This window comes from Camellia sinensis, chromosome 2 (genome assembly GCF_055761805.1).
Source record: "Camellia sinensis isolate YWXY chromosome 2, ASM5576180v1, whole genome shotgun sequence".
Classification (NCBI taxonomy): Eukaryota; Viridiplantae; Streptophyta; class Magnoliopsida; order Ericales; family Theaceae; genus Camellia; species Camellia sinensis.
The window spans coordinates 93508206-93580294 of NC_138962.1; the positions used below are offsets into that span (position 1 = coordinate 93508206).

Sequence of the window (72089 nt, forward strand, 5' to 3'; positions counted from 1 at the left end):
AATGGGCCTCACCAGAGCACAAAAGCTTTCACTATTCTGCCGGACCCTGTTGGGTGTGGCCGCTATCTGGTATGCGAAGTTAGAGGATGATGTCAAGCGGAGTTGGGATGAAATGGCCGAGGCCTTTGTCGCGTAATACTCTTACAATACCCAAATCGAGATTACAACTCGAGATCTCGAAACAACAAGGTAGGAGCCTAAGGAGAGCTTCTCGGATTTCGTAACTCGGTGGAGGGCGAAGGCTTCAATGATGACCCTGAGGCCTACCGACAAAGATCAAATCAGGATGATTGTGCGCAATCTCTAGCCAAAACTGATGCAAAAAATGATTGTGCTCCCCTTCCTCACTTTTTCAGATCTACATGAAATGGGGGTACAAATCGAAGATGCAATGAAACAGGGTCTGATTGACCAAGATAGAGAGCAGCCCAGAAGAACCTTTAACCGCAACAACAATGCAGGCCCAAGTGGCGCTGCAACTGCAAGAGCTTCGGAGGTGAGCATGGTCACCACCATTCCCCCTTCCCTTCCAAGACCCATGGAAGCCACACCTTTCTCCGGTGCATCCGGAAGCAATACACAGACCACCAAATACCAACCCAGAGGCCAAAGAACCTTCACCCCATTGTATATGCCCCTGTCCAAGGCTCTAGGGGTATTAATCAGGAAAGGGCATCTAAAACCCCTGGAGCCGAGGCCATTACCAAACCCACTCCCCCCTTCTCACAACCCAGCCAAATACTGCGCATATCACCAACAACATGGTCATGACACTGACCAATGTTTCCGACTGCGTCATGAGATTCAAGATCTCATTGACAAATAGGTGATCCTGCCTCCAAAAAAACCCAACGTCACAACTAACCCGCTCCCTACACACAACCAAGCTCCATCTCCCAAAAGAGTCAACTTTATCCAAACTGGGGTCGTGCTTTACGATCCTAGCATCTATATCACTCCTTCTCACCTACCTAAGCCGGAGGTGCTCCTTCCTGACTGCACTGACTCTTTGTGCATGTTGGACATCTCCAGAACCCAACCCGAGCCAATGGTGGTGACTGGAAAAGACAGAACAGAGGAGATTTCAGAGGATGATGGAATTGTTCAATCAGGGTTTGAGCAGTCTAGGAGTGTCGCTGGGGAAGCCTACGATCCGAGTGATTACATTTTGCCAACAGGCCAGTTTGAGCCTAATATTGAATTGCTAGAGAAGGCAGAGCTGTGTGTGATCCGAGGGGATGGATTTGAGCAAGGGACAGATGGTTTGACGGCTGTGGAAGAGGACTTGACCAACCTCCAGTTTTTCAACGACCAAGATCCAAGAGACGCAGCAGTCAACTGGTTTGATTATGAGGAATCGGCAGAGGCTACTGGGTGGCTTGATGACCTACCAGACGTCGTCGAAGAATCTTAGTTGGAACAGGGCCCGGCAGGGGCGAGAATATCAATTATGGCCGGAAGGGCCGGAAATCAGAATGTATTGCCGAAGAGCGCCGGTACTAAAAATTTCGCTCAAGATTTAGGCATTGTGAATGCAGGGAAAGCTGAACAACAAACTGCACCGACACAGGTGGAACAAGAAAGGTTTTGGGATTCTGAGAGAATCAAGAAAGCTAAAGCCCATGAGGGGACCGAAAGTGTTGTAGGCACAAGGACAGAAGATGCTGCGAGCATGTGGGCTAAAGGTACTGCGAGTACAATCATACCGGAGCCGGACAGGTGTCTGTCGGCTGCCGACAGAATGTGGTAGGAGGACGATGATTTATGTCTTGCCCACACGGATGAGGATTGGGGGAGCAATCAGCTAGATGATACCTGGTATATCGGTGAGGTCGATCATATGACGAGAAGCGGGTGGTATTTCAAGCCCCCGTACCTAGACCAGCCAGAGGCATCTGGAAAGGATAAGGAAGCTGAGAGACAGAAAGAGAAGAAAATCGAAGAAGAAGTTGCACTGAAGCAGTTAAAAAAGATACAAGCAGACATCTCCATCTGGGGACTGCTTATGGCATCACGAGTACACAGACAGGCTGTCTTATCGTCCATGGACAAGGCCAAGCTCTCTATAGACACCACGCCCGAACAGTTGGTGGGCTTAGTTTTTCCGGGAGGAGCTACCCCGATGTTGACTTTCTCTGACAAAGAGCTACCACCTGAGGGTGCGAACCATAACAGGCCACTCTACATCTCCGTGGAATGTAGAAACAAATGAATACCCGTGGTACTTGTAGACACAGGGTTTGCCATTAACGTCTGCCCGGCAAGGACAGCGTATGCCATCGGTTTAAAGAACGCGGACTTTGTGCCGACAGCCCAGGTAATTCGGGTGTATGACAACACAAGCCGAGAAGTCATAGGGACAGTAAAAATTCAGACCAAGGTTGGGCCAGGACAACATGAGATAGACTTCCACGTCTTAGAAGTCCCAGCAACTTTCAATATGCTCTTGGGGCGGCCGTGGCTGCACCAGGTGAAAGCAGTGTCGTCCACTGTGCATCAGATGGTGAAATACCCCCATGGGAAGGGAGTAGCCATCATTTTTGGGAATTCATCGATCCATCCACCGCCGGAGGTGTCTACGCCAGTCCTGGAAATTGAGCACGGCATGGAGGATGTGTTTATGTCGGGTTTTACCTTAGCTGAGGCTCGGGTTGTGCAGAACATCATGGCTGTTAATGAGGGAATGTACGTCAGTGCTCAATCTGTATACCTCATGAACAAGCTTCAACACATCCCCGGGATGGGATTGGGAAAGAGCGGCCGGTAGGGCGTCGTAGCATTGGCCGAAGTGCCACACAACCCCCATACCTTTGGCTTGGGTTATCTGCCCACTAAAGAGGATTGGACAAGGAAGGGAAAGGAAATAGCTGGGAGAGCCAGAGCGAAGCAGGCTGGGAAGCCTTTTGAGCTGATGCATAGGCCCATTCAGGGTATCCTAAACGGACGTTTCGTCCAGGAGGGGGAGGACTTTCCATTTTGTGGCTTCCCAGAGCCATGGCTGAACGCGGAGAGGAAGCGTGTGCCTGGTTTCGAGATCTTCTTTGATCTGCAGTTATCCGAGGATGACGTTGCCAAAGAGCAGACGAACCCATTGGCTGAGGCTGAGCAGAGTAAGAAAGTGCAGTCTAAGGACGCTAAAAATGAAATGGGGGTAGCGCTGGCGTGTCTACTTTCAGATCCTCCGATCGAACAGAAGTGCTTGGGGGATAACTTCTCGGTATGCATGATCGGGAATAGAACGGTTGCGGGCCTACCAACAACTATTTTGGATGCATCTATCGCACCCTCTCTCATTTAGCAATATGAAGAGGGATTTTTGTCCAGCAGCATCGGGTCAGGTAGTGAGCCGGAATCTGATTCCACCGAATCTTGTGAGTCGGAATCAGGTTCCAGCTCGACTGAGTCTGAGTCTGGTAATCCTGGGGATGATAACCCGGATGCCACAGTCTTGTCCAGGTCGACTTTTTCTTTCTCTTTTGAGTCTGTTGTAACCGAAGAATCGAACGATTTGGATGTGCTTAATGAGAATCAAGTAGCTGTGGTTTCTGAGTACTTTTCTGTGCCCTTGATTTATTGCATTAATTCAGACTTTCAAAATTTTGATGAAAACGACGAGAAAGAAATTCCTCCGATTTTGCAACGCTTAATTGAACAAGAGTAGGAAAGATTTGTTAAACCTTTAGTTGACGAAATCACTACTGTGAATATTGGTACTGAGGAGGACCCGCGGCTGGTCCAGATCAGGTCCACGTTGTCTTCGGAGGAACACGAGCGCTTAGTCGCTTTATTAAAAGATTTCAAAGATGTTTTCGCGTGGTCCTACGAAGACATGCCTGGAATCGATCCTGAGATTGTACAGCACCGGATCCCTCTTGACCCCGAGGCCCGACCCGTTAAACAGAAACTCAGGAGGATTCGCCCGGACTAGGCTCTCAAGATTAAAGAAGAGGTCACCAAGTAAATTGACGCAGGGTTCCTGCTGGTATCCGAATACCCGACTTGGTTGGCCAACATAGTTCCGGTACCGAAGAAGGACGACAGGATCAGGGTGTGCGTGGATTTCAGGGATTTGAACAGAGCTAGTCCGAAGGATGACTTTCCCTTGCCGCATATCAATGAGTTAGTGGACTTCACAGCGGGGCATGCTTTGCTTTCGTTTATGGATGGCTTCTCAGGCTACAATCAGATAGTAATGGCACCAGAAGACCGGGAAAAGACTGCCTTCACCACCTCGTGGGGGACATACTGCTACAGAGTGATGCCGTTTGGGTTGAAGAATGCTGGAGCTACATATCAACGGGCCGCGACCACAATATTGCATGACATGATCCACAAAGAGGTTGAGGTGTACGTGGACGACATGATTGTCAAGTCCAAAGAAAGAGAGGGCCACTACACCGCCTTGCAAAAGTTTTTTCAAAGGATCAAAGAATTTCGGTTACGGCTGAATCCTCAGAAGTGTACGTTTGGTGTTACAGTGGGAAAAATGCTGGGGTTTCTGATTACACAAAGAGGTATCGAAATCGACCCTTCCAAAATCAAGGCCATCTTAGAAATGCCACCACCAAAGACTGAAAAGGAGGTGCGAGGCTTTCTGGGTAAAGTGCAATTCATAAGACGGTTTATCTCAAAATTAATCTTGACTTGTGAACCACTTTTTGGTCTCCTGAAGAAAGGCAAGAAATTCCAATGGGACGGCCGATGCCAAGCTGCTTTTGAACAGATCAAGGAATACTTACAGAACCCGCCCGTGTTGTCACCACCAGAGCCGGGGAAACCGTTGATATTGTACCTTTCAGTGACTGAGACCCACAATGGGTTGTATGCTCGCGCAAGAATCAGAGGACAAAGTGGAGAGAGCCATCTACTATCTGAGCAAGAAGATGCTAGAGTATGAGACTCGTTACACACCGTTAAAAAAGGCTTGCTTAGCTTTGGTATGGGCTACCAGGAAGCTGCGGCACTACCTGTTAGCTCACTCCGTAATGTTGGTTTCACGACTCCATCCCATCAAATATCTTTTCGAGAAACCAGCACTTACGGGTAGGCTAGCTCGTTGGTTGCTGTTGCTTTCTGAATTCGATCTGAAATATGTAACACGCAAGTTAGTCAAGAGAAGAGCAGTAGCGGAATTCTTAGCCGATCATCCAGTAGAAGGGGGTGAAGCAGTTGAGTACTTATTCCCAGATGAAGCCATTTTGCACATCGAAGATGAAACTTGGACGATGTACTTTGACGAAGCGTCAAATCAGTACGGGTATGGGATAGGGGTGTTACTAATAGCACCCGACAATTCCCGTATCCCTCTAGCCTTCAAACTTCGATTCAAAGTCTCGAACAACGAAGCAGAATATGAGGCATGCATTGCCGGTCTAGAAGCAGCCCTGGAACTAGGGGCAAGACGGTTAGACGTCTTCGGGGACTCGAACCTTGTTGTGTGTCAAGCAAAATGAGACTGGAAAGTCAAAGAAGAAAAGATGATGATGCATCACCAGACCTTGGACTTGTTGATTCCTCGGTTTGAGAAGCTGAACTTTGCTCATCTACTAAGAGAAAACAACAGGTTCACAGATTCTTTAGCAACTCTATCTTCCATGATAGACATCCCGTTCGGAGTCCTGATGCGTCCAGTCATTATTGACTAGAAATTTGCGCCAGCCTACGAGTCGATTGCTGCTATAGATAAGGTTCAGGACGAAATCCCTGGTATTACGATATTTGGAATTTCTTGGAAAATGAAGCATATCCGCCAGGGGTAAATGCCAAGGATAAAAGGGCAATCAAAAGAATGGTCGTTCAGTTCATCATCTGCGGAGGTAAATTGTATAAGAGAGGTCATCTGGGAATGCACAAGCTGTGCGTTGAAGCCGAAGAATTGAAGCGCCTGATGGAGGCCATCCATGGAGGGGAATGCGGTTCGCATATGAACGGAGTAATGCTAGCGCGAAAGATCCTCAGACAGGGTTACTACTGGTCCACCATGGAGGAGGATTGTATCAGCTTTGTTCGGCGATGCCACAAGTGTCAAATTCATGCAAATCGCATGAACATCCCGCCGTCGAAGCTGTACAATATGACTTCGCCATGGCCATTTTCAGTTTGGGAAATCGACGTGATCGGGGCTGTTACTCCAAAAGGGTCGAATGGGCATGAGTTCATCCTGATCGCGATAGATTATTTCACGAAGTGGGTTGAGGCCCAGTCTTATGCGATGTTGAAGGCGTCGCACGTTGCAAAGTTCATCAGAAACAACATCATCTGCCGCTACGGGGTCCCGAATGAGGTCATTTCAGATAATGGTTCCCACTTCAAGAAAGAAGTGATTGACTTGTTAGAAAAATACAACGTGGCTTTTCGTAAGTCATCCACATACCGGCCGCAAACCAATGAAGCGGTTGAGGCCTCCAACAAGAATATCAAACACATACTGTAGAAAATGGTGGAAACCTACCGGGAATGGCCAGATAAGTTGCCGTTTGCTTTGTGGGGCTACCGAACTTCAATTAGAACTTCTACTGGGGCGACTCTGTATTCGTTGGTTTATGGGATGGAGGCCGTTCTACCTATCGAGATTGAGGTTCCGTCATTGCGAGTATTGGCTGAGTGTCAAATAGCCGAAGCAGATTGGCAGCAGAGCAGGTTTGAGGAACTCATGCTCTTTGATGAGAGAAAACTAAAAGCACTCTACCATGTTCAAGGTTATCAGCACAGAATTGCCAGGGCTTTCAACAAGAAAGTTAAGTCCAGGAATCTAAAGGAAGGAGATTTGGTGCTCAAAGACAACCGAGCTCCCATCCACAACCCTAGGGGCAAGTTCAGACCCAATTGGACTGGCCCCTACATCATCAAAGCTATCTGGTCAGGTGGAGCTGTGGTTCTAATGGATCTAGATGGCCTAGAGTTCTCCCAACCGATCAACATGGACAAGTTGAAGAAATATTACCCTTGAGAGGCTCGCTAGGCCGAAAACCCGAAAGGGCGACCTAGGCAAAAGTTAGAGCATTGAAAAATTGGAAAATATAAAAACTGAGCTCGCAAGGTTGAAAACCCGCAAAGGGCGGCCTTGGCAAAAGTTAGAGCATTAAAGGAGAGTGAAAATACTCGAGTGAACCTAGGTCTGAACTACGTAAGGCTTGATTCCCATCTTTGGGATACGTAGGCAACTTCATCCTGAAGTTCAGCCATAAACTTTTCCCCGATCAACTTTGTCCATTTGATCATCTAGGTCATCTCTGTCTATTCAGCATTCAAGAGCTTCAATCATAATCTCTAGTGCAGTGCTATTCAGACTAGGGGCAACTTTCCGTTGCTGTGCAGTGCCGCGGTACTCTTCAGACTATGGGCAACTTTCCAGTTGCAGGGATCCGGGGTTGTGCATCTCAGTGACAGATCTCAGGCATGTCCAGTTCTGATCCATATCAAAAACGGTTTTGAAAAGTTTTAATAAAAGTTGACTTTGTTCAAATTAATCTTTTTACAACTTAGACCATTTTTGGACCAAAGCGGAAAATTTTAAGTACCCACAACCTTCAATTTCATTGATTTCAATATAGAGTTCTCCTGCTCTTGCATACAAATTGAAGTTGCTTTTTATTACATTCATAAAGAAAACTTGAAAGTACTAATAAAGCAATAAATCCGGGACATAGTCAAGTCAGGTGTTCCTGCGCCTTCTCCGAGAGCTGATCAAAGCCGTCGATGCCAAGCTGGGCCCAATCTGTGCCTCTTCATTGAGCCAATCCAAGCACTCATCAAACAAAGTGCAACTGAAAGTGGGAGCGGGGGCCAGGAGTTCTCTAGTCCTCTATGCTGTGGCATACCGGGCAAGCTATGCGCCTCAAACCGGGAATACGGCAGGATACTCTATCCCCTCTGGTGAGCAAGTCTGATCATGACCGAACTGGCACTGGAACCGGAACGGAAAGTAGAACACACAGTGAGTCAGACCAATCAACTGGATCCTGGTCTGCCGGGACATGCTATAGCTCATTGCCGGGAGATTGAGCCAAGGACAACGCCAAGCAATACGATCCGCAGACAAATTGCACATCCAGTCGAACCACCATCCCTTATCAAGGGCATCGACTAGTCATTGTCGGAAGAAGTAGCTGCGAGCTGAGTAGGCTGGGCAAGAGTCCATAACCTGCAATTTATCCATCAATCATACCTGGGGAGGAATGAAAAATGAGAGAATAAAGAATAGAGAGATGTACGATGAGAGAAAAGTGAGAAAAGGGTTTTGTGAGAAAAACCGAGTCTGAGGGCCGAGTGATGTGAGCAATATATATGTGAGAAATGGTGGAAAACATTACCTGTAGCAGTAGTGGACTCCCCGCGAATCTGGTCGTCTCTCGGCGATAGAAAGCATCCAAGCCCATCAGCATCTCGGCCAATGTCATAACAATGCAGCTCTTTCCTTTCTTCAAGCCTTGAGCAACTTCAATCAGACGAATGCTAGATCTGCTAAAGCCCGGGGCAAGCAAAAAGTGAGATAGCATGCACAAGCAAAGGGCGTGTGTAGACGTCCCCGAACGCCCCGGGAGGGATGAGTCCCATTCTGTTCATTTGGGGTTCACTACAGTTCGGACTCTCAAATTGTCACGGTTCTAAATCTGAACCAAAGAGTCCAAATCCGGCAAATCGTTTTGAGAAAACAGATTTTGAAAGAAGTGCCAAACATGGACTGCTTTGCCAGATACAGAGTCGCCACCTAAATGTTTTATTTTGGAAAAATTTAGGAAACCCTGACTCGTTTGCCTAAGGCCACGTGTCCGTCATCACCAAAGTTGCCTCGGCTCGGGAACTTGGGTACGATTGGGGAAGGTCACTTCGTGAGCACCTCCGCTCGCCCGATCAAAGATCGGCCTCTACTAACCATGATATCTATTTTTGAAAACATTATGCGTTCTTATTCCGGTTATTAGCCTAGATTTACTATGTGATGCGCACAGCATACAAGTATAGACTGGATCGTCTGAATTGGAACAAAACATTTCATGTTTATTTTTTAAAGTGGTTTGATGGTGCTACCCGCAAGTAGGCTAAGACGTGGATTTGCCACCCTCGGGTGGGCTTAGAAAAACATGATTTTGCCACTATCTAGTAGGCATAAAACACACATTTGATAAATTGTTCCAATTCGAATAACCCAACCTTCACCCACAGGCATTCAAGCAGTTATATCACATAAGCATATAGCCTCATGGTAAGCATGCTATTCATGGCAGTCACTCACACGTATGCAAGGATGCTAAAGCATAAAACTTACCGAGTACTCCAAGCCAAAACAGAAGCTAATTAGAAATCCATGCATAATCCTAATTATACGGAAATGCCTAATGCAACACATGCAAAAATGCAACTATAGCAGGCTCGGCTATTCTAAACATGGCATATGAAATGCTACAGCTAACATGTATTTAACTTGGAATTAAAAATACAATGCAGTTAGTATGATGCGCCGAGCCCGGTGCATGCAAAACAGATGAATGAATGCAAACATGCTATCATATTGTATGCTAATTGAAACATGCCCTAATCTAACCATCATAAGCGGGTAAATAAAAGGGAGAAAGATGTGGGGTTGGAAGACATACATCACACACACGCACACTTATTACAACATTGCCCTCGCGCAGAGGGTCTGAATAAATAATATACAATCCCAAATAATTACAGTCCAAATAATTACAAAATCCTAATTAATTAACAAATTAAACTAGGTAAGCTGTAAACTAGCATGCAAGCTAGGGACTGCCTCGATGCTGCTTCGGATGATGAATGATGCATGCCCAGGTTGCCTTGTGCGGAGAATCCCTTGCGATGCCCCGGTTTGCCTCTGTTTGCAATTGTTCTTGGGATGCGTGTCAAACTCCGAAAGGTTGCTGACTCTTGATTTGCTATAACAGAGAGCAAGAAAGGGGCATGGCAAAGTATTTTCACATATGTATGCATGACTACCCTTCAGGGAGTGTAGTCCTCGATCCTCGCGCCACCAATCACGCATATCGATGCATGATGGCCGAAGAGTCGAATTGCACGACTCAATATGAAATGAATGCACATATAAACATAACAAAACCTAAACTCCATCATGGATAATCCGGAGTGTCGGTGACTGGGAATTGAGACACGTTCCGTCACTCAAAGTACGAAACGCCCCTCGTTTCCCGTGCTCAGGCTACCTCCTATCCTTAACACGATGCAATATGCATGACATGCATGAAATGCAACTAAGATACGACCTATCATGCACAATGCTAGGAAACGACATACACGATGCGCGAGATAACATGGCATACACAATGCGCTAACATACGGCCTAGCATACACAATGCTATGAAATGAAATGGCATACACAATGCAACATGGGCTTACACCAACATGAGTGGACCTCAGCCACACTCATATTAGTAGCCATGAGATGAAAAATGAGGCACTCGAAATGCGTGCACACATGCACGCAAACCGAGGATCGATCCTAAGGCACAAATGCCACTCTAACAAGGCATGGCAAGGCACGAAATATGGCATACAAACATGCAAGTTTCAGCACTGAAATGTGATGCAAAATGATCCCAAAACACGGAAACATGGCACCCGATACACGGAATGAGACCCGAAACATGAAATTAGGTACATGGAATGACCTATAGCTATACAAAGCATGCATTATTTGAATATGAAGCATGAAGACAGAATCAAGGCAGTCCAAAAACATGCATATTTCCAGTTTTAAGCAAGGCCAAAAAGTGAACACAAATAGGGCTAAGTTAACATGCAAAAATGACCCCAAAAGAGAGATAAAGAAGCAAGTAGTAGCTTCTGGCCCTAAATGGCCAAGAGCCCTTCAACAAAGTTGAAGAGGGGCTCAAAATGAAGCACTTTACAGTTTACAACAAGCCACGGATCTAAACACAAACAGGCCTAAAACATTGTGCAAGAAATGAGCCAAAAGGGAGACAAAGAGGCAAGTGACAAAAGGAAGCCTCAAACAGTGAAGATCCCTTCAACAATGTTTAATAAGGGCTCAAAATAAGCCACTTTACAGTTTATAACTAAGCTCAAAACAGTTTACAAATGAGCCTAAAATGCTATGCAAGAAAGAGGCATACAAGAGAGGTAAAGAAGCAAGTGTAAAAATGAAGCCTCAAACAGGGAGAGGCCCTTAAACAAACATGAAAAAGAGCTCAAAATAATGCTATTTTCAGTTAGGGTCGGAGCCCAAATATGCAAGAAAGTATGACTAATATATTGAGCAAAATAAGGCAAGAAAGAGGGAGGAGAAGACTTACCCTTGAAGACCAAACCTTTGACAACTTTTGGACCAAGTTTGGTGGCTCCTTAGCTCTAGAAAACAGCTCCAAGTGGCTGGAATGGATGGTGGTGGTGTGGTGCTAGGTGGTGGTGTAGAAATGGTGTAGGGTTTGAGAGGTTTTGAGCTTAGAATAAAGAGAGAGAGAGAGAGATATAATGCAAGAGTCTTAAAGCCAAACTTCTCACCCCTGAAGCTGCTGGAATGGCCTGGATATATAGGCAAAAGTGTGGAAAAAAATGGGGGGAAAAAAGGGGGGGAAATGGAATTCAAATTTCCCCCCAAAAGTTGGCCCTTCGGATACACAATCTGGGAGGAAACAAAATACATATTTGTAATGTACCAGAGGAGGGGAGCAAGGCCGGCCTGTTATTGGAGTTGCAGGTGGCCGGTCGGCCAAGGGTCAAAAGGGTCAAGAAGTATTAGTGGCCGGCCACCCCAGATTGGTGGCCTCCCATGTGTGCACAACACAACCATGTGGTCAAAAACTGGAGAAAGTAAACCAGGAGAGAGAAAAGCCCACTTTTTGGAGGGGTTCAAAAGAGTCAAATACAATTATTGGCCGGCCATGTGATATTGGTGGCCTCCCAGGTGTGTACAATACAAATATGTGGTTTAGGGCTGGAAAAAGTGGCCTTAGGGTGGTCAACATTGGCTTTCAAGTGGGAAAAAACGGGCGACGGAGGGCGATGGAGGTATAAAACATGGTCGTCAGAACAATTGCTGGCCTCCCACTCTTTTACGACCTTCCTAACAATGAAACAGAGGTCCCTGCCAAAAATGAACACAAGCCGATACAAAATGGAGGTTCGGGGGCCGAAACGCGCAGCCCGAGGCCCCGAAAACTGATTGTTAGGCACCAGAAGTGGTGTTCGACCACGAAGTTGGTTTTTCAAGCCACAGTGTCCCTCAAAAGGGAGCAAATAAGATGCATGCCAAAAATCGGAGCAAACGGAGGTGGTTAAGCGGTCCCGAACCGAGGCACACGGCCAACGGCTCCGAAAAACCGAAAACCGGACTCCAAACGGGCAAAATGGCCTACGACCACGAAACGTAGCCTACGGCCACTGAGTGATGATCTACGAGACCTCTCCCTCTCTTCGGGAAGAGAAAACAGAGCCTGGTTTGCAAACCGAGGCAAAGCATGAAAGAGTCCGGAAGTCCGGAGGCAAAGCTCGCAGCCGAGACTCTGAAACCTCTGAACGAGCACGATATGCAACATCACCAAGCGCTCAATCGGTGACGTCTGAGTCTTAAGGTCGGTCAAAAATGGGGTGTCTATAGTGTGTTGCCGAAAACCTTGCCAATGATGGTCGCCGCTGTTACCGGCATCAGAAAAGCGATGAATCAAGCCAAGGATATCCAGTTTCCTGTTGCAGATCAGAGACCGAGCATCATGCATGGTGAGCCCACAAATCTGTCCTAAAGCTTGGGCGTGACTGAAGCGAAACTGGGACAAAATCTCTTCATGGCGTTCAGATTCCATCAAAACTTGAAAATCTTCGAAGGTCGGATACATCTTTTGCCCACCGAAGCTAAAAACATGTGTTACCGGGTTCCAAAACCTCGCCGCAGTATGGAGGAAAGGAAGGTGCAGCGAAGTACGGCTCAGCGTGAATAGTGCATTCAAGCCGAAGCTCCGGAAGTTTAACTTTTTCGAGCCATCTAAAGTAGCAATCCAAGCTGCGAGATTTTTGATGAGAAACGCCTCCATTTTGGTGCAAAACTGAGGTGAAATGAATGAGCCACGGAGCTAGGGCTTTTAAAGAGGATAAGGCACTGTTCGGGGGACACGTGTCGAAAAACTGATGGTTGTTGAGCTAGGTGGTCGGCCGACCACCTTTTCTGGTAGGCCGACCACCCCCTTGGTCTCCAAATGAAAAAGGTGGTCGGCCAGCTCCCAAAGGTGGTCGGCCATGGAGGAAAACACCCCTTTGGTCTTTTCCTAGCTTCTAGAAGTGAGTTCCTAGCATTTCCATGCATCGAGAATGTTAAAGGTGCGAGTTTCCCTCTGTTTCGGATGCGTTCCGTCACCTAGATCGTCTGAAATGCATTTTGTTTTATCAAAGTTATTATTAAGTTTTGCTTATCGAGTTGTTGTTTTGCTTATCGAGTTGTTGTTTCGTTTGTCAAGTTGTCAAGTTTATCGAGTTGTTAAGTTTTGTCGAGCTGTCGAGTTTTGTATATTGAGTTGTTACTCTCTGTTTAATCAACGTTGTTGTGTCTTGTTTATTGAGTTGTAAACTTGCTAAGGTTTTGTTGTTTCTTAATAAGTTAAGTTGTTTAGTTTGTTGCGTCGGTTCACTACTTGACTTGGCAATTTTCAAATGCACAATTCCATTCAATCTCATTTTGTGCAAAATGATGCGATGCGATGCAAAAACATAAAATGCAACACTTTTTGAACAAAAACTGTTTCATTCCAACATGCTTCCTTTGTTACAACATTTTACAACAAGGGTACAAGTTTTACAGAAAATAAAACTGCCTAATAATATGCAATGTGCTATAACTACTAGTAAAAAAGGCAAATAAAGCAGGAACATCTGTGCTCTCAAGCGCGAGAAAAAGAGGCCCTCTTTGTCCTCTTCTGCGGAACCGCCCCTACGTCATCCCCATCAGCACCACTATCTGAATCGGAGCGGCTGTCCTCGGAACCCTCCTCGGCATCACCTCCGCCCTCGGAACCGGACTTAGAGTCATCCTCTCTGCCGGCGGATGTCTCTAATTGAGGATGCGCGGACTCCTCCTCCTCGCTGGACCCTTCCTCAATGATATGTGCTCTGCGCCCACCTCGTCTGCGAGACGACTCCCCTCTCCTAGCTCCTCGAGAAGGCCTAGATGGCCCAGCTCCTCGGGAAGGCCCAGATGGCCCGGCCTGTGGCTCAGTATATAGCGGAGGCATTTGAAAAGAAAGAGTGCAATTCGAACGCATCAGCCAAAATATGTATATCAGATGCACAGATAAAAATGCTACATGGAGTGGATGTATACAAATATAGTACATGAATGTGGTGTGTGTCAGATATGCTCTACATATACAGTCATTCAATGCAGTGAAATGATCAAGTTCAGTATGTCATCAGAAGTATGATAAAATACAAGAAAACTAAAGAGTACCGAGACACCCATGATGGACAGCTGCGCCTCTCTCCGCAAGACCATACCCTCGAGTGAGGCCACCAATCCGAGCATCCCCTCCATGTACTCTCTGGGTGGCTGCAGATACAAGCTCAAATCATCAATGAATAAATGAGTGTCTAAGTATCTGAGTGATAAATGAAAAGCAGTGGAGCATACGAGTGGTGAGTCAGGATCACTAACATATCGATGATCAGGCATAGGAGGCTCTATCAGAATCGGGTAGGAAGTCCCGTATCGCCAACCCGTCAACTCAGTCGGAATGTCTGGCCATCCGGCATGATGATAAGTTGGGGGAATCGGGGGGACCAATCTAGCCCCACCCTTAGATGTACCAGCCCTACTGGTCGAAGGAATGTCTCTAGCTCGGGTGCGACTCGAGGATGGCATGCCAATAGACCTCCTTGTGGGAGTACGGACAACTGCCAATGGAGGCATCAAATATGTATGACGGTAGGTCGTGTACTCTCCGCCCTCCAAGTGTAGCAATACATCGGTGCCCAACCTGGCGCCAGTGACACCTTGGGGAGTGAGCCTATCAGCGGACCGCATGTCGATCGGAGGTACTGCAGGGACACTCTGCTCGGAGTAGCCCATAGTCTGGCGAAGGAAGCGTTCCCCCAGGAACCAGACCCTACCAACCGGCCCCTCAACAGGATCCTGTACCGAGAGGTGGCCCATTCTCCGGCAAGCTGAAATCGGAGGTCCCCACCCATAGGCACCCAGGGCTGCCAGGTGATCTGCAGATAACCAATGCATAAGCCGATCAAAAATCGTAAAATAAATCAAAGATGAAAACATGGAGGACGGAGAGTTCTGAATTACCTCTGTCGGTCGTACTGTGTCGAAGAACTGCCGTAGGTAGGGGAGAGTCTCCCGGGCCCGCGGCCGGTACTGGCCCTCGAAAACGAGCGAGTAGGGGGTCATGAAGGGCGCCTCCATCTTGAGCTCTGGAGCTAGCGTCGGGAAGTACGCAAAAACCCATAACTGTGGAAAACAGGGCAAAAGCCATCAGAATACAGAATGCTGAGTGCAGAATCTGAATACAGAATGCTGAGTGCAGAATCTGAATACAGAATGCTGAGTGTAGAATCCGAATACAGAATGCTGAATGTAGAATGTGAGTACAGAATGTAAAGTGTGCCGTGCGTGCAATGTACAGATAAGGAAAAGTAGAAATATAAATCAAGAGGGCAGAAGGTACCTTCTAGGCTCTCTAGTAGTTGCCGACTATGTTCCCCCGTTCGCGGGAGGTCGCGCTCATGTAGCAATAGAAGGTAGCTAAGCTGTCGCCACCTCAGTCATACTGACCAACCTGCGAGAGGTCTACCAGGGCACTCAGCAGATATAGCCCAACGGTGTTCCCTCTATCGGCGAACAGAGTGGTCCCGAAGAGGAATATCAAAAATCCACGAGTGTACTGTGCTACCTCCACGGGAGTCTCGGGCACCCTTCCCCTGAACTATGTGGAAAACCAGGTATACCGGACTCGGCCTGAGGATCTGTCGACCGGCGGGTGAGCTCCTAATAAATAAATCCAGGCGGCCTCCCACTCACCCATATCCTCATCATACGGGATCGGCTAGCCTCCCATGTCGAGGCCCATCAGAATCGCAAAATCAAACGGGGTCATAGTCATGTCCCCGGTAGCAGAGAAATGGAAGGAGTTGGTGGTGTCCCACCATCTCTCTACAAGCGCACCCATCAACGTCCTACTGGCAAGATAGCGGGATATCCCTGTATAGAAAGGTCCAAACCCCGCCTGGTCAACCCACTCGCGGATAGCCTTCGGGAGCTCTGTGTACCACTCCCTCGCGACGATGGAGCCATACCCTCGTGTGATACGAGAAGACACCTACATTCATAATGAACACATGTATTCAGTTTCAGAATGAAATGTATAAGCTGCGTGCAAATGACATGTATAAGCTGTGTGCAAACCAAATCAGATACAATGCTGTGAGCTGCGTACAATTGAAGTATACGAGCTGTGTGTTTAGAATAGAAATATTTGGGCTGTGTGTTCAGATTTCAAAATCAGTGGGCTGTGTGTTCACCTCAAAGTTTGAGCCGAGTGTTCAACATCAAGTATTTGGGCTGTGTGTTCAGATTTCAAAATCAATAGGCCGTGTGTTCATCTCAAAATTCGAGCTATGTGTTCAGAATAGAAGTGTTTGAGCTGTGTGTTCAAATTTCAAGATCAATGGGCTGTGTGTTCACCTCAAAGTTTGAGCCGTGTGTTCAACATCAAGTATTTGGGCTGCGTGTTCAGATTTCAAAATCAGTGGGCTGTGTGTTCACCTCAAAGTTTGAGCCGTGTGTTCAACATCAAGTATTTGGGCTGTGTGTTCAGATTTCAAAATCAGTGGGCCGTATGTTCATCTCAAAGTTCGAGCTGTGTGTTCAGAATAGAAGTGTTTGAGCTATGTGTTCAGATTTCAAGATCAGTGGGCTGTGTGTTCACCTCAAAGTTTGAGCCGTGTGTTCAACATCAAGTACTTGGGCTGTGTGTCCAGATTTCAACAGCATTGGGCTGCGTGTTCTACTCTCAACAAATGTGTACTGCATGTTCACCTTCAATTTGGGCTGAGTGTTCGGAAATTCAGAGTTTAGGCTGCGTGTTCTACTCTCAACAAGTGTGTGCTGTGCGTTCACAATCAATTTATGGGCTGCGTGTTCAGAAATTCAAGTGATTAAGCTGTGTGTTCAAAATGCAAACAGAATGCTGTGTCATAGGCTAAAGTATTCAGAACAAGCTATGTGCTAGAATGAGCAGATAAGCATGGCAAAAGCGTGGAATGCACGAAAAATGCAGACTACATTACACATGGCAGAAAGTGTAAAAGTGAAGTACATACCTCCTGTGCCTGATGGGAGAGGTGGGACTCCAGCTCCCGCAATAAAAGATCCACCGGTGCTCGATCATCGAAATCAGTAAAATGATAAAAAAAACTGCCTGAGGGAGGACATGTGTCGGAGGGTCGTACCTCTCAGGAATAAATGGTCGAACCCTCGGAGGTAGAGCCATAATATCCGGATCATCTCCGACGCCTGGAGGACCTCCACCCTGAGGAAAGTGACCGGCCATTTCGAAAAATCTGCAAAAAGAAGCAAAAATGAGCAAAACGAGCCAACATTGGAAAAAGTCAACAAAAGTCAACTCTCGAGAAATGAAAAAGTCAACTCTCGAGAAAATCTTCCAAATATTGAGACAAACTCACCTCAAGCGGCGAAAATGAAGAAAGAAGCACCGAAATCAAAATCTAATCGGTTCAAAGTGAAGAAAATCGAAAGATTTCGCAAAACAACTTTGCGTGGAGCGTTGAAGAACGCGTATGGAGCGCAAATCTGAGAGGGAAAATGCTCTAGGAAGGTAGAGGGACTGATTTCGGAGTTAGAGTTGTGAGGAAAAGATGTTTGGCCGAGTAGATTTAAAGAAATGAGAGCAAAAAGACCAAACTGTCCCGGATTTGGGCTAGGTGGTCGGCCGACCACCTTTTCTGGTAGGCCGACCACCTCTCTCCCTCAAACCTGGTCGGTGGCCTCTCCTTGGGACCAAACCTGGTCGGTGGTGTTCCCAAGGTGGTCTCCAAGGTCTCTGAGAATTTTGGTGATGATTGGAGTCCCCGAGACCCGAGAAAGTACAAGGAAAGTGCACTTTTCGTCGCGAAATCCCTCCGTGGGAACTTCAACTCCAACTTTCGATGCGTGTCTCATCGTTACTTGTCAAAAAGCGAGGTGTATCCATTTTTGAATATGTTGCGACCCCTCCGGGAGGCAAACCGGAGGTCGCGATTGAGTCGCCCTCATCAAGAACTGGCATTTCTTTGCTCATTGTTTTGTGACAAACATGCATTCGGGTCTGCACTTATCCTGCATTATTATGCACGTCACTTGCATTCTCATGCACACCACTCGCACTGTTGTGCACGTTTCACGGGTATTGTCATACCCTCATGCTTGACTTGCATTGTCACGCGCGTTCCTTCTCGCATGGCAATGCACTCACCCATCGGCACCACGTTTGTCTGCATTCGATATAGCGTTGAACATATGTTGCTAACTATGTTGTGCTTGTTAAGTTTCCCTCTCTTACAGGCACGATATTGTATGTACGGTTCATTTGAGGCTGGTGTGACCAGACGAGCCGCACAGGTATTGTATCTTCTCCGTGCGAGACGTGACGAGAATTGAATAATTCTCCGTATTCTTAACTGCATGAAATGTAGTTGTTGCTTTGCATTCTTTCTTAAAACTGTTGCATCTATTGTGAATATGTGCTTCGTTACAGCTCGCTGCATTTGCGTGATCATGAGGTACCTTCGGCTTCTTGCTTTGTCAATTGCATTTTGCCCCCTGCCTGCGGGCACGTCTCTGTTTATCTCGCCCGTTGTCTAAGTCTTCGGTCTTGTCAAAAATGGGTCGTCTCTGGGCTTTGACACTCACTCCCGTCACTTCTTGACTTTTGAGTTCTGTCAAAGAGGGGCAACTGTAGACACCCCATTTTTGACCGATCTTAAGACTCAGACGTCACCGATTGAGCGCTCGGTGATATTGCATATTGTGCTCGCTCTGAGCTTTCAGAGTCTCGACTACGAGCCTTGCCTCCGGACTTTCAGACTCTTTTATACTTTGCCTTGGTTTGCGAACCAGGTCCCGTTTCATCCATTTTCTTTTCCCGAAGGGAGGGAGAGGTCTCGTAGACCATCTCTCAGTGGCCATAGGCTACGTTTCGTGGTCATAGGCCATTTTTTCCATTTAGAGCCCGGTTTCCGGTTTTTCGGAGCCGTCGGCCGTGTGCCTCGGTTTGGGACCGCTTAACCACCTCCGTTTGCTCTGGTTTTTGGCACACACCTTGTTTCCTCCATTTTGAGGGACACTGTGGCCTGAGAGACCAACTTCGTGGTCGAACGCCACCTCCGGTGCCTAATAGTCAGTTTTCGGGGCCCGGGCCACGCGTTTTGGCCCCCGAACCTCCATTTTGCATCCGTCTTGGCCCATTTTTGGCAAGGGCCATATTTTCATGGTTAAGAAGGTGGTGGTATGGTGGGAGGCCACCATTTTCCCTGAAAAACCAGCTTCCTCCTTTTTCTCTCTTCTCCAGCCGGTTTTTCTTGCAGAAAGCTGGTTTTTCTTACTTTTGAGCCACAATTTCTGGTTTTTCACACCACCATTGTGTTGTGCTCATCTGGGAGGCCACCAATATGGGTAGGTCGACCAGTAATTCCTCTTGACCCTTTTGAACCCCTCTAAAAAGCTGGTTTTTCTCTCTCCTGGGTCACATTTTCTGATTTTTCACCACAGGGCTGTGTTCTACTCATCTGGGAGGCCACCTTTCTGGGTAGGCCGACCAGCAATTTTGCTTGAACCTTTTGACCCCTGGTCGGCCGACCAGGGGAGGTGGTCGGCCAACCACCCTGACCCTTTTGAACTGGTCGGCCAGTTTTGTCTCTCTGAGTGTGTTCCAGCTGTGCCAGCTGTTTTATACTTGACCCACTGTCCGAGGGTTTTGTCCTTGTTTTGGCCCCTTTTAAGTTGGTTTTCACCCCTTTGCTTGGCTTCAAGAAGCTTGACCCCTTTGGTCAAGCTTACTTTAGAAGCTTTGAGCCTCTCTCTTGGCTTCTCCAAGAAGCCATGGCCTCCTCCCTCTATATAATCAACCCTTCACCTCCATTTTCAAGGGTTAGAAGCTTTTGGCTGGAAATATACATACAACCCTCTATCTCTATACTTCAAGCCTCAAAACACTCATATTCTTGGCCATTTTACCCTACACCTCTTAGCCTACCACCTCCCTCATTCATTCCAGCACCTTAGAGGTCATTTACAGAGGTTGAAAGCTCACCAACTTGGTCCAGAAGTTGCTGGAGGTCGGCTCTACAAGGGTAAGTCTTCATTTCCCCTTTTCTAGCCTTATTTTGCTTCATTACTTAGCCCTATTTGCAAGCATTTTTGAGCCTCGACCTAAACTGTAAAGTGTCTTATTTTGAGCTCCTCTTCAACTTTGTTAAAGGGCACTTTGCTGTTTGAGGTCATCTACTTCCCCTTACCCTCTATCTCTCTTTTAGGGCTTTTTTTGCATCATATTTTAGCCTTACTTGTGAACATTTTCAAGATTTTTCATAAACTGAAAAAGATCTTGTTTTAATCTCGTCTTTAAGTTTGGTTAAGGTCTCTTTTCTGTTTGGGGTCATCTTCTCCCTTTGCATGCTTCATCTCTTCATGATTAGGGCTATGCATTAGAGCACTTGCATTGGCCATGGTTTGGCCTCTTAGCCACTGAAATCCAGTGGATTTTCAGTGGCTTAGATGCATTTTTGAGAGCCAAAATCAGAGGGGAGTGACCCCATCTCTCCTTGTCTTGTTTGGTGGTCTTGTTGGCCTTCCAAAGGGACCCCTTTTTGCATGCTTTGAAGTCATGTTCCAGGCCTCATTATGAGGGTTTTGAGGTCAACCTTAGCTCTGTCCAAGGCCCTTTTGGCCATATTTTTTGTCCCTCATGCATGTGTGGAACAACCCTTCTCAAGGCCTTTCAAGAGGACCTTTCATTGTATGCTTTATTGAACAATTTTAGGGCCTTTTTGGTGAGTTTTAGGGCTGTCATATTTGATTTCTAGAGTTGGTTTTGCTATGCTAAGTGTCCATCATATATGTGTTGAGTAACCCCTTGCATGCCCTTTCAAAGGAGCTCATCATTTTCGCATATGTTGGCTGCATTTCAATGGTTATTTGGGCATATTTTGTCATGTTTTATTCACTGTTTTTCGCTGATTTGATGAGTTCTCATACGCTTCATATACATGCCATGTAAACTATGCTTACTAGCCAAATTTGCATGCTATTTTAGTCCATCATGTTAGCACTTTTTGGCCATACTTTAAACTAGAAATGTGCATGTTTTGTGACTGCCTTGGCTCTGTCTTTGTACTTCATGGCCAAATAATGCTTGCTTTGCATAGTTATAATTCAATACATGTACCTAGCTTCGAGTTTCGGGGCTTATTTCATGCATCGGGTGCCATATTTCCATGTTTCGGGACCATTTAGCATCATGTTTCAATGCTGGAAATTACATGTTTGTATGCCATCTTTCATCCCTTGCCATGCTTTGGTAGAGTGGCATTTTATGCCTTAGGTTCGGTTCTTGGTATGCATGCACGTGTGCACGTATTTCGGTTGTCTCTTTTCCATCTCATGGTCACTAATGTGAGTGTGGCTGAGATCCATTCATGTTGGTGTAAGTCCATCGTGCATTGTGTATGTCATTTCGGTCCATAACATTGCGTATGCTAGATTGCATGTTAGAGCATCGTGCATGCCATGTCACATCAAGCATTGTGTATGTCATTTAATAGCATTGCGTATGCTAGGTTGTATGTTAATCGCATTGTGTATGCCATCTCATTTGCATCGTGTTTGGGATAGGAGTTTGCCCAAGCACGGGAAACGAGGTACGTTTCGTACTCCGAGTGACGGAACGTGTCTCAATTCCCTGTCGCCGACACTCCGGATTACCCATGATGGGGTTTAGGTCTTGTTGTGTTTTCATGTGCATTCATTTCATATTGAGTCGTGCAATTCGACTCCTCGGCCATCATGCATCGATATGTGTGATTGGTGGCACGAGAATCGAGGACTACACTCCCTGAAGAGTAGTCATGCATACATATGTGAAAATACTTTGACATGCCCCTTTGTTGCTCTCTGTTGCAGTAAATCAGAAAATACTTTGCCATGCCCCTTCTGGAGCGTTGCGCAATATTCCAAGAACAATTGTAAACAGAGGCAAACTGGGGCATCGTAATGGATTTCTGCGCAAGGCAACTCAAGCATGCATCATTCATCATTTGGAACAGAGCTGAGGCGGTCCATGGATTTGCGTGCTAATTTACTTGCTTTCCTAGATTAATTTGTTAATTAATTAGGATTTTGTATTTATTCGGACTGTACTATTTATTCGGACTGTATATTATTTATTCGGACCCTCCGAGCGAGGGCACAACTATAATAAATGTGCGTGCGTGTGATGTATGTCTTCCAACTCCACGTCTTTCTCCCTTTTATCTACCAGCTTATGATGGTTAGATTAGGGCATGTTTCAATTAACATACAACATGATAGCATGTTTTCATTCATTCATCTGTTTTGCATGCACCAGGCTCGGCGCATCATACTAACTGCATTTGTATTTCAATTCTGAGTTGAATACTTGTTAGTTATAGCATTTCACATGCCATCTTTAGAATAGCCGAGCCTATCTTAGTTGCATTTTGCATGTGTTGCATTAGGCATTTCTGTATAGTTAGGACCATGCATGGATTTCTAATTAGCTTCTGTTTTGGCTTGGAGTACTCAGTAAGTGGTTATGCTTTAGCATTCTTACACGCGTGTGAGTGACTGCTATGATAGCATACTTTACCATGAGGCTACTTGCTTATATGATATAACTGTCCGAATGCCTGTGGGTGAAGGTTGGGTTATTTGAATTGGAATAATGCATTGACTGTGAGTTTTAAGCCCACTAGATAGTGGCAAAACCATCTTTTCTAAGCCCACCCGAGGGTGGCAAAATCTACGTTTCAAGCCTACTTGCGAGTAGCAAACTGCTTTCAAAAACCAAAATGAAATGTTTTGTTCCAGTTTAGGCGATCCAGTCTATACTTGTATGCTGTGCGCATCACATAGTAAATCTAGGCTAATAACCGGAATAAGAATGCATAATGTTTTCAAAACTAGATATCATGGTTAGTAGAGGCCGATCTTTGATCGGGCGAGCGGGGATGCTCACGAAGTGACCTTTCCCAATCGTACCCAAGTTCCCAAGCCAAGGCAATTTTGGTGATGACGGACACGTGGCCTTAGGCAACGAGTCAGGGTTTCCTAAATTTCCCCAAAATAAATATTTAGGTGGCGACTCTGTATCTGGCAAAGCAGTCCATGCTTGGCACTTTTTTCTAAAAAATCTGTTTTCCAAAACGATTTGCCGGATTTGGACTCTTTGATGAGTCATCGGTCTTGCATTGCACTCTGCGAGATTAGATACAGGACCGTGACACAAATTGAGTCCGAACTGTAGTGAGGCCCGAGGGCGCGTCTACAGGTGTGTGTCTTGAGGCCATTCTTTTCTTCTTCTTTTTTAATTTTTAATTTTTAATTTCTTGTTTTTATTTTTGTCCATCATCGATCACTTTTAAATTATATTTTAAAAAACAAAATAATCAGGTAAATTAAGCAAATATTTAATTTATATTTTTTCATATTTTTTTTTACTTTTATATTTTTAAAATTATAAGCGGTGATCATTGATTCGATGGTAAAATCTTAGTCTAATAATCTTTGAGATTATGAGTTTAAGTCTCGGGACAATCACTTTGTGCACTATGTCAAAGGTTAGGTGTGTATCTAATCTTTTTTCTCTGAGTAATGTTAGGGACCCCAAATATTTTACTAAATGTTTCACATGAGTGTGAAACCCACATGGTGCGGGTCTTACACCCATGTAAGACATTTGATAGAACATTTGGTAAAATATTTGGAGTCTAGCATTTTTTTTTTCCTCTTTCCTCTCCCAAACACACATTAATGTTAGGTGTGTACCTAATCTTTTCTCTCTTTTTTCTATGTTTACACATTAATATGTACTATTAAATTATGTGTGTATTTAATTTTTTTCTCTTCTAAATACATATTAAGATGTACTATTTAAACATTGTTTTTCTTTTTATTTAAATTCATAATATAACACATTATGTGAGTACCAACTGGTACTGTTTGGCTACTCATAAAGTTGTTGAGAGAATTTCTTCATTTTGGGTTTTGGAATTTTTCAATAAGGGGATTGCATTTAGGTAGAAAAAAGAGGGGGAAAAAATTATTAACACATGGTGGATATAAATATGTTTATGGTGGGTTGTAAATGAAAAATTGTAGAGATATAAGTATTATTTATATCCCTCCATGTGTTGATTGTTTTTTCTCTAACTCTTACTTGTATATAATTCTCCTGTTCAATAATAGTGTGACAGTGTCAGAACTGCGTCATTCATCATTATACTTTTACTTTCATTTATTTGCAAGACGTATGGTCACACATCTAATTTAGACAACAAAAATGACTGAGAGCTTTAATTTTAAAGCTTTAGGAGGAGCTTTAATGATGGGACGGACCATGTGATATGATGTTTATGCTTGCTTATTTGTGGTTTTCTTTTTATTTTTTTTTATGCCACATCATTAGAGCTTAAATTAGAATTCTAGTTTTAGAGCTTTTAATCACTACTATTTAGACAATTCATGCTGTTTATTTTTAAAAAAATTTATGTAAATATTAAATTGATCTGATAATCATATATATAATTTTATCATTTTTTAAAAAATAATGGATGAGAAACATAATTTTAAAATTAGATAATTTATTTTTAAATATTAAAATAATAAAATTTGGTAGCTAAGATTGTTTATCAATATGATATTTTATATGAATAATTTATATATAAAGATCTAAAAGATGACTAAGTGAATTATAGAATGTGGATTGAAGAGAGAAATCAATCAAAAAAAATAATAATAATAAATATTTTTTTACTAATTTCAGATGCTGGACAAATAAATATTTCTTTAAAAACGTAGTAACAAATCATGTTTTCTATTAAAAGCAAATATTTCTTTAAAAGTGTGATTACAAATCACGCTTTCTTTTAAAAGTGTATTTTCAAATCGGTCTGAAAACGTTAATAACAACAGCGGTTTCTTAATTAAAGTCATGTTTTCTAACTACGCTTTTATAATTTTATTTATTTTGTCCGCTTGGACCAGAAACATGCTGAAAGTGTATTTTGTAAACACATTTTAACTTAATTTGAGAATTCGACCAAATTAAACTTAATTTAAGATATAAATTAGTACCTAGACCTAATTTGAGAAAAACCTCCAATTTAAAACTCTACACGCGTAGTGATCTCTATCACAGCCCAAACTAAAAATGCATACCGTTGTAGGTGATCGTTGCACACATTGACTGCCACAAAAGAATATATATGGGGCACTTTGGAAAAATAGGTAAAAATTTAATTTTTTAATTTTTTTAATCAAAAAAATCAATTTTTTTATCCTTCCAAAACACCACATAGTCGTTTTTGACAAATATGTTTTGTACTTCACAAGAAATGTTTTTTCATTTTTTTCCCATTCTTGTTACCTTTTTTTTCCCTTCATTCATGCATTCTCTCTCTCTCTCTCTCTCTCTCTCACACACACACACACACACCCACATTTTGGCAGTGCCGATCAAGGTAAATCGATAATAGATGATTTCAAATCGTTGACGTAGTGATTGGATTGTAACGAATGAGAAAATCGTTGTTTGAAATCGGTCCAAATCAAGGGCTTTCTCAGATCTTTTTCGTTTCGGTTGTGATGATCTTGTTCCAACGATTCAGGTAAATCATTTTTTTTAATTTTTCATTTCAGAATCATCATTGAATCTACATTTTCATGGATCTTTTTGTGTATGGTCCAACTAGGAGATGATGGGTGGTCCAACCCAGGTTAATAACGAAAGAATTTAGAGGTATCCTTCAATTGAAATGTACCATTCAAAGTCTGCCTAAATAAACTCTAAAGTCTGAATATCTTTAAGTTTGATAATATCTTTAAGTTTGATGTTTGGCAATTTTTGAATTTTCATTTGCAACTTTCTTTTTTCGAAATTTCTTGACTTTTTATGGAGATTAGTCTAGAATTTGTTGATTTGTGAATTTATTTTTGAAAATTTTTCAACTGTCTTGAATTTGTTGACGTGTGAATAAATCTGAACAATGTTGTTGTGCTGACAAGTTTAGTTATAACTAGATAGATAGATATTGTATCAAATTTGACCCAAGGCATAACATTGGTACCCGGTGTATTTCTTCTACTTTTTTTGGAAACTACATAGTTTAGGGCATACCCAATGCACGAAACTCCCACTCAAGCGGGGTCTGGGGAAAGTACATAGTTTCTTCTCCAAAATATAGAAACTCCTTTGGCTAATCATAGGAGAACAGAAAGTTGTTGTTCATGCTACATAATAACAATAGCAACCCTTTTTTTATCTGTGTTTACTAGAGAAGCTCCTAGTTGTAGAAGAAAATATGGTCAAGTGTTGGTTTGCTCACTCATCTACCTGATAGGTACGGACGAGAGACCACAACCTTAATTGACTTGTGTGTGCCACCATCCTTTTTGTTTGTGATTGGAGACCATGTATTGATTTGGGCATAGAGTGTGATAACACAGTTCCGTGTTATGCTAATTAGCCTTAACTATGAATGCAATTATATGCTTGGTATGATTTTGAGTGTTGTTTACACGAATATATGTGATTTTGAATTTCTATCTGTTCACCGTAGGAAAATCTATTTGATTTTCTGCTTTAGAATTTAAATTGAGGGCCTTATCAGTTACAGAAACCGAAATTGATTACGTCATTGTGATTAGCGTAAATTTTTGAGCCTACGGTGAAATTTAATTAAAAATTGATTCAGATTAATTAGATTAAATTAATGAAATGGTGTTCAATTAATTAGTACTAATGAAATGTGATTAAGGGAGCTTATATAAAGGGGGCATTATACACTCACATTCATTTGTTTGAGCTCAAAATCAGATTTTACACTTTAGAGAGAGAGAGGGTCGGCTAGAGAGAGAGAGGGTGAAGGCAATTGAAGATTTGAGCAAGAAACTTGAATAATTTGAAAACCAACTCAAGAATTAACCATAATTTGAAGGAATTGAAGCTCTTAGGTCAGTAACCAACCCTTAATTCATGGGTTTGAGTTTGTAACCATATGATTTCAAAAAGAATAGCCGACCAAGAACAAGAATTGTGTTATAATTGATGAATTTGAAATTAATATGCACATGTATGTATAGAATTACTATGATTTTGCATGATCAAGCATGTATCAAGTTGAATATGGGAATATGAGTATTAAAACATACATGCAAGCATAGTTTTGTTGATTTTCATGGTTATGAGCATCATTGGTGCTATTTGAAATGGAATTGGGGTTAAAGACTAACATGCATGTTGAATTGGTAGAGATATGAATTTTGGATGAAGCTTGAATGCATGGGTTTGATCATACAAAAGAAATGAGGATTTATTTGAAATTAGATTGTGATTTTGAACAATTCGGTCCCATACACTTATATTCTCATGTGGTATAATGTATTTGCATGTTTTGAACCAAAATCATGAGTTTTGGACCTTTGGAGGTCGAGTTTGAGCATCAAGAATAGTTCTAGAATTTCCAGAATCCGGTATGTCCGCTCGAGCGGGGTAATGGTCGCTCGAGTGTGAAATGCGAGCTCCTAGAATTTTTTTGCAGACATTGATGTCCGCTCGAGCAGAGAGCTATGTAGAGTGACTTTCAGCTCGAGCGTCCGAATTCACGCTCGAGCGTAAAAATGAGGCAACTAGTACTTTTGCAAACCTAATGGGTCCGCTCGAGCGGCCAAATCCACGCTCGAGCGGGAAGCCCTGTTTCTGAAATTTTGAAAAGATGTTATGTGATTATTTTTCCGTTCTCTTCCATTTTTAAGCACTCTTAGGCATACATTAAGTATTGTAAATGAGTTAAAAGGGTAAGAAAGAAGCCTAAGAGGATTGTATGAATTAAGAAAGGATTGAATCGTTTGTGACCCATATGTGTTATGTAATGTGTAGGGTCGAGCTCAAGGGTGAATCCACCGGCAGAACACTGTGAGTAATAGCTTAGGGTGTGTTTGGTAACGTTTACGTTTTCAGTTTATATTTACAAAAAATTTATAAACTGGTTTTTGTTTATTTTTAGAAAAACATAAACTACAAACGCGTTTGGTAATTGACAAAATGTTTAAAAAAAATTTAAAATATAAAAAAGAGTGAGAAATGGCGAGTGGTGGCAAGTGGCGGCGAAAGACGGTGGTGGTGGGTGGGTGGGTGGTGGTGGTGGTGGTGGTGGTGGTGGTGGCGGCGGGTGGTGGGTGGTGGTGGCGGGTAGGTGACGGGTGGTGGTGGTGAGTGGATGGGTGACGGTGGCGGGTGGTAGCAAGTGGGTGGTGGTGGCAGGTGGGTGGCGGATGACAGGTGGCTGTAGGTGGTGGCGGGTGGTGATGGTGGGTGGTGATGGTGGGTGACGGCGACGGGTGGTGGGTGGTAACGAGTGGGTGGTGGTGGTGGTGGCAGGTAGGTGGCGGATGACGGGTGGTGGCGGGTGGTGATGGTGGGTGGGTGGGTGACGGTGGCGGGTGGTGGTGGTAGTGGCGGCGGCAGCGGGTGGTGGTGGCAGGTGGGTGGCGGTTGCAGGTGGGTAGGTGGCAGGTGGGTGGCAGGTGGTGGCGGGTAGGTGGCAGGTGGGTGGCGGGTGGTGGCGGATAGGTGGCAGATGGTGGTAGTGGTGGGTGGGTGGATGGGTGACAGTGGCGGGTGATAGGTGGTAACGAGTGGGTGGTGGTGGCGGGTGGCGAGTGGTGGTGGCAAGTGGGTGGCAGGTGGGTGGTGGGTGGTGGTGGTGGTGGTGGTGGTTGGTGGTGGCGGGTGGCTGGTGGTGGCAGGTGGTGGATAGTGGTGGTGGCAGGTGGGCGGTGAGTGGTGGTGGCAAGTAGGTGGTGGTGGCGGGCGGTGGATGGTAGTAGTGAGTGGTGGGTGGTGGCAGTTGGATGGCAAGTTAGTGGTGGGTAGTGGTGGTGGTGGTGGTGGTGGGGGTGGGTGGGTGGGTGGTGGCGGCGGAGGCGGAAGACGGTGGTGGAAAATGGTGGCGGGTGGTGGCTAGTGTTGGGTGGTAAAAAAAAAAAAAAACTGAAAACTCAAAATGGAAACACATTTTTTATGTTTTCATTTTTTGGCCAAATTTATAAACTGAGACCGCTGATTTATAAATCAAAAATTTTACCAAACAAGTTTTTATTTGAGTTTTTAAAATTTTTGTAAATATAAACAGAAAACGTAAGTGTTACCAAACGGCACCTTAGTAAAGATATTTTGAAGTATGTTACTTGTCCAATTGCTTATTTTCCTATAAGTCTTATACATTTGTTAATTTGAATTATGGACAAATGTTTGCTATGCCATATGGTTGGGCCAAAGGCCGTTAGATACAATTGATTGGGCCGTAGGCCGTTTGACATACGTAAATGAATAGGCCAAAGGTCATTTGACACGAATGAATGGGCCGAAGGCCGTTTGACACGAATGAATGGGCCGAAGGCCGTTTGACATGAATGAATGGGCCGAAGGTCATTTGACATGAACGAATGAATGTATGGGCCAAAAGTCGTCTGACATGAAGGAAAGAATGAATGGGGCCAAAAGCCGTTTGACATGAATGAATGAATGAATGGGCCGAAGGCCATATGACATGAACGAATGATTGGACCCAAGGCCGTTTGACAGGAACGAAGTGGGCCAGAGGCCATTTGATATGTTCGGGCTTGAATCGCTTAATATACTAAAATATTGTACTAAATAGGATCCTAAATGGGCCCAAGGCCGTTTGATATATGTGAATCTCATTTATGCACCTTTATTCGATATTATTCACTGGGTTTTAGCTCACACTCATTCGTGTGTATGTAGGTGAGCAAAGAGATGTCCAAACCCAGCCCCGGTGAAGTCTGTGTGGAAGGTCAAGTTTTGGAGAGTCAGCCCAAACGTCTCACGCACGAGACTTACTTTTGCCCCTTTCGTTCTTTTGTTACAATCTCGTTATGTTGGCGAAATTGTTGGATTACCTCTGTATATAAGTTTTGGCCAGGCTGGCTAATACTGGAATGATCCTGTGTGTGTATAACACTTTAAGTTGATTTCTTTTTTGGTGTGAGTTATTAATGAATACATATATGTGTTATTTGATGTGCCATGTAACCACGGCTCTACGGACAATTTGTAAGTTTGCTTCCGTTTGGCCCCTTAACTCTGATGGAACATCTTTTGTTTGGTTTGAGGCCGCAGGTAATCCTTTGATTACTGGCCGGTTATGACCTTAATTCATAGGGGCAGGTTTGGGTCATGACATAGAGCTTCCTTTTTTGTTGTAATTGTGTAAATCTTGGTCTGTGATATTTATATATTAGACTGCATTTAATTTTGGCATTTCATTTCCATGTATATGGGATGTTGGATGTCAAGGTGAGAGTATGCCAAACCATGTGTGAACTAGTTTGAATAAATAATTAAATGGGTGTTTATGGCTTCAATTAGCACTTTCATGGAAAATAAAATAAAAAGGAATAATTTTGTGAAACAATCGAACTTCCATAAAAACAGTGGAGTTAACCTAGTTTCTCAATATATAAACTATCCCAGTCGTGGAGACCTTTTATACACACGCACACCAAAAAAAAAAAAAAAAAGAAGAAGAAAAAAGAAGCATCTTTGATAAACGGACACTTGAATTGTATCATTAATGACTTTGGATTCGATTTTCAGAAAACTAAGTGCATGGATGGTAGTAAAAACATTTTTTGAGGCAAACGGTATTATTTTGAAGTTTATGGAAACAAAGAGGAAATGGTTTCAGAATTGAAATAACATAATTAGGGAGATTAAAAATGAGGATTTTTATTGAATAATCGTACTTAGGTTAATTAGTTTTCACCTAATTAATCTGTTAAAAACTAGTGCATGACAATTGCTCAGCTTGTTCCCAGATAGATGTAAGTTGATAAGGAGAGCACTTTCTCAGGTTATCACTTAGCTCAAAGGATGAGAAGTAATGGCAAGGCAGATGAGGGGGAACATCATTGATCTCGAACAGTTCTTTATTGTTGGGCAACCACAGTCTAAGAAGACAATTGTTAAAGCATCCACCTCCTCAGCAACATTTAGCTGAGTAGGATAGGAGGACTCCTTCCTCTCCTATAAATATCTCGAAATAAAAGGTTGGTGAGAAATATTGGAATTTTTCTGCCTATGTGATAAAACAATAAATAATTATTTAATAATTTATTTTTTATTCTGGGGAGCTGTACAAATTTTATTAGTTGTCTACATTTGTGGATAGAAAATATGAAGGCAATGAGGTGTTTTATATTTTCTGTATTTGATTGCCGGCATTAGAAGCCTAAAAGGTATATTGAGTTTTGTAGAATGGTTGCTATAGCTGCCAGAAAACATGTATATCCAACTTGGGAAGATTAAGACAATGTTTGGATTATGGATTTAGGAAGACATTTTGAAAAGAAAAGGAAAAATGTGTATGAAATGTAACTACATTTCATCCACTTTTTTCTTTTCCCTTTCCAAACTCTAATTCATTCCAAAAAAAAAAAACTCTTCCTAAAACATCTACAAGGTTTCTTATTTTTGGAGAGTAGTTGTGAGCTTTGGAGCATCTGCTAGGGTTTTCCTTTTTCAAGAGCAATATGCTTTTCCACTTAGTAGAGTAAGGGTGAGGATGCCCAAGCCCAAGCTGGTGCTTTTGCTTAGGACTCTACCGTGGGACTTTGCTCTACTTGGTAGAGCCAAGCTCGATAAGATGAGCAATGAAGACTTCACAACAAAAAGTATCTCTGGAGAAACTTCAACTTTATTGTCTTAAGTGGACAGAGCTTCGGCATATCAAACTGCTAATATGGTGGCTGAGGAGGGACTGACAACAGCAGGTAGTGTGGATCATGTTTGGCACCCACCAAATTGGGGTTGGGTTAAGGTTAATTTTGATGGTAATGGTGGGGCACATAGGCTATCTAAATTTGCTGGTGAAAGGTTTTGGTGTTATACTTGGGATGCAATGCCACCTGTGTGGCTGGTGGACATGATGGGGTCTGCCTGTTTAACTCTTTGGTTTTTTGGCTTCTATAAATTAATGGAAATCATGAAGTTCTGGGGAAAAAAAGAAAAAAGGAAAAAAAGGGGGTATTCAAATCAAGGATATAGTTGAAGTGCCAAACATGTTTTAAAAAAATAAAAATAAAAGCAAAAAATATATTTGGTACTTGCGCATGTCTTAAAATTTTATTTTGAAAATAGGTAAAAAGAGGGCGATTGCAAGTGTTGCTAAAAAGAAAAGGTAGTTGAAGACAGTTGCCACCATCAAGAAATGATTTCTCATGTGAAATGGTGACTAGAGATGGCCCCATTGGGAGGCGGCAGTCGAAGATGATTTCTAGATGTGATTATCTATAGCTAGAGGTGGTGGTTTGTCGGTGCCAAAGGTGGTTCCTAGCCACAAGAAATGGTGAACAAAAGTGATGTGCAACAATAATGGTCAAAGAGTGTCGCTGGCGATCGTGGCTAAAGGTGGGGTAGCCCAAGGTGGTTGACGGTTGTGGTGATGACCGGTGGATGATTTGCTGAAAAAGGTGAGAGAGAGAAAGGGAAAAGATTGAAAACTCACTAACATATAAGACCAACCTTCTCTTTTTTTGGTTAAAAATTTTATTAAATATTATAAACGTTTCACATTTTTTTAAAATTGAAAATAGATATCAAACAATTTTTATTTTTTGTTTTTTATTTTTTGTAGACATTAAACAAAGAACTATAAAGATAAACGTTACAGTCCTAAGATTTTAATTCCTCCAAATTAGAGCTTTGTTCACCACTCAACCCTAACACGCCATATAAAAACAGAAAAAGAAAAAGAAAAGATGACGACGGTCATTATGCTTTGTACGGTTTGTTAGAATCAACTGGAATGAAATCGTCATTTCATCATAATGTTATTCTCATATTTGGTTCAATAAAAATTATAAAATATATTTGCAAATAGAAGCAGTATTTATCATTATAAATGAATACTTATTGTTAAGGAATGACCATTTCAAAAGGACAAGACCAATTCTTGGCCAACATGAATATATGATATCCAATATACGGACCATTTTTAAAACCCCAACCTTGAGAACCTTAACAATACACAAAACAATATGAAAACACTAAAATGAATATAAACCACCATTTGCCTATCTTATTTCTTATACCACATGCTTAAAAGAATTCAAAACACTGCTTGCTAAACCAAAAGAGTATTTTGCCCTTACCAAACATGTACAATTTTTTCTCTATTCTATTATATTTATATACCATATATTCATAAGCATGAAGAGAAAAAAGAGATATTTACTCCACTTCTTCAAAGTTCTTTTTAGAGCTCTAGACAGGATGATCTTGAAAAGGAGCTTGGGGGAGATTAACAGTGTGCGGTTTGATGTCTCTACACCGCATGTAAGTCAAGAACTGACCAGGTAGCTCTTCCAATAGACTCTGAACAATTGATATCTGTCCACCTGCAGAAACACAAAACAAAATTTACAAGATAAAGTGATAATAGAAGCGCAACTGGCAAAAGACCAGAAAAGAAATTACTGGTGCATAGCGAAAACCTCCAAAATGAGAGAGAGAAGATGAAACAGGTTATATTAGATGTTGGTATGGAAACCTAGCACCTTGTGAATTGCACTAAGGTCCCTTTTAGGAACAGAAATGAAGCTGACTTCGTCATCATCTGAGTTTCAAAACCCAGTTCAGGTTGTGACAGCATGGGAGCCATCAATAAAAACCTATCTATTCCTTGTTCTCCTCCTTTTTACTATGTATCTCTCATGTTTTTTTACAAATAATTTACAAAATTACCTTACATTTTAGTTTTTTGAAAAAATAGGCGCAATACAGTATTTCTATATCTTAAATTACATTTATGGCCCAAAGTACCAACAAAAAAACCATACACCCAAAGTATTTTGCCCACCGGATATGTATTTTGCATATCCAGTCTGCATCTAGCCGTACTGGTACGCTTACCCATACCAGGTAAGTACCTTGAACTTGTACGACAATATTTTAGAAGCACTTCATAAACAAAAATCTTGAGAGGGAATGAGAATCTCATTAATAGTAATATGATTGCTACTAATAAAAATCTTGTGTCATTGCATCAATGCTATTCAAGTATTTGGTTTCATTAGGAATCCTCAATGAGAATAATAAAATTTTAAATATTGTGAGGCCAATTATTATTTTGTACTCTTAAATGGTCAACATTCCTCTAGGAATGTGAGATTTCCCATAGGAAAGTGGGGGAATCAGATTCCTATTAAATTGGGGAGTGTGATACTTGTTGAAATTGATAATTAATAATCATTTTCCCATTTTGATGTGTTCCAAACACTAGAATCATGGGAATCTGGAATAATATTCCCATTCCCCCTCTCAAACTTTGTCATCCAAACCTATCCTAGAGGTGTTCTGAGCTTAACAAAAGAAAATAAATACCAGAAATACTAAACTCTCATGAGCACTAAAAAGCCAATTGTGCTAGATTCCAGTATGTGTCCTGCCCAAATGTGGCCAAAACTCTAAACCAAAATATTCTACAGACTTTGAAATAGTAAATCAAATTAAGCAAGAACTCACCATGTACATCACGCATTGGAACAAACTGTACAATGTCTCGTGTAGCTATCCTCCCTGTAGAACTCTCCAATCGATGTCCATTGTCAGCATCAAGGATCTGTCAAATAATGAGAAATTATACCACACCAAACATTGGAGAGAATTTCTGAGGAACAACATTTCACACTTTCAAGAAACAAGTACGGTACTGTAATTACTAATAGAAAAGAGTCCAGGAGTATGTAATGCAAATAATTTGTTACAGAAAACAAGAATATACCTCCATTTGTTTGAAATCTGCACCACCCACTCCAACAATAAGAATGGATAGGGGTAGATCAGATGCCATTACCAAAGCATCTTTAGTTTCTTGGAGGTCAGTAAGGACTCCATCCTGTAGAATTGTTTCAAAATTATTTTATTGCAAAAATAAAGAATAAGAAAAAAGGAAAAAACAGAATGAAAATTTATCATTCACCGTTATAATAAGCAAGACAAAATACTTGCTGCTGTCCTGGGAGAGCGAACGACCAGCTATTTCGGCAGCAGTGTTGATCACTTGACCGAATAAAGTGGGTCCAGCAAGTGCAACGTTCCTCAAAGCACTACCATAAGCAGCCATGATGCCTTCTACTCCTTCAACCTGTAAAAAGAAGACGGAATTGACCATCACCTCTGTATATATAAACAGCAGGCCTCACAGATTTTTATGATTTCATTATGGACAATAGCATCATTATCCACATAAATCAATAGCTGGGAAGAGAAGTGCAAGTAGCATACTGCCACTGAAAATTAAGATTACCTCCCCATGTGTGGGTCTGGTATTACAACATATGAAACATACAAGTCAAAGAAAAATGAAACAGCATGACAAATCTGCTCGCAATTCAAAAAGTGGTATCCTTTCCTTTAGTCTCTGGCAGCAGATAAAAATGAATATAACATAAGCTTCCCTATTTTTATTTTATTTTATTTTATTTTTGTTTGTATCTACATAGAGTTACAAAAGATAACAATTGTAAGACAATTTATATGCTAAAGTGAGACAATACTAAATTGTGTTCGAAGCTCTTCTATGTCATTAAAAGCATATGTAGCAGACAATTTATATGCTAAAGCGAGACATACTAAATTGTGTTTGACACTCTTCCATGTCATTAAAATCATGTATAATAGAATCGACATTAAAAACCTAACGCCTTTCTAAATGAATGCGGTTGAGTATATTGTTGATTTCACCACCACATTATTCTCTTCTCTACATGTTAGGACTTGTAATAGACACTTGTTATGAGAAATTAATTTCTTTTATTATATTTTGTCCAAAATAATTTAATTTATAAAAATAAAAAAACACTAGAGGGGATGGCCTTTTTTTTATTTATTTATCCGATTCCCATATTTCTAAAGTCTGTATAAATGGTCTATGTTAAAGTGATATTCACCAGCACAATAAGTCATAAATATTTCCAATTGAATACACCTCATAAAATACAGGGACAAAAGTTGATGCCATAATATTTTCACTTCAGAGCTGAATAGTTGAGAACTATGTAAGACGCATGATAAGAACGAAAGAAATAATACTCCAATCCACAATCTCTGTGGTAGGCTGGACACACTAAGGATCTACCTTAAACATGAAATTAGAGAAGATATCAAAGAATCTTATTTACGTGTGAAATTAGAGAAGATATCAAAAAACCTCATCAACAAACATGAAATTGATTGCCATAACTTTTATTCTTACAATAGACATCATATTAACTGCTTCATACCTTCTTTGTTCTGGCTATTACTATTAACTTGAAAAATTAAACAACATAATGACTAGTATACTTGTTGGCCTTCAAAAAACATCCCAATTCATTTATTCTTGAATCAATACCAGAGTTTCAAAAACATTGGTTCACTACACTTGGTTCTTTAGCATAAAAACTGGACTAGCAGTTAATCAAAAAAAGAACAAGGGGAATAAACATAGGAAGATTTTCTGAAGATATAACATCAAGCAGTAATTAAAAGACAAGGACAGTACAATAACTCTTAATTCCTTGCAAAGAGAATTTTACCTCAAAGCCACTTGCACCTCCATTTAAGTTAAAACAATGAGATATAGAACCGTCATATGTTCTTCCACCAAAGCCCCAAGCAGGAAAGCGTCTATCAGAATCATAAAATTGTATGACCTCCCCAACCTCCATTATGGCCTATAAGGAGTTCAGTCAATACAATATACAACCAAGATGTATTTCTACTAAATTCAAAAACAAAAGACTGCATGAAACACAGATGCAAGTGTGATACTTTGGATGTTACAATATTTATTTATTTATAATATTTGTAATATCATTATATAATTTTCTATTAGATTGGATTGTATTGTTGTATTTTCTTCTTCCCCTTCATATATTTGAGGCATCCCCTCTTTGTATATTATGCCAAAAAATTTACTACAAAAAGTGATGTGTGGTCCAGATTCAATTTTTGTACAGTGGGATCCACACTTGAAATGAATCTCAACCACATAATGTGCTTTTTCTGGATAAATTTTATGGGTCCCTACCATTTCTGTATAATATTACTCATTACAATAATATGGGCACCTATATTCCACACAAGGGAATCCACTTGAAAGAAAGGATCACTACTTATAGTGCCTTTCTTATTAGTAAGATAGGTTGCTTGAGCCAATCCTTAAATCATTGTAGGAAGGTGTATGGGAGTCAACCCCTTGACCAATCATTATGGGTTGGCACCATCACCTCTCGCACCGCAAGGTGTGGTGGTTATCCCCATTGGAAAAATTCAAGAGTATTTTAATTCTATTGAGTGCAGCAGCCATAAAAATATCAGTTATGCAACTTATACTAAGATCACACTATAAGATATCTCCAATCTGACTAAATTATCCTGCTTGGTTGGACTAATTATGCCAGTTATATGAAGAAAAAAAGATATCCCAGATTTGAGAACGTCCATGGTCACACGACCTTACCTGCTGGTAAGCATTCAACCGCCCAGTAGGATCAATGTAGTGCAAGGAATCTGGATTTCGAGGATTTCCATTCGAAGCTGGAAAAAATATAAACTTCAGTGTATGAAACAAGCAACTTGCAGTACAAAGTGATTATTTTCTTCTTCTTTTTCGGGCTCCATAAAGTAGTTTTATAGAATGTTGAAAGTTGATTACCAGTAAAATCAACAGCTACCATGAAGTTCAGCTCAAATCCACTAGAAATATAATCAAGAAAACTGTACAGTTTCTTCTCATAAAAGCCATCAACAAACAGTTGGCCCTTTAGAACCTATACATAGATAAATACCAGGGCTTTTGGGCATCAGGTACATGTAATGTGTAGCTAAAAACTATTTCCAAGTAAGAAACAAATACCTTGTCATGAGCACGGTTACGAGAAGATGGAAAAATAAAATTCGCACCAATTTTTTCTTTTTGAAGTTTTTCTAGATCTGCCACCGATTTCTGAATTTTACTGTTAACAACAAACTGCAGATTTAGTATGTATGACCCAGCCAGAATGACTAAACGAAAATATATAAAACAAGAAACTTAATTGGAAAGAGAGAATTGGAATAGTTACCCAATAAGTACATGATTGCCATTGCTATTGAAATCAAAACACTCAATAACTAATGGGTTATCCTGCACCAAGTGAATTGTCACCAATCAACATTTAGGAAAGAAAAATTAACAGTTACCTGCATTTGCATCATCATAGCATATTGGTTAATATAAGTGGATTCTGAACACAGTTTTCTTTTTGGTTAGAATGATCTCTGGTGGGCATTTCATTTCCAAGTCAATAATGCAAAATCCTAAGGGTCGTTCCATTCAGGCAGTTCTTAAGTTCCTTATTGGAACAAAGACACAAGAAAACCACAGATATCAAACCTAAAACAAGGCCTAGCCACTGATCAGAAGAGGCTCACAAGCTTACCTTGCTTCCAAATTGCTGCATAGTCAAACATACGGGCTTCCAAATTGGATTCAAGTTGTTGTTGACAACTTCTGTTTTGCAAATCGGAACAGCACCTCCACTCTCAACAATCCTAGATATTCTTAAGAAAGGATCCTGAAAGGAGTAAAAGGAAAGAAACAAATAAGAGCCAAAAAACCTAAGAGTAAAAATAGAACTCATATGCACAGCTGCTTCATATACATACACTTTTGGAAAATAGGTCCTTGTTGTCCAAGTGCGAACAGCGAAATGTTATCTCAACAGCATTCCTTGAAGCAGCAGTTTCCTCAGCATGGACAGTAAGTGTCCCCAAGTTTTTCAGACCTCTTTGCCCATTTTTATTTTGAAGATTTAGGGTCAAACTTCGACTTTGTTTAGTCACTATCTGCCATGAGTTAATAGAGGGGAATTCAGACGCATACTGGTGTAAGCCCAGGAATGTGACAATCTCAATTTGTTTAAAAGAAAAGAAAAGAAGGAAGTAAAATTTATTAGCCTCCCGTATATGAAATTTGCAAGAATTTTTCAGATAGAATAATCACAAGGATATGCCTCTTTTTGAAAATAAACAAAATGCATATATATATATATATATAATTATGGACGCACCATATTTTGATCACAAACACCTAGTCTTAGAATCTACTTGCACAATTTGGAAGGACATGCATGCCTTTCCAATTTATGGGAGGTAACAAGCCTGTCCTTCAGAAAAAAAAATCCACATCCAAATGCTTTGGCATGTGGCTCCCTATACCTCCCCATTTAGAGTTTGCTTATGTCTTTTATATTGAGTCTGATTCATAACTTTGACCAATATTGTAGCGAGACACATGCATTGTTAGAGACACTACCAACCACACTGGCAAATCAATTCACGTACCTTTATAGCTTCCTACACCATAAAAAGGTATCTCCAGCCAAACGGTTTGGCAGCAGTATGGTTCCTTGGTAAACATCTATTAGAGGTGTGTACATGAGAGTCATTTGCTAGTACATTTTTAAAAATAGTTCGTAGTTTGAAAAGTCAGGTAAGCAAATTCATGACCATGCTCTGTTATGCCTACATTGGCACTCTAAAATGAATCAAAAGATTCAGGCAAGTGGCAAGATTATCTGGGGTGCTTTCCTTATGATAATGCTTATCAAGTGAATATTTCGTTAAAATTGGGGGAAGGTGGCCTATTGTTGTTATTGAAACTGAGCATTTTGGTGAACTATACCACAAAATAAGGCAGCAAACTGTAGTTTGTGCAAAGACAAATTTTCAAATAGAACAATAAACACTCTACCGAAGAAGCATGGACACGGACATGAGACACAACACAGACTTGCCAACACGTTAATCTTCAAAAAATACAAGACACGACACATGGGAACACACAAAATATGTAGTTTGATAAATTAATTATATATCATATATATGAAAATATCATTTAAAGATAATTTTTTTAAAAAGGGGCAACATAACACTAATTCCTACAAATCTACATTTCAAATTTACAATGTTTCATGCATATCTAAGCAAAGGATATGTATGTGTGAAGTATCCAAAGCGTGTTCAGTCTAAAAAATTTAAAATTTCATTTACATCCAAATCCTATTATATTTCAATTTTTTTTTAGAACTCCACATACTTCAGACAATTGAAGTCATGTGCTATTAACACACATGAAACACTTGGCAAATTAAAGAAAATAAAATGAAAGTCAACTATTAAAATCAAAATATTATGGATGTATACTTACCTATCTCTCCTCCTTTGGCATTTTTAAATTTAGGACTACGAGATGCTTAAAGCTTCCAATTTGTTTGGGAATTAAACTAATCAAGAAAAAAATCAACTTTTTGCTCACACTTCTTTTCAAACAGAAAAATTGTGAAAATGATTTCTTACTTTCAATAAATATAAAAATATTTATAATGTTAAAAAAAATAAATTGTAATTATTTTCATGTATATATAAATCTCTACTTATTTTGTTTCCATGTTCCTGCCATATGTGGTGTTTTAAATTTTTTTGAAATTTGTTGGGTGTTCTTATCGAATCACATCCATGTCTCATGTTTGTATCCATACAATTTCAAGAATGGAAACTTCTATCAATACATATTTGCCAAGAATATTTTCTGCATTTTTATGGGCATGTAATGCTAATTCTTTGCCACTTTCAGTTGAACATCGTGGAAGTAACCAAACATGTTGCAAAAATTGGACCCAACATTGAATTACATAGCTTTACCCATAAACAGGAAACTAATGTAATATATGTGGAGTTAATATGGTCACAAAAGCACATGAACACAGTAATTATTAAGTGAAATCCCTTAGATCAAAGGCAACTTACCTCAGATATAGCACAACTGGCTTCACCAAGAAATTCTTGATCTTTCAACTTCAGTGTCTGCAGGATACCAAAATATGAAACTTCATCATCTGCAATTTTTTCCCATCTCTTATGATGAAAAGCTGCTAACAATTTGTTAATCTAGAGAGAAGTTGCTACTCATTGGGCACTACTCATTATACTGATAAGCATGTGAACTAAATTTATCCTCAAATTTCAGAGTTGACCCCTTCATTATACAAGATGAATCTCTTGAGTTATGAGAATTAATAATAGTAGCATTCCTAAATAAGCTTAAGAATCAAAATGAAAAACAGAAAAAATACAAAGAAAAAAACAAAGCTCTCTCTTGCTTTCTTGTTGTGTGAATATATTTATGTTAGAGAAAAGCAACTCTAAAATTTCATATATGCTAATAAGAATGGTTCTTTGGGAAGAGAGAGAGAGAGAGAGAGAGAGAGAGAGAGAGAGAGAGAGAGAGTAAACACAAAATTGGAAGGAGTGTCAAAACAATGATAAAATTTCACTGACATTATTCAATTATTAAATAAGTAATAGTTTGGATCTAGCTAAAATTTAACATCACCAAACTATTAAAGAACATAATCACTTATGCACCTTTGGAACCTAAGAAGCAATGGACACAGGACATAATGATTGTGAAAAAATTAGGATATGGACACATCGGTGATACGGAAAAAATATATATATATATATATATTATACATTTTTATTGCCTTTGTATATGGATATATATTTAGCGCACAAATAAAAAGTGTCCATTTATATATGAGTGTATTTCTATTATTTTTTCACCTTTTCCCTCTTTGTTTCCACATATTATACTTTGCTCCCAAATTAGCTTTCTAAAATTATTTTTTTTAAAAACCCACAAAATTGTCCTAAGGAGTGTCCACACAGAGGACACGGATGACCTAGGGCATCACATACTCAAACCTTGAGGCATTGGCAAAATGGAGAACAAATCTCAGCTACACCGGGTGAAGCTAATTGAATTTCAAGCAAAAACCATAACATACCTTCACATGCAAATTGTGGTATCTCGTATCAACATCATACACATGAAAGCTGCAAAAACAAAATGTATAGACATTTGAGATAAATTGTAAATGCTTAAACAGAGAAAAATAACTATTAAATGCAATGAGCAAGATAAATCAGATGATCCCAAGTACAAAAAGCTTACACCAACTGCTGAACAATCTCAAACTGATAAGCAACATTAATTTTCTCAATCCATGCAGGTTCCAAAGAGTTCATTATCACTTCGGTGCGACCAAGTTCCTCAAGCAATCCATCTCTTTTCTTTATATAAACTACTGCAATAGGATCACTCTGCATTGAACAAGATAATACTTCAGTTTAAACCATCTTAGGACAAGGGCTGGCATAACACCTTAGTACATATCAATGAGTACATTACTGAGCTAAGTAGCTATGCGCTGTCTCTTGCACACGTGAGTCATTTGCTCTTAAATCTGGTAAGTACTTAATAATAAATGGCTTAGTTGTAAATTGAACTCAAAATTTTTACGGTCCAAGCCCCACTTCCCAATATTTCTTGAGAGGCAAGAGAGGCTACTCAAATATGCAGTGCGCACCCTCCTTATACATAGGGAAACATCTCCAGAGATGTTAGAACCTAAAGGACTATATTCAATCTAACATACTCATCCCCTTACATGAGCTAAAGGCATGCTATCATCTCATTATTTCCTTTACATGTAGAATTGTCAACATAGCTATGTCATGCCAAAGATGTTAAATTGAGGTTAGCATTACTTCCAAAAATTTGAACAATATATTTGGATATATTGTTTCAAACTTATTGCATATGTTCAGATTTTGGTATTGAAATTCATGCATTGAGATAAAGAGTGAATTTGAGAAGATAAACATAATTATACTGTGACATTATGACAGATGGTTGTGCGGAAACTACAGAAAGAGCCAACGGTTAGTAAAGTAGATATAGTTAAGAGTGAATTGGCTTAAAGTTGGGACAAGAAGATCATGGCTTCTAGGGTTTCAATTACAGCTTTATATCAGTCACAGGGACGAGAAAGACACAATGCGCCAAGTGAAAGCTGCTCTTTATTGATTCCCCAAAAGGAGAATAACAAGAATGGTCATACATTCTTCTAAACTGTATTTGTATCAAAATAAACAGCCTGGTGTTGCTTAATAAGCAAAGGAAACTAGCATCCCTACTTAATTGGCTCACATGGTATCATTACCAAACCAAACTAGGTTGCATCCCAAACAGGTGCCATTCCACTATCAAAGATTATATACTCAATTAAATTAAATAATCCATATCATTTTTATTACCACATCCCATGAACTTCCCGACTAACAACTAGGTGATGTAGAAAACATCAATCTTCAAAAACGAGATTCAACTATTAGGAGCTCTTGTCTAGGTTTCTTTTGAACAATCTTTTTGTGACTTTCACATTTGACTCCTAATATTGGCTTCTCAAAGGTCAATATACTGAGAATCACACAAAAAACAAAACAGCAGAAGTTATAAATAATAGCCGAGCTTATCCTTAGCATCATGATAAGGACAGCCACGAACATGATGACAATCTTGTACAAAAAGTGATGAATCCATGATGAGATGGCAATAAAAAAATTAACCATACCAAAAACAACTGTATCCACAAAAATAATTCAACAGAATCATTGCACAAATAAGATACAGTTCTCATATGATTTTAGCAGTAAGAAAAGCTTACCTTGGAAACAATGTCACGATCAAGTAATTTGGAAGCGGATAGAGATAACTGCGGTTCAAAATTGAGATACATTATCACATCATGAACAATAAAATTGCATGGACAGATTCTACAAAAGAGAGAGCCACAAGTTCCTTAGAAAAATCAACTAGGTGTAACACCCTAGTTGTTAACATTTCCTTTACATCTCCATATTTCTTATTTTCATTACTAGTTTATTACATTTAGAGTTATGCCTTCTTGTTTGCTTTAAGAATCTTGGATGGCATGCTATATTGTTTGTTTTGAGAAGTAAGACTCAATATGTTATCTTTATTGTCTCTACATGTTCACTTGATATGAAATGAATTAGAACATAGAGACAATAACTATGGAGACACTCTTTTATACATATCGTGAGTCTGCATGCTTTTATTCCCTTAATTAAGATGTGTAAACGCCTTAGCCTAATGTGGCTAGATTCTATTCATTGTATAAAACTTAGATTACTGCTAACAAAACATGATTAGTGGACTTAATTGGGATTAGTTAACCTTGAGCATAATTAACAAGGCTAAACATGCTTAGTTGACTTGATCTCAATTAATAAGTGTTAACCATGATTAATAAAGATAAAATAGTGATTAAGAAGTTGGAAGATAAAGCACACACCGCACTTCCTACCAGGAGGAATGACTCGAGGGAGAGAGAGACACTTGTCTCTCTAAAAATTTCGAAAATTATAAAATTAAACTAGAAATTATATAAGCAGAGGGAGAGAGAGAAGAGAGGACCTGTGCAGAATTTTGTAGTGTATAGTTAAAGAGAAAGTGAAGTAAAATGGAAGAAAGAGTACAGCTCAAGGTTTCTAAAACAAACTTAAAACTCCGAAAACTATAAAATTAAACAAGAAATTATAAAAGCAGAGGGAGAGAGAGAGAGGAGAGGAACTTGTGCAGAATTTTGTAGTGTTTAGTTAAAGAGAAAGTGAAGTAAAATGGAAGAAACAGTACAGCTCAAGGTTTCTACAACGAACTTAAAAATTAAGGTAAAATTCATTAATTGTAATCTAATCTCTTCTGTCATCTCAAAATAACATGATTAAAGTGAATTCAAATTGATTAATTGAAGGCTATGAAGCACAGGTACAAGAATTGGTATTGGTACAATATGGGTACGTTAATACATTAAAACTTAAAAAAAGTAGGGTACGGGTACAGATAGATACGTTTGTAACAAATATGTATTTTTAATTTGGAGTAATACAAAAAATAGTTACATGACTTAATTTGTTAAAATCCAACCTACAATTCACATTTAATGCCAAAAGTAAAAGTATAAACTAAAATTAAATGTCATTATATTAAATAATTTACAAACCATAGCTTAATTTTAAGATCATGCTAAGCATAAAAATAAAAATAAAAAAGAAGTCCAATAAATTTAACTTTATCTTTGTATTAGAAGAAAATATTGTTTAAATTGAGGTACAGGTACGACTTGGGTATATATACTAAGTATGTCTCGGTATGCCAAAAATTAAGAAAAAAAAAAGTTGGATACGTGTTTCGTGTACTTAGTACGTATGCAGAAGTACCATATGAAGTACCATATGAAGTACCAGTACCCGATATGTACCCAGTACTGGTAGAGTATGTTTGTCGAAGTACCCATGCTCCATATATTGAAGGAATTAGGGTTGGACACCATGTCTGAATTGGATTAACCCTTTTTAGTTGGGAGAAATCCTTAATTCTAAGAGATTTAATAAGAATAATGAGGCCCTCCTCTCTTTTTGACTTTTAGGTATTGTATTTCATCTTCTTAGATACCTTAGAGGGTCCTAGAATGAGTTTTTGGACTTTTGACGATGGCCTAGAGTAGCCAGTTGTTCAAGAATGACCAAAATCCCCAACAGCACCTTGTGTTCTTTTGACGATATCTCTTTCTATACTTAGGATTTCGATATGAGACCATTACCATTGAAATCTAAACTTCCAGGCCTCAATTTAGATGCAAATTTTTCCCAATTTTAAAGAAGGAGATATGCCCATTTGAAATTAATCCACCAAGTTTGCCAGCTCATTTGAGTTGGCCTCTCAAGCAAGACTGTGCAAACCAATATTTTTACTGTTTTGGCCTCTTTGATCTATATTTAGCCCTAAAACATAATGTAAGACTTTTAAGACTCTAAACACAATTTTTGGACCTTGACTTATCTTAGATGACTTAATTTTGGGGGTAGGGTTCTTCAACAAAGTGAATTGCCCTGATTTTGTTATGTTTGAATCATGTACCAATATGCATTGTATTTATGCTTATGTAGGTTAATTATCTTGTGGACTAACATACTTCTGTAGGGTTAAGGTGAGTGATGTGAAATTTTTTATCACTCAAGAATATCATATGTCTGCTATGTTCAATGTATAAAGACGACATCAATGTTTTCAAAAGCTCTAGGCGCATCGAGGCACAAAAGTCACCTGGAGCCTAAGCGCCGAGGCGCAAGGCGAGGCACAAGTTATAGAAGTTAAGCAAAATATTAATAAAGCACAATTTTCAACATAAACAAATATTTAATATGTATATTATTAATTTTTTTAATAAGAAGAAAAAACAATTAATTTTTTTAATATACAAGGTTTTAAAAAGCGGCCGCAACCGTTACGTAACGCCGTTACGTAACGGTTTTGGCGGTTACCGCCACCCGTTACAGCCGCTTTTGCAGTGTGATTGAGATTCACAGGTGTGTCGGCCGTTGCGGCTGCCGTAGCGGTCGTAACGGTGCTGTAACAGCCGTAACGGCCTGTTACGCACCGTTACGTAACAGTTCCAAACTGTTTCTTCCGAAAAAACACAAAAAAAAAAGCTAAAAATGGGAGAAGAGGGATAGAGAGAAGAGAGAAGAGAGAAGATAAAGAGAGAAAATGGAGGAGCAAGAGATAGAGAGAGAGAAGAGGGAAGATGAAGAACATGTGTCTATCTATTCAGCTGCTATTACTAAACCATTTTGTTTGTGTGTGTCTATCTATATATTGTTTGAAAATAATAATAATAATAATAATAATAATAATAATAAGTGTGGTCATTATCTATTTGGCTTGGTTAAAATATGTATATATATATATATATATATATATATATATATTTAGTCTCTTATTTATTCTCTTACTTTTTTCATTGTTTATCTTATGTATAATAGTTAGTAATTGATTTTTTGTATAATATAAAGTCATTAATTATTAAAATAAAATGTAAAAAACTCAGTTTATAGTGATTTAAAAATATGAAATATATTGCATCATACTTAAAAATTTATAAAAATTGATCAATATTTATTTTTAACCCAATAAATATGATCATGGAAAAAAAATATGCGTATCGGTAAGTTTTTTTCAAATTGTACAAAAAATAAAAAAATTCACGGTTCCGGTTATCGCAACCGTTACACTACGGCCTTTACACCCCGCAACCGCAACCGCGTCACCGCCACCGTTACGGCGACCGCAACCGCTTTTCAGAACCTTGTTAATATATATATTATTTTATTTATTTATTATATTTTTTAAATAATGTGTTTCAATTAATTTTTTTATTTTATTTTATATACATGTGTTTATTTTTTTTATTACTATGTATAAGTATATATTATATTTTACATATTATCTATAAGTATATTATATATTATATAATAGGTATTGTATAATATTATATATATATGAATCAATTATATTTTATATATTATCTATAAGTATATTATATATTATATAATAGGTATTATATAATACTATATATATATATGAATTAAGAAGCTAAAGAAAGAGACAAAAGAGAGAGAGAGAGAGAGAGATCGCGATCACGAGAGAGAAGGCGAGAGAGAGAGAGAGAGAGAGAGCGATCGTGAGAGAGAAGGCGAGAGCGAGAGCGATCGTGAGCGAGACAGAACGACGAAAGAAGAGAAGAGAAGAGAAGAGAAGAGAAGACGAAGACGAAGCAGAAGAGAAGAAGCAAAGAAGAGAAGAAGAGGAGAAGAGAGCCGAACCTATTGGAGTGGAAGAAAGCCGAGGCGCACAAGGCACTCGCCTTGTGCTTCGTAATAAGGAGCTCGCCTCATCGTCTAGGCAGCGCTTCCCCTGTGTCGCCTCGCCTCACCATGCCTGAGGCGCAAAGCTGCGCCTTGCCTCGCCTTGAGCTTAGGTGCGCGCCTTTCAGAACACTGGACGACATCATGGTTTTGATCCAAGATACTATTAGGGCCGTAAAATATACTAATAGTTTTGTCATTGAGAGGTCTTACCACATTGTGGTTTGGACATATAACTAGAGTTGACCTAGTTATGTTTAGTACCCCCTAGATGGACATTGTCACAATGATTGAAATGCAAAGTATATAATATGTTGTAGTTCAAATGTTAGTTAAGCTTCTGTAAACTTTTTGTTTATGTTTAGAGATATCCTTGTTTGTTCTAAAATGGCTTTGATATATCTCTTTGTTCATTGGATTTTTGGCTCATCCCTCTTCACTATATATGTAGGTGATGACGGTACTTGAAGACCATGTGATTCAAGCCTCATGTATATGTGCATATCCCCCTGAGAAGGAAGAGCTTTGACATTTTGAGGTCATTGTATATTTCCAGCTTGATACTTCGATTTGTACTCTCTCTTATGTTGTCAATTGTACTCCCATGTAAATGAGCCTAAGTTGGTAGTATAAGATTCTATTTCGTCAATTTGTGCACTTGTTCTAAATGGATATATGTAAGCTTCTACTATCCAATCAGGATATACTCCAAATTAATAGTACCATATGTTTTGTTTGATTAAGCCTTTGGAAGTCTATGACTACTAGCCAGTCATTACCCTATTCTAGCTTGGGGTGGTTTGGGGTCATGACATATCTTATCCAAAAAGAAAAATGAAAAATGAAAGAAAGAAAGAAAGAACCCTACTATAATATAGTTTAGTTCAATGTATTTTCTTTCCAGTGGTGTATTATTGTTGCTCGGGAGGTGTTGGTGAAAGCATGAGGCACACATAAGCGCGAAGGCCTCGTGGAGCCCAAACACAAAGTGCAACTGCAAGTGCGACTTGATTGAACTAAAAGACACATTTTTAAAAAAAATAATCTAATGGTTAGTCCTAGACATTTCTAGAAAGGTTGTTGGTGCAAATTTTACAGACTTGTTCAATTTCTTAAAATTTTATGAAGTAAATTTAAAAACCATTATTAATGAATAATATGACAATTAACTGACCAATTAATCATATCGTTTAAACCTAGCTTTTATATAATTTTCCTTCTGTTTTAAAAAGTATTCACAGCCATGATATTTGATAGCCATGGTCAAAATGAAATACATGATTGAATCACAATATGCCCAAAAGGCAAAGACAACAAAGCACTAGAATGGTAAGTGGCAGCTTCTATGCCTACCATAAGCAAATGCAATCCTAAAGTTTATAAGTATCATCCTCAACATTGTCATCACAAAATTTGTAACCCTCGCCATCTTTCTCGTCTAAAATAAGGTCTCCCACATTAGCAGTATGTTATGAACTAGAAGTAATTTCCCTTCCTTCAAATTCTTTTTCTCCTTTTAGAACTTATTCACTTATACTCTGTGTTGTCTTGTACTGTACATAGTGTATCATACCATAATATTGGAGTATTTGAATAACAAATTAAGGACCCATTCAATACTATTATGATCTAAAGGTTAAAACTAAAAAAATATATTTTTTAAACCAACAATTAAGAATAATGATATTCACACTCCAATTTTAGCCTTTCATACTCCCCTTGTGAGAGGCTAAAGGACAAAAAATAGTGTGAGTGGTTTAAAGTGGAATATGAATATCATTGTTCAAAATCAAAAAGCAACCTTTAAAATCCAATATTATTCCCATGGTCAAAATCAATGGTAGAACAAAAATGCTAGGGACATGGAACCAACAACACCAATGAACAAATATGTCAAGGGGGTTCGTATCTATAGATTTGAACCATTTTATGCTTGTTGGAAAGTTCGCTTTATAGTCAGTTTGTATCCGTAACATTTTTTGCGGTAGAATACAAGAACCTATCCAATTTATGATGCCAATTAGACCTTAAGACCAAGTCCAAATAAATCACAAGTAGCAAAAATTAAGGAATATTATGTAGTGGGACGAATATCATTGTCATAGTTCCAAGATGTACCTTTTTTTATCCCAAGCTTGCTACAACTCAAAAGAATCTAAAAATCATTAGAAGATTTCACTCATTCCTATGACAAACTTTTAAGTCTGGAACCAGCAACTTTGTCTTATTGTTAGAAGTCAACTATGTCAATAACAAAGAGAATCTTGCTTGGTTTTCATTCAGGGGAGCACTGCCACCTTTTATAAATTGTATTGGGTTGGATCATGCAGAGCAATGGTGGCAATGTAGTCAACCCATCTAAGCAAACAGATAGAATTTCCTAGTACAGTGTTTCCATAACATTGTCAGTCAACATGGCTGCATGGATTCATCTGATTCACTTGGCTTATCCCTCTTTTTGTTTTTCTCTTTCTTTTCTGTTTTAACAAATGAGAATAATCTTGCTGTCCAACTCTAACTAGGAAAGGTAGTTAACTTTATCGTATTGTACATTTCAACTAACAGTTCCTTTTGTTGTCCATTATGCATCGGTTTTCCAGTGGATTGGAACTCTCAAATTTTATGAAATATAAGATTTCATTACACATCCTTCTCATATATAGCATAGATACAGACACAAGACATGGACACCCAAATCCATTTAAGAAATAAAATAAAACAAGACAAAAAGAAAAAGGCTTGGCATGCAGGAAGTAACAAAATGATATCTTTTTTGGGGGGGATAATTTTTTTGCATAAAAATGATCTCAACCGTAACTTTTTATTTTTTAAATAATTCATTTCCCCACAAGGCCAAAGACAAGAATAATTATTAGAAAATGTGGCACCCAAAATACATCATTGCATCAACCCTAGAAACCAAATAGGTGGGTCTTTGTTCTGGAATTATTCACCCGGTTTGTTTTCAATTTTCAAAAATAGTTTTTTGAGTTTTTAATTCGTATTTTTATATTTTTTAAAATATTTTAATCAATTTTTTTTTTTTTTTAAATTCACTTAATCTTAATATACTCAAAAAGTATAAAAATTGCACAAAAAAATTTAAAAATTCATTGAATATTATACTTTTTAAGCATATTTAGATTAGGTGTATCTAAAAAATACATAAATTTTTTTAAAAAAATTCACTAAAAACAAAAATATATATATGTATGAAAAATAAAAAACCCAATTTTCTGAAAAGTGGATTCAATTTTCTGGAACCAAATTTAGGATGGAACTTCAAATTACACTAACAGTCCGTTTGGATTGAGTGATTTGAAATATTAAAAATAATGCATTTATCTTAATTCATATCACATGATTGATTGAATTAGTAAAGATGAGAGAAATAGAGTGAAAGCAAAAGAAATAGTGGGGAACTAAAGAAATAAAAATTGATGCTTAGCACATCTCCAATGGTTGGATAGGTAAAAAGAGCTAAGTAAAAAGAGCTAGTTATTGCTATAATTTAGCAATAAATAGTATTAAAATATTTAATTTTAACAGTTTTGCTCCAATGATACAATGTAAAAATTTCAACTTTTCACACAAAATGTCAAATCAAAATGCTATATGTGGATCCATGGAGAAAAGAGATAAAGATTTTAGTTAGAGGTAAAACTTGTGTTATATTTGACACAATGTTTACCTATAAATAATGGGTCCATTTGAGAAGTAGGTTGACTTTTTGACTTTTTAGCCATTTTAGCCTGGAGTTAAAAAGTCTCGTTTGGGAAGAACTTCTTAGCTTTTTTGACTTTTTGTGAGAGAAAGAATGTAATGATTATGAATTAGATGTGTCGTTTTGTCTTATTGGACTAAACAGCCTATTTTATCTTTAATGGTGGGTTATATGGCTTGCTATTGTTTTATTTGTCTTGAGGTTTTAAAATTTTTACGCGATAAGGTACATGACCATAGCAATTCATATACCTTATCGTTAGCGTAAAGATTTAAAAACTTCAAAACAAAATATAATACAACCCACCATTAAAGATGCTCTAATATGGAGAAGAAATAAAATGCTGACACTTATGAAATGTCTCATATCACAACCCACAAAATTCAATAAAATAAATAAAAATAAAAAGGGTTAAAAAAAAATAATAATGATAATAATAATAATAATAAGGGTTCTTTTCTTCTGGAACAATTGAAAAAAATTGGTATGAACTCACAATAATTACAAAAAGATACTTTCATCTCTTTGTAATTATTTTGAGTTGATACCATTTTTTGCAATTCTCCCTATCCTTTTTCTTTTGAAATTGTATTTTAGGTTTGAATGTTATTTGCAATCTTGTTGCAATAATAATAATAATAATAAAATAAATAAAAATAAAAAATTTACATAGGATTAAGGGGGAGTTTGGCATACTCTACAATACCACATTTTTTATCTTTTTTTAGGTCACATAATCTCTTCATCTTTTGTGAATCATATAAACCTTTTTATTTTTCTACATATCCTTTCATAAAAAAATCAAAATATAGAGACTTATTTAAATCATTCCACACAACCCTAAAGTAAAAAGGAGTGTTAGATGAAAGAAAAACAATAATGATAGAGACCCTATGTGTTGACCCATTCATGTATTTGAATTTCTTAGAATTGTGTCTGATGTACTGTGTTTAATTTTTTTTTTAAATTGTATCCATGTAACCTGAATAGTTCAGATCATTTTGGGTCGCTACATTTGATATGCAATTGTTAAAAAATTGTGGAGAATTTAACATCCATCCAAGGTATAGATTTTGATCTCTTTGCCATGGAATCAGGCATGACTAATTCTGATAAAAAAAAAAAAAAAAAAATTATTACTGGTTGGTATGTAGACCTCTACTTTCCATTAGATTACATAATAATAAATAGGCAGAGGAGGGGAGACTTTGCAAAACGCGACAAGGACCAAAAGAAAAATAAAAGATAAACATTGACAAAGTGTGGTGATGAAAGTGGACACAACACAAGGGGGGGCTACAATGACATTAGGGTTTTGTGTGGTTGGTAAGGGGTTTTCGTTTGTGTGGTGGTTGTTAATTGCAGAGAAGAGAGAATCAAAATATACCTCAATTTGCGTGAAAAGAGCGTTAAGACCTTTGGTTCGTAAGAAAAAGTCGACAGCATCGTTGTGTGCAGTACTAACCCCACCACTGTTCTTTGTCTTCTGTTGTTGGGCCCCTCCAACTGCCATTTGCCCCCCCTTCACATCCGAAAAGCAAGCCCCCATTCCTCTCTCTCTCTCTCTCTCGCTCTCTCTCTAAAATTCTGAAACTCTGTAATATTCACCTTTGACACGGAGGTGTCGTTGGTTTGTGTTTCTATCGAATACCGAATTCCGAATCCCGAATCCCTATCTATGTATATATAGATATAGCAGGTGCTCTGTTTTTTATTCTTATTTTTGTCTTATTTTGAGACGTAAATGAAAAGTCAGATTTTTTATAAAAAAAAAAATTATATATAAAAAATTAAAGAAGTGATATAATCTTTAAAAAAATTAAAAAATCAATAAATTGACTATTACTAATTTACTTTTATATATTATGATTTCTTTTGGTAAGTTGATTATTTTAGGCCCGCTTGAGATAAAAATTGGGACTAAAATAATCATATAGGACAAAATAGGTAATTTTAGTTAAATATGACAAAATATCACATCTCCATAATTATTTTATTTTTTCCCTAACAAAAGTTAAAAAAAATTAAAAAAACTTATTTCAAACGAGACTTTTTAGCCTCAGGCTAAAAAACCCAAAACGCCAACCCACATCCCAAACGAATCCTTAATATGTTAAAATATTTGTATTTGAAAAGATAGTTAAATTTTTTTATAATTAGATATGATATTTATGAGAGAAAAAATTAAATAATTATAAATTTAATGTGATATTTTATTTTATTGACTATTTTAATCTAATTTATCTTTTCATAGAATCTAACGCCAAAAAAAAAAAGTTACCAAACAAGACCAATATTTTTTAACAACTCTAAACATATTTTTTATTCTTCACTAACTAAAATATAAAAAAATATATTCTTAAATTTACTAATTCAGTTTTTTATGTATGTACCCTAATCTTACTTTTTATTTTTTACTTATTTATCTATAAAATATAATTTTATTTTTATAATCTGTCAATAAATAAAATTTTAAAAATAAAGTAGCAATTGTTAATAGTTATTACCTTGTGGATTAATTTTCGTGTTGGTTATGAGATTAGGAATGGATTTTTAAAAAAAGATGAAAATATGTTAAGAATAAAAAATTTTACTTATCATAAAGAAAAGTAAACGTTTTAAAACATCAATTTTGACCTTTAATTTATAAATAGATGGATAGATTACAATAAATATAACTTGATTTTATAAGCATTTCATATCATTAGATATGTGACAAGATATTATTTATTTTTATTAATTTCTTAAGCACAATTATAAAAAATCAGTCATAAATATTCATGTAAACAATACTAATACAATATGGTGATAAAAATCAGTTGACATATAACGTTTCTCATATATTTAAAATGCGTGTTCTTAATTTTTAAGAAGGAAAGTTTCAAAATTTTACATATTTTTTATTATATAAAATATTTTTAAGTTTTGTGGTAAAGATACACGTTAATAAAATAAAATCTTTTCTATTTTGTAGAAGGATAATTGTAAGAAAAATGTTTGAAAGTCTTAAAACAATTCTTACAATTTAACTCATAATGTTGTGACATTATAAGTAGGGGTTTGTGTGATGTGGTTCAGTGTGGTATGAGGATAACTAAAATCAAACTATGGATGACAGATTAACAAATTTGCTATTCGTAACCAAGTCATGATTTGAACAATTTGGACAGTTTCAACCTATTATTTGATTGAAGTATTAAACAATTATCAAGTATTTGTATAATATATGAAACTAATGTGTATAATATTTTTCATATATATAATGTTAATTGTTTTACATAATACTTTTCATATATATAATACTAATTTACATCAAACTCCATGTCTCAAATTTCTCTCACATTAGTTTTTACTTTGATATTTCATTGAATGTCTATATATATACGTGTGTGTGTATTAACTATGGCGGGATATGTCAGTTTCAAAGACAGATTATAAATTTCAAACCGCAGTGCAAACCAATCCACGGTTAGCAGGTGGATCGGTACAAATTGAACAAATTTAATAGATTGAACAGCATTTTGTACAATCTTAATAATAAGTCAACTTCTAATTTGTCACATTCAATCATATAAGGTCAAATTCTCTTGGTACATCCTTGTGGTGAATTTGGGATCTAGATTGCAAGTATATGGTATTTTTCAAATCAACTTAAACTATACGGCCAAGTATTAATTTTCTTATTATTCTGAACAAATTACATTTTCTTTTTTTCTTTTTTAAAACAAACTACACCCTTCATTATTTTTCTTAAACAAAATACATCTCACAACTAATTTGATACTTACTTGATTCTCTAATTTAAGTTGTTCAAAATTTTGAAGGACATTTTTACCATCAAATAATTAGGTCTCAAAAGTTACAGATTTGTACAATTATTTTTAATTGGATTACATGAACTAAATTAATATATATATATATATATATATATAGAAAACTAAGTAAATGAAATTGATAGTTTAAGAATGAAGCAAAATAAATGAACAAAAATAAAATTAACACCTTTTATTTTTTGCACAAAGTAGAATGTTAGAGAGAGTAGTCTCAAACCTCAAGGTTTCAAAACTTGAGCAACAATCTGAGTTGGCATGTTTATCAGTGTTAAGGTCACGTTCAAGGATAGACCTAGAGGGGAGTAAAAGGGGCTATGGCCCCCCTTATTATTTCAAAAAAATTATTTATTATAATAGTATTAGTTGATAATTATTTTTAAATGAAAAATGCTAGGTGTCATGAAGAATTTTCATGAAAACTGTCATGAAAATCATCTGCATCGTTAAATCAGGTATGTGTCTCATGATCCAACGGTGTAGATGGTTTTCATGACAGTTTTCATGAAACGTAGCAGACTAATTTAGTAAGGTCTCGTTTAAACGTAGCAGACTAAACGTAGCAGACAGTTTGCATATCACACTAAGGTCTCGTTTTGGAACAGACTAATTTAGTAACTTTATGGCTATTTAGTTAAAATATAAACTAAAAAAAACTAGTATGTTTAGGATGACTTTTTGATTTTTTACGAAAAGATATGCAAAAAGTAGAGAAAAAATAATTTTTTTTACTTTTTAGTATGAATTATTATTTTTTGATTTTTTCAGTGATTTTTTGATTTTTTTGACTAAAAATGCCCCTGGCTAAATGAGGCCTTAAGTGCCAATTAGCCTGCAAAGAAGATGATGAAGGATGATTCAACAAATGACTTTGACCAAATTTATTGAGAAAGAAATAGTTATGGATTTTAATTCAATTCTGCCACAGATGTCATTAATAACATAAAAGACCATCAAGCACAACTCAAAGCCATCTTTTGGAATGTAGGTTAGCTTTTTAGTTTTTTGACTATTTTAGTTTAGGGTTAAAAAGTCTCGTTTAGAATTAGTTTTTTGACTTTTTTGACTTCTGTAAGAGAAAAAATGAAATGATTATGGTTTGGATGTTACATTTTATCTTATTGAGCTAAAAAGCCTATTTTATTTTTTTGTAACTAAAATAACCCAACCCAAACCTTCGTACTAATGTCTCATTTTAGTAATTAGATTATCTTACAATAGTCATATTTTGTAACCCAACACGGATACAAGAAAATAGACTATTTTATATATTTTTTCATATTATTTATTGGTAAAAATTATTATTGTAGTCCATATAAATATATATTCTCGCTCTCTATGTCAAAATCTTAGGTCCGTCCCTCATCAAGTTAATGTAAATATTATCTTTATGGCACAGGTTAAGAAAGTTCATAAATATTATCCCTCATCAAGTTAATATAAATATTATCTTTATGGCACAGGTTAAGAAAGTTCATGAATATTATTTATTTTTTACTATATGTACTTTTATACATAATATATAATCTTTTTAAACTCTTTAACATGTACATTAAAGATACACGTTAACAAAATCTTAACATTAATAGTCTTAAATTAACAATCTCTTAAGATTAAATATCTTATCTCATGTCTGAAAATTTCTCTAACTTAGAAGGACATTCCTCATATCATATCATACCTCATATCTTTTCATCATATAGTAATTTATAATAGGTTTTTTAGGTTTTTGGCTATCACTAAAGTTAACCGTTACGCCCTGCTCATGATCTTGCTAAAAATGTAAACAACTTTATGACTTAGCTATGGTAATTTACATGTAAGAATGTATACATACATATACATGAATGATAATTTAGCTAACATTTATAAAAATATATTTATTTTATAAAAATTTATCTGTTATCCTGTGCATTGCACGATCCATAGCTAATTCATACTGAAATTGTTAAGAAATAACTAGAAAGATATCTTGACATTTATTATATATCAAATTTATACACAAACTACACTTTAATCCAAGCCGTGTCAAAGGATATACTTGGAATACTATTATTTATAGGAGAGGTAAGCTAGTTTGAATTGAATAAGTGTGAAGATTTTTTGCCAAGTCAAAATAATAGAGTAATGATAGATATTAAAATTTTTATCAAATATTTTACCGAATATCTCACATATAATGGGTCTCACAAAAGTGTGGGTCCACATTCATGTGAGACATTTAATAAAATATTTGATAAAAATTTTTGGAGTTCTAACATTTTCCAAAATAATATTCAACCTGTTCTACTTTATGGTATCCAAAACTGAAACTTGTGATCATAAAACATATTATCTTAATCTAAAAGAATGTTCTACTCACAATGTTTAAGAAATTTTTTAAATATGTTATATGAAAAAAAAAAGGCTGGTATGTGAGGAGTAGATTTTGGGGGGAATTATCTGTAGGTCGTAATAGGTGGATTTATTATTGAATAAGTTTCATAATAATTAATAGCGTTTTTCATCAAACACTATAGAAATGTCACTAATTGTTAATTTTCAATGACAGTTTAAAAATTTGTCACAAGAAATGTCACTAATTTTAAGTTTTAGTAACAGTTTAAAAAAATTGTCACAAAAAAAAAGTTAGTAATTTTCTACTTTTAGCGATAGTTTGAAAAATTCGTCACCAAAAAAAATCATTAATTGTAAGTTAGCGATAATTTATAAAAATCGTGACCAAAAAAAGTTATTAATTGTCAATTTTTAGCGACATGTGTAAAAAATTGTCACAAAAAATTATTTTAACAATGATTTTATTAAGACTTATTTTCAATAAGACTTGATGGGAATTAAGTTCAACTATTAAGACCTATTAGTAGTTTACCATAGATTTTTAGTCGTGTGGTCCTAACATTGGAAATTATTAATTTGTTAAAGATTTCGTAATCATAATTTTTTTTTATTGTTTTAAAAAATAAACAATAAATATATTTTTAAAAATAGATTATTTAATTATTTTTTAATCAAATCGACCTAATTTTTTTCATAAATAATATGCAAAACAAATTTACAAAATGAATTGTTCAAATAATCGAAACGGGATCAGTAATAATCCTCCCGAGTCACTCAAATTTTCTCAAGTTTAGATTTGAATTTAAGATAAATTCAACTCAAAAAATATCATTGCTTGATTTCAAGGACAAAATCATTAATTTGATAAAATATAAACTAATTTGACAAAAATAAATGTCAAAAAATATTAATTTTTAAAATTATTTCTACCCACTAAAGATAAAAGGGCAAATTACATATACCCCTCGAAGTTTAGCAAAATTACAGATACCCCCTGAGGTTTGAGAAATTACAAATACCCCCTAAAAGTACTATTTGCATAACAAATTAGGGTGCAAATTGGTATGAAAATATAAACCTTAGGGGACAATTTGTTATGAAAATATAAACCTCAGGGGATATCTGTAATTTAGTTAAACCTCGAGGGAGGTATATGTAATTTGCCGAAGATAAAATTATGTAAAATTAATAAATCTTTTATACATTCGTTTATTTATTTTTTTTACCAAATTAATTTTTATTATGTGTTTGGATTATGATCATGTAATAGGTGGTTGTTTTTATTTTCATTAAATTAGTTTCTATTTTTCCAAAAGTCAAATATGGCGACAACTTAGATGTCATTATTAAATCAATCCATTAAATCAAAAAATTCAAAATTCAAAATATTTCATATATTAAAATATGTCGATTACACATTAAAATCTTAACACCCACCCATTACATGATCATTATCCAAACACATAATAAAAATTAATTTAGTAAAATAAAAAATTAAATAAATGTCTAAAAGATTTATTAATTTTACATTATTTTATCTTTGGTGGATGGAAACAATTTTTAAAAATATTTTTTTAACATTTATTTTTATCAAATTAGTTTATATTTGATCAAATTGGCGATTTTGCCCTTGAAATTAAGCAATGGTATCTTCAATTGTCCTTATTTGGAATAAGATTCAAAATTCATGATCAAATATGTCACAATTGAAAAGTTAGGGATCAAAGTGACATGAGTCGTAAACTATAGGGACTGTTATTGTAATTCGCCTATTTTTTTTTATATAATTCATCTTTATTATTGGATTTACAATATGAACAGTTTAGATTACCATTTTAAGCTCAGAATAGGACCCAAAATATGAAATATAGAGTATGAAAAATAGAAATATAGAGAAAAGTCATTCTCATCTTAAATAGTTTTCACATTACGACAAGCGACGTTGAATAATTTTTTTTTTTTTTAACTGAAGAGATAATGCGTTATTAATAATAACAAAAAACAAAATATGATTGGCTATGAAAATAAAGTTCAACAACAAAATTGGTAGAACATGCAGATTTGGTAACCTAAACTCAACAACTCACCAGAAAGATGGGTATAACTTTAACTAACAATGACTTGTTCTTGCATACATATCGTTTTAAATTTTTTGATCCTGAAGAGGTCTAAGCTCGTTAATTTGTTATTTTGTACATAAAAAATTAAAATAAAATATAAAAAAATATGAAATGTGGTTAAAAAAGATAAATTTATAATAGGGTCCACATTTTGACGAGTGTGAATTGTTTGAAATTTCAAATAATGGAATGCACATTACACATGAACCTTTATACGCAATTTCCATTTAGATTAATAATGTGCCATGGTTAAAGCACCAAAAAAAAAAAGAAAAAAAAAGTGGTCTTATGGTCAAGATAACCCCTATTGTTTTTAGGAAAAATTACTACTCAGTGGCAAATTGAAAATTTTATTACATATTTATGAAAAAAATTATAATTATAATTATTAATATTTATAATTTTACTATCTATTTGTAATTATTTTTTAAATTATACACTGATATGAAATTTCTTCTCATTCTCATGTGAATTGCTGAATCGTGTCTTTCGCGTGATATCGTAAAGGAACCTTAATTTGGGAGAATTTTATCATAAATTCTTGTCTTTTTTAAGAAAAATGAAAGAAGAAGAGAAAGTTAATAATAGTACTATATTTTTAAATAATAAGAGTTAAACAGCCACATTATTTTTGCAAAATTTTTACATGCAAATTATTGTGTAGCATTGCTTTTTAATAATGGAGGCAAATTGTCTTCAATCCACAAAATAGATTGGACCATACTATTTGGATTTTGTAGGGCCCATCATGGGTATTATTTCAATGATTTGAATCGTTAATTTTTTAGACCACAATATATAAATCATTCATAAAAAAAAATAAAGTCGATCCGATAACCGTAACCACATTAGTTTATTACATTTGTCCTCTAAAAAATAAATAATCTAGTGTTTAAATAATATTTGTCATTTATTTATTTGTAAATAAATGTTTTGGCAAATAACAGTTTAGTTGAGAATAAGATACTTGATCCAATAGTCTAAGTTGGCCACTACTAAAGTGACCTCTCATAGAAGGGTATTTGTTCGATCAGCATAAATCCAACGATCAATAGAGGATACGAGTTGGTCAGTATCTTTGACAGGAAACCAACCGTTCTATCAATAGAAATCCAACGATCAATAGCAATTGCAACTTGACTACTATCAAAGCGACCCCTGACAAAAGGGCTAACCGTCCGATTAAAAGATTAGATGTATCTAAATTTTTTTTAAAAAAATAATTAAAATATTAAAAAAATTACTAAAAATAAATAAAAACCCAAACAAAAATGTACAGAGATTGATTACCTTCATCTAAAAATAATTTTTAAAAAATTAAACTAAACAAAAATGTGGTTTGGGTTACCTTCAAAGAAGGATAATGAGGAAGGGAAGTAGCTATGCAATGCATTTGCATTGTAATAATACATAATATTGTGTTTGTACCATTTAATTTAACTTCCACTGCGGATTATGCTTTTGCTTTCCTTTTTCTCCCCATCCACTAATACGTATTTGTTCATAATGTGAGATTTATTCTAGAATGAGAGAAAATTCAGCCAACCATAGTCGCCATCGCAAACCATTTCATACAACTTCACAAAAACTCTAAAGAACTAAACTTTAGAGGATCTAAAAGTGATTTTTGTTCCTTTTCTCCTCTTCAATAATTGTTTAAAAAATAGTAGTGATGATTTTATTGCATCTTTATCAACTAATGCTAATTGATTAATACTTAAATAAATTTAACATATTTTAGTGTCAGAAAATGGATGGAGCACTTAAAATATGAGGTAAATTACACTGATTTTTCTTGAAATTTTGAATAAAATAGAGTAACTTTATAAATTTTACATATTTATATTGGATGGTCTTAATGTTTTAATTCATTTAAAACTTAATTTATTTTTCATCAGAAATTTGTTAGTCATATAAATAAATAAAAAATGATATTGTTATCTTTTTTATATTAAAAATATATTTTTTACTTTGTGTATCTTTATGTTTTCATACCATCTGTGTTAGTTTTGGTCTCTTTAACCTTATTAAAAGGGAAGTTAGTGTAATTATGTCAAAATTATAGGATTTGTTGTATTTTCTTCAAATATGAAAAGAGGTTAGTGTAATTTATACCATAAATATCATAATTAATTCATTTTCAATCATCCAATCTAAAAAATAAAATCACTTTCAATCATAATTAAAATAAAAATTAAAATTAAAACGGGTCACGATCAAACACCACTTAAGGCATAACCAAAGACATTTTCGGTAATAATCAAAATAATAATCACAAAAAAAAAAAAAATCACTTTCAATCATAATTAACAAAAAAAAAAATTACAACAGGTCATGACCACACACCACTTGAGACGTAACTAAAGACATTTTCGGTAATAATCAAAATAATAATCACAAACCAAGGATCATAGCCAAAAATGACTTGAAGCAAAATCAGAGATTTTTTTAGTCATAACCAAAAGGATAAAATACATTTATGGTCCTTAAAATATGTGTTTTTGGTTATTTTGGTTTTTCAAATTTCAATTTTATCAATTTCATCCTTCAAGTTTTCAATTTGACTCAATGTGGTGCAATTTCAATCAGATCATCTAAATTATTAATGGAATGGTAATAAAATAAACATGGTCCTTAAAGTATGTGTTTTTGTCACTTTGGTCCCTAAATTTTTTAATTTTATCAATTTGGTCTTGAAATATTGATAAAAAAAATGAAACATAATGCTACAATATTGAAGGATGAAATTAACAAAATTGATACTTTATGGACTAAAATAACACAAAACAGATATTTGAAGGACCGTGTGTGTATTTTGTTACCATTCCATTAATGATTCAAACAACTATTTAGAATTGGATAATTTAACTCAAATTGACAACTTTGAAAATCAAAATAACAAAATTAAAATTTGAGTGACTAAAATGACAAATAATGCACATGTTAAGAACTAATTTTATCCTAACTAAAATAAAAATCATAAGAGATTATAACCAAATCACAACTATCTCCATAATGAGTCATAACTAAACATCACAAATATTTTAAGTAGACATGTATACGCCAAAAAAACAAATATTATAGAATTTTCCATTTTAATAATACCCTACAAAAAAAAAGGTAAATTACAGATATATCTATTGAGATTTCTTAAAATACGATTTTCTTGGCGTGATTTTAAAAATTACATCCTGCCCATTGAAAATTTTAATTTCATAACAAATGGCTCCTTTTGTCAATAAATCATTAAGTCAATTAACATTTTTTTATAAAGTTAGAAATTTGTAAATAATTTAAGTAATTTTATTATTATATATGACAGCAATGAAATTTTTTATTTTTTCAGTTAGTTTTGTTAAATAAAAAATTATGATAATAGAATATTTATAATTTTTCAAATTATAAGAAATAATTTGTATTTTAAACAAATTTACAAAGGTGTATTTGTAATTGGGTAAAGCACCAATAGGTCGTAATAGTTGAATTTAATTTCCATCAAATTCTATTAAAAATTTCTAGTAAAATCGTTGCTAAAGATAAATTTTCTGTGACAATTTTTTGTATATGTCGTTAAAAATTGATAATTAGTGATTTTTTTGTCACATTTTTTATAACTTGTCATTAAAACTTTCAATTAGTTACGTTTTTCTATGACGAATTTTTTAAAAGTTAAAAATTAGTGATATTTTTTTGTGACAATTTTTTAAAACTGTCGCTAAAACTTATAATTGACATTTTTTGCGACAAAAATTTTAAATTGTCGTTGAAAATTAACTAGTGACTTTTTTAATAGTGTTTGGTGAAAAACGCCATTAATTTTTACAGGACCTATTGGACAATAAATCTACCTAAGACTTTGTACTTTACCCTACTAAAAAATAAGAAATATCTTCTTTAAAGCAACTCCATTGGCTTGTCATTGGAGCTGCTATTGCCATAATTTGGTAGATTCAGCAGAGCAGCATACTCCAATGACAAGATATAGCAATTGTTATATTTGAGAAATGTCAAAATTTGATACAAGTTTTGGCAACTATTATTTGTCTCAAATCATCAAGAACCACCTCCCTCCATCCCTCCCTCCTCCCAGCAAAACATCAATCCCTTCCTCTCTCCCTCCGCCACCATTTTTGTAGAAGAAACACAAAAATTGATGCGTTCGGACGTCTAGCTGAACTTCTAATCACGCCAATTTCTATGTTAAAATGACAAATAAACTATTGGAATATCATTATTATTTTTCATTCATTTTCTATTATTTATTTTCATAATTGAATGACGACAATACTATTATAACATTTGTATGGAGATGCTCTCAACATGGAATTTGGTTTCGTGGCTAAAAATTTCCATGCCAAAAATTTCCTGTGTTGACAGGTTAGCTGACCTTAAAGACTCAAGTCCATGCCATGTTACCATGTATGATGTAGGACATGATGACGTATGCTTATGCATGTAAGAGGAGTGACGAATGGCTGAGGGGAAAAAAGAAGTTAGTCCAAAAGTCTATTTTTAGATTTTTTGGGTCATCAGGTCTAAATTTAAATTTTTGAAAAAATTACATTTAAGTGAAAATTTTATAAAATAATTTCAATTTGATGGAAAAATTTATAACTTTACCTTTTAATGTTACAAAGTTTTTCTTTAATATGCAATTATTTTTTTCAAATTTCACCGAAATGATATTTTTCCTAAATTTTTTGTGGTCATAAAGATAAAAATGATGTCAAAATTATATTATTTATATTTGATAAGGTTCTGGTTCCCAGGTGGATGGGTCGGACCGGTCCAGGCTCTTTAGACTCCGGCTCAGGGTGATGACTCCGTCAGGTGACCTGCATGCAAGCCCAGAGGGGAACGGGATAGTCCCCCAGTGAACCCTCCGGTGTGAGAATTAGTAGAGTAGAGTATGAGAAAAACTATGTAGAGAGAGATTGAGAGAGAGAGATAGCTTAACCTTATTCTTGTCCTCCTATCCTTGCTTATATTCTTTAGTTATCATTTTTCCTGTCTCTTGTGACGTGCTTTCCTTCGCCGAAAGCCTGTGCCGTAGCTTACCTTGTTCAGGGTGATGGAGGCTCTGTTCCGGCGGGGGGTGCTGTCGTAATAAACGCTGTGATGGGATGCATTAATGGTGATGTGTTGTGATAATAACTCTGCAGATCTTTGTCTGCTGATGTGGCCCGTGTCCCACCTGCCATGCGCCCAAATGCCATTGGCCCTTCATGCCTAGATGGCCTCCAGCTGTCCTGGGCTTTGCCAACCGGGTTATGCCATTGGTCCCAAGCGATGGGTTTGGGGTGGTTTACTGTGGGCCGTACGCCTTGTGGGCCTATCCATGTCAGTAGTCCCCCATTTCCGAGTGCAGCTTTAGACCAACGAAGGGAATAGTAAGAAGGAAGAGAAGTGTGAAACGAGTGGAGAGGCCGACTGGAAGGTGTGCCGACCGCAAGGGTGACTGGGCGGGAGGAACTGACCGTGAGGGTGGTCGGGCAGGAGGGGTCGACCGTGAGGTGTGCCGACCGCTAGGGTGGCCGAGCGGGAGGGGTCGATCGTGAGGCGTGCCGACCGCGAGGGTGGCTGAGCGGGAAGGGTCGACCGTGAGGCGTACCGACCGCAAGGGTGGCCGAGCGGGAGGGGTCGTCCGTGAGGCGTGCCGACCGCGAGGGTGGCCGAGCGGGAGGGGTCGATCGTGAGGCGTGCCGACCAAGAAGGCGCGGGGCTAAAAAATGTACTGATGTGAAAATGGAAAGGACAGGGTAAGGGGAGGGGACAGTGCATCGTGGCCACACATGTGGCAGTATCGTGGGGGGAAATGAAGCGTTGGAGCAGAAAATGAAACGATAGGTCACGGGGGGTTTTGAAAAGACGGTTTTGGCGGTTGATTTGAAAGGTTTTGAAACGGGCGAAAATTAATGTGGATCCGTGGAATACGGGTAAAACCGTAGGTTTTGGGTGTAATGCGTTTCACCTACCTTTGTACAAAAACTCAAAATATCCAAGTGTCAACTCCTTCACGCGCGTGCGACATATCTGTGTAGCATTCTCTCAACTTCCTTGCGTCTGCGTCAGAAGTGTTTTGTGAGCAAGCCCTAGAAATGGCACAAGAAGAAGTAGTTAATGTGAGGGTGGACCCGTTGGGGGATGATGATGGGGAGGAGTTAGCAGCGCAGTACAGGACGGAGGCGTCGGCCTTGATATTGGCCCCAAAGCCACTAAACCAGGTGGAGTCGGAGCAGTGGCACACTAAGGCGGACAAATCCACACTCACGGTGGCGGATTTGGAGGCGATTAGGGAGCGGTACCAGATTCCGGCGGAGGTAGATTTACGGCTGCCAACACCAGAGGAAAGGCCGTCTATGGTGAAGCCAGGGGAGTTTTTCCTGTACGAGGAGGCGCTGAAAGGGGGGCTGAGGCTGCCATTGCCTCAAGTGGTGGTTAATGTGCTAAATCGCCTAGAGGTAGCGCCGGGGCAGCTGATGCCCAATGCGTGGAATATTCTGATGGCCTGTGCGAGTGCGTGGCCTAAGGCGAATGGAGGGGAGGCCATGACGATCGACGAGTTCTTCTCATGTTACAAAGCGTCGGGGCAGCAAGAAACTTGGGTCACCCTACAGGCGGTGATGGGCAGGGGGTTGGTGGCAGGGCTGCCTACGTCGATCAAGGGATGGCGGCCACGGTGGTTCTTCGTGTCAGTTAATGGGGGGATGGGGGTGCGCACCATCTGGAAGGTGCCAACTCGGTCGATGGAGTCTAGGTTGGGGGCGGTGGCGGAAGAGAGGGTGAAGAGAGTGAGGGAGTGGAAAGAGAGAGAGAAAGCCAGATGGGACGATCTTGTCCAGCCGTCTGCACTGTTTGAGGCGGGGCTGGGACCGCAGCCGAAAGGTGGAGACCTCGGCCGGGCGGAGTTGGAGGAGAGGAGAAGAGCACAGGAGGTAGAGGATCGAGCCATTATGGCCAAGGCTGTGAAGTTGATAGAGGCGCAGAGGGACCGACCGCCTGAACCGATCTCGCGGGAGAGGATCCGACCGCGCCCCAGGCCGTTGGGGGAAAAAGACTTAGGCAACTTTGAGCCGCGGCCGCCGCCTATAGACCTTGTAAAAGAAAAGGCCAGAGAGGCGGTGGCGGCTATGAAGAAAAAGAAGGAGAAGAAGAAGAGGGGAGCCCCAGAGGAGGCTGCAGAGGAGTCTGGGGCCAAGAGGGCGAAGGTGGCCCCGACGGATGCGGAGGTCCCTGCGGCAAAGGACGCCCCAGAGGTGGTGGAGATCATCCCAACGGTGGAGGTTGTGGAGATGGCTCCGCCAGTACAAGCGGAGGCTGGGGTCGGTGAGGCGACGCCGAGCGGGAGAGAACAGGCCCAAAGGAGGCCCGACCCCCAGGAAGGAGGGGTTCGTGTGGCCACGGCGATTTATCATGTGCGCGCGGTAGCTGGAAGGATGGAGGGAGAAGAAGGCCCAGCCAGGGCGGGAGCCGACCGCCTGGTGAAAATTGTGGATGAGGGAGCTCTGCGCGCGGCATCTGGGTATAGTGAGGCCGACCTGCTGAGGGGGTTATGCTCCGCCCAAATGGAGGTAACCACCTTGGCGGGGGCTCTTCTCAGGAAAGCTGGGGCCGCCAAGTTGAAGGCTGAGGAGGCCAGGGCCCAGTTGGCCAAATTAAGGAAGGACAGTGCCGACTGGGAGACTGCCTATGCCGATCTGCCAGCAGTCAAGTTGGAACTGGAGGACACACGCCGTAAGGTTGTGTCGCTGGAGTTCCAACTGGCTGGTGAACAGAAAAAGTTGGAAGAGTCTGAGAGGGCCTGCGCCGTGGCAGTCGAGAGGCACGAAGAGGCTATGACCAGCAATGAAGAGCTGGTCAGGCAGAAGGATGAAGCGGACTTCAGAATTGGAGACCTGTTGAAGGAGCTGGGGGAAGAGCGCGCCAGAGCAGAGGAGGACAAGGGGAGGCTTCTGAGGGAATGGGAGATGGAGAAGGCGAAGGTGGCGGCGGAGCTAGAGAGTCTGAGGAAGGGGATGGAAGAGGAGAGGGCGACGGCAGCTGCTGAAAAGGTGGCCCTGCAAAGGGAGCTGGACGAGGAGAGGGCGAAGGCGGCGTCTGAAAAGGCGGCCTACCCTGATCTATGCGTCGCAGCAGTGGAGCAATATAAAGGGTCCCCCGAATTCCAGATGGTGGTGGATACTGCCGTCGCCAGGAGTCTGGCTGGTCAAGAGCCTGGGGGGGTGGGCCCATCAAGGAAGACTGCTGGAGGTAGGACGGAATCAGAGGTGATTGAAAGCTTCCAGCAGTCCGACTTCTATAAGCACGAAATGGCCGAGTTCTGGGACAGCGGTTGGAAAATGTTCAAGCGTAGAGCTGAGGAGCTGTTCCCAAACTTGGACCTGAGTAGTGTGACAATAGGCGAGGATGATGTGGCCCAGACCCCCCTGGACGAAGGCGTTGAAGAAGAGTATCTAGCATCCAGCGAGGAAGAGTAGCCAAGGAGAAGAAGGGCTGGGCGTGCTCTGTGGTTTTTTTTTTTTTTTTTTTTTTACATTGTAATTCTATGAGTGAATGAATAAATGAATGAAGAGTTTGGTTATGATGAATTTGTGTACAAATGTTATTTTGTGTATGTTGGCAGCTGACTGTATAGGCCTGTAGTGGCTAAAATGAATGAAGTCTTGTTATAACAGTTAAAAATTGTGCAGTAAAAATTTTGTGCAGTAAGAGTCCACAAATGAGGATAAAGGGTAGGTTGCAAATTGTAGCTAGACAGTTAAGTGTAAATTTGAAAGTAAGTGTGAAAAATGTAACTAAGTGTTATGAGGAGGTTTCAAAATGTAAGAGTGAGAGTAAGTGTTATGAGGAAGTTTCAAAATGTGACCAAGTGTGGAAAATGTAGTCTTGTTTGGCTTTGGGGCTCTCGGTCTAGCTGAGGCTCTAAGTGCTCAGTCTGGCTGAGGCTTTGAAGTGCTCAATCCGGCCGAGGCTTTGAGTGCTCAGTCTGGCTGAGGCTTTGAAGTGCTCGGTCTGGCCGAGGCTTTGAAGTGCTCGGTCTGGCCGAGGCTTTGAAGTGCTCGGTCTGGCCGAGGCTTTGAGTGCTCAGTCTGGCTGAGGCTTTGAAGTGCTCGGTCTGGCCGAGGCTTTGAGTGCTCAGTCTGGCTGAGGCTTTGAAGTGCTCAGTCTGGCTGAGGCTTTGAGTGCTCAGTCTGGCTGAGGCTTTGAAGTGCTCGGTCTGGCCGAGGCTTTGAGTGCTCAGTCTGGCTGAGGCTTTGAAGTGCTCGGTCTGGCTGAGGCTCTGAGTGCTCAGTCTGGCTGAGGCTTTGAAGTGCTCGGTCTGGCTGAGGCTCTGAGTGCTCAGTCTGGCTGAGGCTTTGAAGTGCTCCGTCTGGCTGAGGCTTTGAGTGCTCAGTCTGGCCGAGGCTTTGAAGTGCTCGGTCTGGCCGAGGCTTTGAAGTGCTCGGTCTGGCTGAGGCTTTGAAGTGCTCGGTCTGGCCGAGGCTTTGAGTGCTCAGTCTGGCTGAGGCTCTGAGTGCTCAGTCTGGCTGAGGCTTTGAAGTGCTAGGTCTGGCCGAGGCTTTGAGTGCTCAGTCTGGCTGAGGCTTTGAAGTGCTAGGTCTGGCCGAGGCTTTGAGTGCTCAGTCTGGCTGAGGCTTTGAAGTGCTCGGTCTGGCCAAGGCTTTGAAGTGCTCAGTCTGGCTGAGGCTTTGAAGCTTTGAATTCCTGTCGGTGACAATGTTATGGGATCATCATACAAACATTTGAATTATGAAAGCGTAGATCTGCAATCGGAATTTGCGTTATATATATTAAAAAAGGGAATACAACAATATTGGTAATACAAAAGTATGAACTTATTGATAGTAACGCTTCAAATGTTCTGCATTTCAAGGATGGGGCAGGTCTCGGCCTTCCATGTCTTGGAGTCGGTAAGTGCCTGGTCGTGGTCGGGCTTTGACAACGTAGGGACCCTCCCATTTGGCTGCCAGTTTGCCCTCGGATGGATTCTTTGTGGCGAGAGTCACTTCTCGTAAGACAAGATCCCCCACAGAGAATTCTCGAGGTCGGACTCGGCGGTTGTAGTGTGTTCTCATTTTCTGCTGGTAAGAAGCCAATCTGACAGCAGCGGTTTCTCTAAGCTCTTCGACTAGATCGAGGTCTGTTCGATGGAGCTCTTCGGCTGAGGCCAGATCCGGATGTAAAACCCTAGGAGTGGGCAGGCCGACCTCTACTGGGATAACCGCCTCAGCGCCATATGTTAAGCGAAAAGGGGTTTCGCCGGTGGGAGTGCGAGCAGTGGTTCGGTAAGCCCAGAGTACATTTGGCAGTTCCTCAGCCCAAAGGCCTTTAGCAGCTTCGAGCTTGGTTTTGATGATTTTTAGAAGGGAACGGTTGGTGACTTCAACTTGGCCGTTTGCCTGGGGGTGACCGGGGGAGGAGAAGCACGGTTGGATCTGGAGATCTGCACAAAATTTTCTGTACTTCGCGTTATCGAATTGTTTGCCATTGTCAGAGATGATGGCTTGAGGGATGCCAAATCGGAAAATGATCGATTGCCAGATAAACCTGGTTGTGTTCCGCTCGGTGATTGTGGCAAGGGGTTCAGCCTCAACCCACTTGGTGAAGTAATCAATGGCAACGATCGCGAATTTGGTCTGACCTCAACCGGTGGGAAGGGGACCGACCAGGTCAATCCCCCATTTGGCAAACGGATAAGGACTGCAGAGTGTGATTAACTCTGTAGGAGGAGCATGAGGGATGTTGGCGAAGCGTTGACATTTGTCGCATTTGAGCACGAAGTCAGTTGCATCCTGACTGAGTGTTGGCCAAAAATACCCAGTACAGAGTACCTTCTGGGCAAGGGACCTGCCTCTTGAGTGATTGCCACAAATCCCCTCATGGATCTCCTGCATTACGTAAGTTGCTTGCGCTGGATTGAGGCACCGTAGATATGGCCGGGAGAAGCCGCGTTTGTACAATATATCGTCGATAATGACGTAATTGGACGCTCGGGATCGGACTTTGGAAGCCTGCTGCTGGTCATCTGGGAGTGTTCCTGTGGTCAAGAATAGGAGGATGTCGGATGCCCATGGGATAGGTTCATTGTGAATGTATTGTATAGCTTGTAGACTGGGTGAAACGGCCGGGTGGTGCAGATATTCTACGCGGACATCATGGCTGAGAGTAGGATGGTCAGCGGAAGCTAACTGAGCCATCTCGTCTGCTTTGGAGTTTTCTGCCCGAGGAATATGCCTGATGTGGAAGGTATTGAAGAGGCGAGCAAGGGGGAGTGCCAGGTCTCTGTAAGCTCGCATCGTATCGTCCTTGGTGTCAAAGTCCCCCGTCATTTGACCGACGACGAGTTGGGAGTCGCTGAAAACTCGGAGGTGGCTGACCCCTATGTCCTTGGCGAGGCGGAGTCCTGCTATCAATGCCTCGTACTCGGCTTCATTGTTGCTTGCTTCAAACAGGAAACGGAGGGCACATTTGAAGTGGCCGCCCTCAGGAGAGGTGAGGATGAGGCCGGCACCGCTTCCTTCTCTTCGGGACGACCCATCAACATTGAGAGTCCAAGAATGAGGATCTTCTGGCTCTGTTGGAGTTGGTAAGGGCGGGGGTGTGGTGGTCGGGGTCGGCTTAGTGAACTCCATGATGAAATCGGCTATAGCTTGCCCTTTGATTGCTGTCCGAGGGCGGTAAGAGATGTCAAACTGGCTGAGTTCTACTGACCACTGCATCAGTCTACCTGAGAGTTCTGGTTGTTGCATGACCTTCTTCAGGGGCTGGTCGGTGAGGACCACTATGGAGTGGGCTTGGAAGTATGGGCGGAGTCGTCTAGAGGCAATGACCAAGGCCAGGGATAGTTTTTCCAGCAAGGGGTAGTTCTGCTCCGCGCCCCTGAGAGCTCGGCTAATGTAATAGACCGGTCGTTGGACTGAGCCATCTTCTCGGAGGAGAGCTGCACTGACTGCGGTTCCTGATACTGCTAGATAGAGAAAGAGGGGCTCGCCCGTGATTGCTTGGGAGAGAAGGGGGGGTTGGCCATGCATTGTTTTAACTGTTGGAAGGCCTCTTCGGATTCAGCTGTCCATTCAAACGTCTGCCGAAGAACTTTGAAGAAGGACAAGCA

The 72089-nt window shown here is 38.8% G+C and overlaps 1 protein-coding gene and 1 long non-coding RNA gene across 3 annotated transcripts; one reads left to right on the forward strand and one right to left on the reverse strand.

Annotated features, from left to right (window-relative positions):
• Positions 1 to 25500: 25500 nt before the first annotated feature.
• LOC145820193 (uncharacterized) lies at positions 25501 to 30572 on the forward strand. Of its 2 annotated transcripts, XR_014361359.1 has the most exons (3): positions 25614 to 25893; positions 28164 to 28199; positions 30054 to 30572. It is a non-coding gene; the product is annotated as an uncharacterized LOC145820193 (long non-coding RNA). The 2 variants fall into 2 exon arrangements; XR_014361360.1 differs by lacking the exon at positions 28164 to 28199 and having other exon boundaries at positions 25501 to 25893.
• A 2789-nt stretch (positions 30573 to 33361) lies between these two features.
• LOC114267087 (protein BONZAI 3-like) lies at positions 33362 to 53374 on the reverse strand. Its single transcript, XM_082915094.1, has 16 exons — positions 53078 to 53374; positions 43904 to 43951; positions 42349 to 42497; positions 42182 to 42230; positions 41142 to 41198; positions 39000 to 39179; positions 38774 to 38908; positions 38417 to 38478; positions 38209 to 38308; positions 38008 to 38122; positions 37813 to 37889; positions 36887 to 37024; positions 35290 to 35454; positions 35092 to 35205; positions 34833 to 34929; positions 33362 to 33706 (listed from the first exon to the last, which is right to left on the reverse strand). Exons 1-16 carry the CDS (start codon positions 53237 to 53239, stop codon positions 33573 to 33575), a joined length of 1782 nt encoding a protein of 593 aa, XP_082771220.1. The 5' UTR covers positions 53240 to 53374; the 3' UTR covers positions 33362 to 33572.
• Positions 53375 to 72089: the final 18715 nt, after the last annotated feature.

Bases quoted from the DNA above. Each gene is read 5' to 3' on its own strand.
- LOC114267087 (XM_082915094.1), bottom strand. From the start codon at position 53,239: ATGGGGGCTTGCTTTTCGGATGTGAAGGGGGGGCAAATGGCAGTTGGA. The intron at 38,479-38,773 runs GTAAGCTTGTGA...CACTTGGTGCAG, and splicing joins TGCAGCAATTTGGAAGCAAG to GATAACCCATTAGTTATTGA. The intron at 37,890-38,007 runs GTAATCAACTTT...TATTTTTTCCAG, and splicing joins GGTAGCTGTTGATTTTACTG to CTTCGAATGGAAATCCTCGA.